Here is a 69651-nt window from a genome sequence, read left to right as displayed (position 1 = left end):
TACTGCTCTTATTGAAAAAAAAAAGACATCTTGCCCTGTTAGTAGCATGGGGTTTATATAGCTTATACATGTGGCCTCTATAGTAGAAGTGACTGAGGAGATAGTAAAAAGATCAGAAAAATCGATGCCAATGTCATTGTTAACAAGACGGTATAATAGTATCATATCACCTCTTAGTCGACGATATTGCAATAAAGGTAAGCCCAGTATGCGTAAACGTTCTGTGTAAGGAGTGTCTTGCAAGCCAGCAAGTGTTCTAGTAGCTCTATGTTGGATCTTTTCGATGTTTTGTTGGTTAAGAATGTAGTGTGGCCCCTTACCATACTCAATCACTGGTCTTACTAAGGACTTGTAAAGAGTAACAAACATGTGGTTATCTGCGAAATGAAAGGTCTTCCGAATAATACCCAATTAGCTTTGGAGATCACAGATGTGGCATGGGAATGAAATTTAAAGTTGTCATCAATGAGTACACCAAGATCTTTGCGAAAATGCAGTAAGAAGCATTTAGAGATGTTAAACCTTAGTTGCCACTTGTTGTCCCAAGCCAAAAACTTGTTGATATCATCTTGTAACCGCTGAAAATCCTGAGCATCCTGTATTACACGAAGCATTTTTAAGTCATCAGCAAAATTATAAGACAGAACTACTGACTTGGATATATAGGCATGTCATTAACATAAATATTAAACAACAGGGGGCTAAGCACAGAGCCTTGAGGCACACCACTGAGAACATTACACCAAGTTGAAGTTTCTCCATTAATAACTACCCTTTGCTTTCTGCTCTCTAAAAGGCCTTTTAACCAGCCTAGGAGGTTCCCTGTTAAGCCATATGTCTCCAGTTTAGTGAGTAATCAAGTGTGAGGAACCAAATCAAAGACCTTAGTGAAATTGAAATAAATAATGTCAACTGAGTGGCCTTGTTCAAGATATTTGGTCCAACAGTTTAAGGCATAGGCAGTTGAGTGACACAAGATCTTCCAGTAGTGAAACCATGTTGGTGAGGAGTGAATAAATTATATTAGACCATGCGTTCCATTATTTTGTCCTTGATAATACTTTCCATCATTTTAACAATAGGAGAGGTGAGGCTGACTGGTCTATAATTGCTAGTAATAGTGCGGTCACCTTTCTTGAAAATGGGAGTGACTAAAGCCACTTTCCAAACATCAGGCAAAGTAGAAGAGTTAAAAGATTCGTTAAACAAAATTGATAGTGGCACACTAAGCTGTTGTCAATTCCTTCAGTGATAATATTGGTCAACCATCTGGTCCTGATGCTTTGGCTGGGTTGAGCATAGACAACTTAACATATACTTCTTGTGGTGTACGTAAATTCTATGTCACTGAGTGGATCCACAACATATATGGGCCATGTAAAATGAAGGCATGGAGGATAGATCTTCTTTAGTAAAAACACTAGCAAAATAATTATTTAACAACATGCACTTCTCACTGTATTGTCAGGACCACAAAGAGAGTTAATTGATGTGTGTACTTTTAATTGAGATTTTCCAAAGCTGCCAAGGATTTTCTTTGGCTCGAGAGGCTAACTTGTTCTTGTTTTCATAACTAGAACATAGATGTCTTGTCAAGTTTTGTAGTTCATTTCTTACTTGACAGTAACATAGGTAATCATCCCGAGAATTACTATCAATGTACTTATTTCACAGTTTGCATTTTCTGTTTCTTAAATTGAGGGCTCTTTGGTTCATAAAAATACATGATTTCCTTCTAGGTAAATCTTGAGGAACGCAGTCATCAAGAATATCTGTAAATTTATTTGCAAATAATTGCCAAGCAGAGTGAATGTTCAGGGGTGACAAAATTTCACCCCAGTTGATTCTTCAATCGAATTAATTTTCTCATCTTATCAAAGTTAGCTTGGCGTAAATTATATCTAGGTAAACTTGCTTTAGTACAAGTAGAGTAACTCTGCATATAAACCACAAGTGTTAGAGTTAGTTATGTACACTTAACATAATTGTGGCTGGATCCTGCTGGTTATATAGTACAACCTATACATATACGTGCCTATCATCTATCTGATTGATTGAGTTGATCGATTTATTAATTAAACTCCCAGCCATTCTTCCATACTGGAGTGCATACACATAGTAACACACACATAGCAACAATATATACACAAAGCTACATACTACACACGTACTGTACATAAGCAGGGGCAGATACAGCTTTTTTACACATCATTGTAGACTCATAACTGAACTACTTGTAACTGTCAACAGTTCTTGATTATTGAAGACTGCATTACTATGATATAGATATTTGTGCATGAAACTTTCTCTCTGCATACATCAAAAATTTCAATCCCAAAACATATAAAATATCCCCAGACACCCTTGCTCCATTTAACCATTATTAAGATGTTGAAAAAAGACATACAATTACATATAACTCAGACACATGCAGCTAAGGTTACAATTGTCGTAATGATATACAAGAAATCCTAGGATGCTAAGAATACCCATGGGATAGTGCTGAAAATAAAAGTTTTCATACACAAGTAACACTGTGGAGGATTCTTAAGTGAATGTACACGATGACTGTTCTATTAAAAAAATTTGACTGACTGCTCTATTAGAGTATCTCAATATTGTACAATTTTTTTTTTTTTGGGGGGGGGGGGGGGGGGCATAGTGTATAGTATAGTATAGTGTAGTGTAGTGTAGTGTAGTGTAGTGTAGTGTAGTCTAGTGTAGTCTAGTGTAGTCTAGTGTAGTCTAGTGTAGTCTAGTGTAGTCTAGTGTAGTCTAGTGTAGTGTAGTCTAGTGTAGTGTAGTGTAGTGTAGTGTAGTGTAGTGTAGTGTAGTCTAGTCTAGTGTAGTCTAGTCTAGTGTAGTCTAGTCTAGTATAGTATAGTATAGTATAGTATAGTATTAGTATAGTGTATGAATAGATAGATAGATAGGTAGGTATATGTAAACCTTCAAAAACAAAAATGTTATACAAAATGGTGTTGCAAATCATAAATATTATATACATATAATCATAGTGTGCATCTGTGTAGCAACAATCAGAAAAGTGAATGTATAGGCCTTTCTTGGGCTATTAGAATCACAGTTAAAAGTTTACACAAAGACTAAAAACTGAGGAAATGTATGTTACATGTGTTTCCACCAAATATTGGTCATCATTATCATCTTGGTAATCAGAGGTGGAGAAATAGGGGCAAGGCTAATATAATAGACAGTTACCTAACAACTCTAATAGAACATTCGGCAAAATCACTATACAAGTCTATAACTGATATCAAGAGTAAATAATGCTGATATATTGATGACAATTTTGATCTGCAAAAGAGTTCTAGATGGATGGAGTATCAACTCTGATCTACTGTTCAATCTTTGTAAACTTTTATTCATGTCCTTTAAACCTCACCTGCAAACATCCTACTCTATAGTGTTATATCCAAAGTTTCTACTCATAGAGATCTGGGTATCATTATTTCATCAGACTTAGACTGGGAACCCCACCACCAACACATAATGTCAAAGGCTTACCGGATTTTAGGCTTATTACAATGTTCCTTTTCAACTAATACAACTACTATATCCAAGAAACAACTATATATATATCGCTTGTTAGATCCCAATTAATGTTTTGCTCAATACTATGGAAACCATACCTATTAAAAGATATTAGGCAACTAGAACAGTTTCGGTGTCAAGCAACGAAGTGCATATTGAATGACTATACCAGCAACTACAAATCTTGACTAGCTACTTGAGCTCAAAACTTTGCCTTTAATGTATGTTTTGGACATCTGTGACATAATGTTTTTTATCAAAAACCTAAACTGAAGCCCCTACCAACACATTCAATATCACTGACTATATGTTAAATTCACTTCAGGAAACACACAATTAGGATCTAGTTATAAACTACAACATGTAAACTAATGTTTTCAGCAGCAACTTCTATTTCAGCAAACTCCCTCGGATATGGAATAGTTTACCAATAATCTTGACCTACCTACTATCAAGTACAAACTTACAAACTTTCTCTGGAATCATTTTGGACTTAATTTTGATCCTGACAATGCATGCACTTTTTCTTTTGTTTGTTTGTGATTAGTTATAGTTATTTATATTATATAAACTCAGGGTTGCAGGTGATCAAAGTTGGGGGGTTTGGGGGACATATTACAATTACTACAGGGTACCATATATAACTACTTACTCCTGGCCACTGGCACTGGATACTAGTGGACCTTCAACATACATTATATCTTAACAACTACTAGTGTTATACTGTATATACATATCTTGTTGTATGTATGCTGTAAAGCAAATAATAAATGAATAAGTTGGCCCTGCTTCATTAATGCATATAACGTAAGCAAGAGCATGAGTCTCTCTGAAATGCCTTCATTTACTGATGTACGTATCTTAATGATAGTCATTACCATAATATTATAGGAGCATCCTATTCAAGTACAGATGTACCACTGAAAATGCTCAGTCTCAGAGTCAGTCTCATAGCACTCAAATTTCAAAATTTTCCTGTGGGGGCATGCTCCCAGACCCTCCTAGTATTGGCATGCTTTACATGCTAGTGTGTTTTGCACACTAATTTTCTCAGCAAATTAACATCATAGTAGCAACATTAATAATATACTTACAACAAAGCTGATATTGTAATATTTTCAATCATAATTGTGATTAATTTTTTATGCCTATTCCATATCCTTAAGGACACAAAATATATCAGAGGAGACAATGCAGACTTACTTGTGGACTTTCCATTCATCTTTAGAAAAGTACACAAGATAGGGGTTTCAGTGACATTAATTCTCAAGTTGATGGTGATAAAGCTGAAGAATTTCTTTATGAAGCACTGTTGAATAGGATGGATGGTGATCACCATTACAGAACAGTACTCAAAAGTGGGGGGAAGGGGGGGGGAAGGGGGGGGCAAGTCATGTGTGGTGACTGTAAGTTACAAAGTGTTTTAAAATTGTTTACTGTACCTTATAATTAATGATTTCAACTGTTGTTTAAAGATGGATAGTGATGGTTTCTTGAGGTAGCAAGTTCCATAGCCTGGAAAGAATTACTTTGTTGATCGAAATCCCTCATCCTACTGACCTTATTTCTGTTAACTCATTCACCTGAGGTCACAATCAAATATTACATCACATCTATGTTCGAACAACCCACCGAGTTATTAACAATCTTACACAATAGGATGATACTAGAAACTTCTCTTCTACATTCAAGACTGGAGATTAAATTAAAGATCTAAAAGCATGTTAGTTACTGTTATAAATTTTGCACACTGTCTTTTGCACTTGTTCAAGTTGTTCAATATCTTTTCGGGTATGAGATGATCAGACCAGGTTGGCATTTAATAGTTACACCATGGCCACAAGGGATTTGCCTGATATATATGCCTAAGCCCTCGGTTCACAGGCCTGAGAGTGCATATCGGCAAATTGTGGGCACAAAAAGAATGATTGTGGGTTTTGCTGGTTGTAGCAATACCATTTTAAACCAGATAATCACTTTCTGGATGCCTAAAGCAACCTAACAAACACTTAAGTCTATTAGGTTGAGAATGTCTGAGCCATCTTGTCATGTGGTTGAAATGTGCTGTGTAGAAAAACAATCCCCACAGTGCTAAATCGATTATTTAGTGATGCCTAGTGACTGAATTATGCGATGCTGACTCACTCAAATACTTCTCCTTCAAAACAATGCCTAACCCAACTAAACCAACATGTTAAATTCAAACCCACAATGCAAACTTTAAGCAGCTCTATATAAATAATCAAAGGGAACTGATGCTGCTTTGTAACTGCCTCAGCATCAAAGGTAGTAGTGGTCAGGGCTATATCATGATATCGCCCTAACCACAAGGCATTATATCATGATAACAGGGCAGGGCAATACATGAAATATCACCTTGTGGTTTCCTTTGATCTGAGGTGTCAAAGTGGTATATACTCTGTTATTGGACATACCATCATGTTATAACATTTTAGCAATGGATAGGGATTTCAGATGTCTTTGTAAGAATACTTTCACTGATTGAGCCTTAGAGGCAATGTTATTGCTATGGGTATCCCATCATAAGTCACTTGTAATTGTTACCCCAAGATACTTTGTTGATGACACTTCTTTGATGGAGATGCTATTCAAAGTATAGGGTAAAGGGATTTTGTTTAAAAGTATAAATCTCATATGTACTAATGTACACTTTTCTCTGGGTTAAATTCATATCAGGTTGAGTTATCCAGTGCATCAAAGAATTAAGATCTTCTTGAAGTGATCATGAAGTGCAGTTAGACAAGGAATGGATAACAGAATAGTGTCATTGGCATATAGACCAACTTTAGCATTAACAAATAGCTAATGGCAAGTCATTGATGTAACATAAAATTAGTGGGGGAGCAAGGATAGTACCCTGAGCAACACCAGATTTAACCGGGTGTGAATCACTAGTAATTTGTTGGTACCTGTTCCATAGTAAATCATTTTATTGCCTTTGTCATCTTTGGAGGAAGATGATATCAGTTTGAAGCCCATGCAGAATCTAGGGTGCTACATATACTGTTTAGAGTTGAGATGAGTTGGGATTCACAAGATCTTCTTGGACGTTGCTGGTCACAACTGATCCTAAATGAAAAAATAGAGATGGGTCTTACAGCTGATACAAGTGAGAGATATTGGTTGGTATAGTTAGATGCTAGAGCTTTGTTCCCTTTTTGTGAATTAGAATGACATAGGCGCAGTAGAAAGTTCTCCTTGGTGAAACAAAGTGTTGTAAATAAAAGTTAGAATAGGGGCATTTTTTTGTGGGACTATAATCGTACTAGCAGATGTGATGGAATTTTGGGCTTTGTATACATCTAGAGTTGAGAGATGTTGAAAACGTCACTTGAACTGAATGTTATGGGCTGGATGTCAGGATAAGGGCTTTCATCTAGTGTGGGGTAGAACGGATATCTTCAGTAGTATTAAAACACAGAAATAAAATGATTATTAAGAATGTTGGCTTTTAATTTTGTGTGTCATCAGCATAGGCAGATCTAGGAGACACTCTCAGGGGGGGGCCTAGGAGGAACAAGGATAAAACAGTCTTTTTCCACTAAGAGAAGAATGGAACTCTAGTACACAAGCTATTATACATTTTGTTTGGTGTAGCTGGATGAATCAGTAAAGCATATACACATTGTAAGACTCTAGTTGGATATATTCTGAGAAAATGTTTAGGATTATTTTGAATTTGGGAGCATTTTTGATAGCATTTAACTAACAAAGTTAAAATGATGACATTAGAATTGGTGTTAGAGTAAGACTGCTCTATTAGAGCATCTCATGACAAAAATTCAAACTTAGCTTTTTGCCTCACTTTCTTCATTTATAACTGTTGTTTTCTATTCGCCCACTGTTTTGCTTTCTGTACTTCTGAACACAGTGCATACAATCAATGAATGATTCCAGTCTCTGGTGTCAATATAGTCCCATGTAGGTCTAAGGAGGGAAAGAGAAGAGCTAGGGGATGCAAAGCCTCCCTTGGCAAGGGCGGATATAGGGGGGTGCTTGGGGCACTGAAGCATCCCCCCTCCAAAATTTTAAAATGAGCAAGCTAGGAAGCTTCTAGAAGCTGCAGTACAGGTGCAGTTGCATTTTATACACATGTATGGGCAATGAAAAGATGGAAAGAGCAAGGGGAATAGCTAATCTTATCCAAGAATTACTATGAGGGGTTCAAAATTATACTTTTGGAGTAAGTCTTACCTTAGAAGTTGCTAAATCCGAAATACTCTAATAGAACAGTCGACTACTCTAATAGAACACCCAACATTAAAACTATAGAAGTTACCAGAGTGTAAGCTGAAATTAGACCTATTTTTCTAGACCTGTACACTGCTACCCTCACCAATGTACCAAACATCCTGCCATATACCAATCACTTCAGGTAAAAATTTATACCTTTAATGTACTATAAATTGCATAAAACAATTGAAACCCTATTCTGAAAATAACCTTTTCTGTCAAATAATTAAAGTTTTTTTAGGCTCTGCTACAGACTTGATTCTTGGGTTGAAATGCTTCTCTTGCAAGTAAAACATTAGTCTTATACAATACAGCGTTGAAACCGGGTCGGGTCATCCGGGTCATCCGGGTCACATTTTCTCCGGGTCATCCGGGTCTGACCCGGTTTACAATTTATCCGGGTCTGACCCGGATTGGATCACGTGAGAAACGAAATTGTTCGTTTGACGACGTGGAACTTATAAACGCTATCGCGTAGCTCTTTCGTGAGCCACGCCCACTTATCGCATTACCAACATATGCTCAGCCACGCCTATTTGTTAGTAAGTGCAGTATGTAGCACGAAACTGAGGGTATCTATGGTGAGGGGTAGCTATTGTCAGTAGGTGAAGACCTTTTTTTTTTGGTCTTCAACCTACAGCTAGGCTGAAGTTACAATATTTACTCAACACGAATCGAACGCTCAAAATGTAGACTCATTCGCTCACCCGAGACTAGCCGAAACACGTCTCGGCTTTAATTAATCCGGGTCACATCCGGGTCAATCCGGGTCACATCCGGGTCAATCCGGGTCACATCCGGGTCTGACCCGGATTGCTATCCGGGTCAGTGGGTCATCCGGGTCAGCAGTAGTGACCCGGTTTCAACGTTGATACAATAGTGAATTTCTTAACTTTTCTAAAGTTCACAAGGCTGCAACATCTGAGAACTGTTCGTTTTTTGTTTCCCTTGCTTGATCAAATCCCATGCTACATTTGTATAAATCTAGCAGCTTTAGAGTTTGCACTATCAAATCCCTTGAAGCTCAACCTTATAAGCTTAAATGATACTGTAGCATTTATGTTGTCATGATCATTGTGTGCTAAAAAGGGTTAGTTGTGGCCAAAAACTAGTTGTATTTGTAGACTAGTTGTAAAACAATCATAATGATGGATGGATCCATCATTTTAAAAGTTAGATTGAAATAGCAACCTGAACTTCAGAACAGTGCATGGCTATATATGAAGTAGATCCAATCCTGTGTTTTAAATATTCTCCTTGACCTTACATTCAATTAACTATACACTCTTTATTCTCTATGACAAGCCACTATTGTACATTTTCTTAAAATCCAACAACAGGAAACAGTGTATAGTTCTGTTTTTTAATTAAAATTACTTCCAACTGAACTCATTTATCTTGCACCCAGATTTGGTTAAAAATAGCTTCTAGATTCAATCTTCTGATAGCCATTTTCCAAAAATTTCCAGGGGGTCTGGGAGTATATATGCCACTAGATCTAGAGCCCCCCTAGCTGGAGAATTATATACAGCTGAGTGCACAGTGCCAGGCCCGTAGCCAGGGATTTTGAAAGGGGGGTTCTTTTTGACCAAAAGTGGACCTTTAGTAAAGGTCCAAATATTGTGACTGTTCTATTAGAGTGGTTGACTGCTCTATTAGAGTATCTCGATCTTGCATTGCATTAATTTTAATCCATGCAATGAATGAGTTACTCGAAGCGCTTAATTTAGTTTCTTATTAGTGGTATCTAGTAAACTGTAGCTAATGGACTTTTGCTCCTGAAAATTTGGACTTGTATACCAAAAATTGTGGACCTTTTTTCCAAGAGGGCGGTTCTTCAGAACCCCCCGAACCCCCCCTGGCTATACGGGCCTGTGCACTTACACTGGTGAGTCAGTCTACTTGCCCTCTCCATTCCCACTTACCTTCTCTACTGTTTGGACAGCTATATAGGGTAGTTTGAGCCATGAGACTGTAAATTAATTACGCTATACTTCAAAACACTAAATTTGATCATGTGCAGTTGATACCCATACGTTTCCACTACTAGTTCTTTAAAATGTTAGTCTAAGATTGAATTTTAGCTACATGGCTGCACCTTTTAGCTATATTGACAAACTGTAGGGGAACAATGGTATCACATAAACAAAGTGACATAATTTTTCACTCAAAATTACTACCAAACTCAATCTCAATAGGCCAAATTTGCAAAATTTTCCTGTAGGGGCATGCCCCCAGACCCCCCCCCCCCCCCCTAGACAGAGCATACTCCGCATGCTGAGTGTGCTTCTCACACTAGTTGTATCAACTATCTTCACATATATAAATGTCCATGTTAGCACCCCCCCTTCTGAAATCCTAGATCCGCCCCTGCTTGGCCCCCCTAAGATCCCCATGCAAATTCCACAGTGTGGTGCCGTTGTAGCTGTTTTGGCGTATGCATGCATGCTGCTCAGCTGAGTCACCACTGGGTCTGGGACTTCAGTATTTTTGTATTCTGCACGTTTTAGTTAGCTACATGTTTCTAACACCCTGTATTCACAGGCTTTAAACCTTCTCACAGATCCCTGGTAGGCGATAACATTCAAAGAATATTGCAAGGAATATCGGCAAATGTACAAGGGGTAGTCACTTCCATATATACCGCCGGTTGATACACTTGCGACCGGGATTAAGAATTTTGATCGTCGAAATTTCGTCTTGATCGCTTGATTTCACCTATAAAAGAGCCTTAATTCGTGATCGTCTACCGTAAAATACAGTAAATTCACGTGTTTGCTAAAAGTAGTTTTCGAAGGTGTTTGATCGTCGCCTTTTCGGACATCTTGATCAGTGTTGGAAGTGGGCCGGGTCATTTGGGTCACATTTTGTCCGGGTCAAGTGGGTATTATCCACTTCACTGAATATCTGGGTCTGATCCGGATGAGCTCACGTGTGACTATAAGTTAACAAGGTCGATTGTACTGATGGAAATGCAGTTGTGAAACTTACGTGGAGCCACGCCAACCATTCAGGAATACGCTTTGCTGTGTGTGCGGGGTATGTACAGCCACGCCCACTTATCGGAATAGAGCAGTTTCAAAACCATGGTAACCAAAAATTACGCAATGGACACACCCAAATCGCCATGTTTTTGTACCAGACTGTTTCATGTTGCAAGTTGAATTCCTCGCTAAATTCATGCCAAGACTTATTAATACGTAAGTAAAAGAGATGCCAGTGATAGAATAAAGCATGTAGGTGAGTTATTACGCATTAAAAGATCCGTACTACCTCCCAACAGGGCAGTTTCGTAGGAAGGAGAAATGCGTAAAGATGGATTTGGCCAAATTGCGACCTATTCACCGCCCAAAGGTGGTTAAAACTAGGGGAAACCTGCAGTATGGGTCTTTATCCAGCACCACAGCATCGTACAGCCACATCGAGCTATCCCCGAGTTAGCCAGAATCGCTCATGTGCTGGGATTCCCACTTCGTGTGAAAAAGCAGACAGCAAAATAAGACCGCTAAAGTTTAACTGATGGTTGGTTTCGACAATAAAACTTAACTCTAGCAAAATTCACCACTAAGAATCTTCTTTTGCTGGCGTTTTATCACAGTTTGGTAGTACGCCATTACCGGTCTCGTGCCTGTCAGGAGCTCTGGCTAATCCTGGGATAGCTGGATGTGGCTGTACGCTGCTGTGGTGCTGGGTAAAGACCTATACTGTAAGTTTCCCCTAGTTTTAACCACCTTTGGGCGGTGAATAGGTCGTAATTTGGCCAAATCCATTTTTACGCATTTCTCTTTCCTTCGAAACTACCCTGTTGGGAGGCAGTACGTATCTTTTAATGCCTAATAACTCATCTGCACATTTTATTCTATCACTGGCATCTATTTTATCACGTATTAATAAGTCTTGGCATGGATTTAGCGAGGAATTCAACTTGCAACATCAAGCAATCTGGTACAAAAACATGGCGATTTGGGTGTGGTCCATTGCGTAATTTTTGGTTACCATGGTTTTGAAACTGCTCTATTGTACCAGCTGTGCTCTGTGGGCATGCATGCATCACCAGATCCGTGTTGCTACTTGAAATGTTGGTAACTAACTTCTGGAAATTCTGTAGCTGCATATAAACTTACGTGGAGCCACCCCCACATAATAATACGTACGTGGAGCCACACCCACTTATTTATTTATTTATTTTATTTTCCAAAAATGTGCAGCCTCAGTTTGAGGATTAACGCACATATGAAACATGCATACAATATGTTTTATATTATGGGATTACTGATTGGTAGGGGAAAGTAATAATAATTTCAGTTGGTACTTAAAAATTTGTAATGTTGTTGGATTAGGTCAGGTGGGAGTGAATTCCACAGTCTAATTGATCTAGGGAAGAATGAATTACTGTACTGATTGGTCCTTGCATAGATATGATGAAATCTTTGATCATGTCCTCTGGTGTTAGAAGTGACAGGGATTAAATCAACTGGGGATATATCAATGAGATTGTGAACAATTTTGTAGAGGAGGGTGATACTAGATACTTGTCTGCGGTGTTCTAAGCTGGGAATGTTAAGGTCTATGAGCATGTTAGTTACGCTGCTGAAACGCGAGAAGTCAGCCATAATGAATCTGGCAGACTGCCTCTGTACTCGTTCAAGCCTATCAATGTCTCTTCTTATGTGAGGGGACCAGACAGGATTGGCGTATTCTAAGATTGGTCTTATCATGGCATTATAACATTTCAATTTGATTTGAGTTGGGCAGGACTTAAGATTTCTCTGTAGGAATGCTTTGACTGATAGAGCTTTGGATGTGATGTTAGTAATGTGTGTGGACCAAGACAAGTCATTGGTGATTGTAACTCCTAAATATTTAGTAGATGAAACTTCTTGGATAGAGATGTCATTAATGGTGTAGTTGTACTATGACAGGCTATGAAGACACCACCATAACCATCCTCTCTATCACGTCGATATATATTGAAATTGGGAGGGAATACTTCAGCATTGTGTACAGAAGGAGATAGCCATGATTCACAACCAAAGATTAAGTCAGGATGAATTTGATTTACAAGGACAGCAAATAGATCTTTCTTGGGGTAAATACTTTGACAATTAATCGTGAGACACTTCAGGGAATTAGCCTTATGATTACATGATGCTGTTTGATGAGGTAGTCATTGAGAGGAAGACTGGTGCTCCATAGAATCAGGAGCAGTACTATTGGTAGGAGTACTTGTAGGTAGGTTGCTAGAGGATTACTTAATACTCACTTCTTGCAGACAATTTTTTATAGTGTAAAAAATGTAGGGCTGACTAGTGGAACTTGTGGACTTTTAATGTAGCTCTTAGGGCACGCCTCTATTTTAATTAAACCGGGTCACATGCGAGTCAGATCCGGGTCCCATCCGGATTACTATTCGGGTTAGTGGGTCAAACGGGTCAACAGCACTGACCCACTTACAACGCTGATCTTGATCGCTTGATTGAATCTTGATCCCGGTCGTAAGTAACTACCTCTTGATGTATAAGCCTGGGGCACGCCCGTACATCAAAAGAAGAAACAACGAACTTATAATCGTGCAAAGAAATACCAACGTACAGAGGATTGGGATGAATATAAAAGACTACAACATCAAACTAAATGTATGACGCGTCAGCAGCACAAACAATATCTATCTAATATTTCAAACCCTGAATCTGGTAATAACAAAATGAAACGTTTTTGGCATTATATTAAAAGTAAACGTCAAGACAATATCGAAATTGGCGCCTTAAAGGACCAAGCAGAGAATATAATTACTGACCCACTAGAGAAAGCAGAGATCCTAAACAACCAGTTTAAATCTGTATTTACCTCTGAGGACACTAGTTGTATTCCAGATAAGGGTAATTCTCCCTATCCATCCATCCCAGACATTCACATTACACTAAATGGTGTGAGAAACCTTCTTGCTGAGTGCAATACAACTAAATCCCCGGGTCCTGACAACATACATGCTGCATTTTTGAAACAAGTTGCTTCTGAAATAGCTCCTCTACTGACACATCTCTTCAATCAATCATTAAGAATTGGCACTGTGCCTGACTCCTGGAAACAAGCTAATGTAACCCCAATATATAAGAAGGGTGATAAGACTGATCCCAGAAACTATCGCCCAGTGTCTCTTACATCTTTGGTCTGTAAAACATTAGAACACATTTTAGTCAGTCAAATAATGAAACACCTCAAGTCAAACAACATATTAACTGATGTACAATATGGATTTAGATCAAAGCGATCATGTGAAGCCCAGCTATTTCTTGCAGTTGATGATTTTGCCAGAGCAGTTGATAACAAAGTTCAGGTTGATGTGGCTATCTTAGATTTTGCAAAAGCTTTTGATAAAGTTGCCCATGCTAGGCTAGCTCACAAGCTGAATTTCTATGGTATAAGAGGTGAATTGTTACAGTGGCTACAATCGTTTCTTACAAATCGTACACAAAAAGTAATCATTGATGGTAGGCAGTCTTCGCCTTGTAGTGTAACATCAGGTGTACCACAAGGATCAGTGCTCGGTCCAGTGTTGTTTCTGATATATATAAATGATATTGTAACTAACATCCACAGTCAGTTGAGACTTTTTGCAGATGATTGTTTAGTTTATCGTCCTATCTACTCACCCGAAGATCATAAGATACTCCAAAGTGATCTTGACACATTATCATCATGGGCTGATATTTGGCAAATGGAATTTAATGTTTCAAAATGTTGCATCATGCAGATATCTACACTACATTCTGCTAGTGAGTTCTCCTATACAATGTACAAAATCCCCTTAGAAGTTGTTGAGAGACATCACTATTTGGGAGTACTTTTAGATAACAAGTTGTCATGGACCCCTCACATAACTTCAGTGTGCAATAAAGCTAATCGTCTACTGGGATTTTTGCGAAGAACTCTCCACCATTGTCCACCTCACTTAAAAGAACATGCATATAAACAGATTGTCTTGCCATCTATTGAATACTGCTCTTCTATCTGGGATCCACATCAACAATCACTCATTCACAAGTTAGAGATGATACAACATCGTGCTGCACGTTTCGTGTTAAATAGACCTTGGAGAAGGAATCATAGGGACAGTATAACTGAAATGTTAGTGGAATTAAAATGGCCAACACTGGAAGATCGTAGGAAACAGGCACGTCTGATGCTGTTGTTTAAGTTTGTAAACAAATTAATTTATGTTCCAAATCAGTATCTTCCAGTGTTATCTCCTGCAACAAGTACCAGGGCAAACCATCCCTTGAAGCTATTACAGTTGTATGCCAGAACAAATCGATATAGTAACTCTTTCTTACCAAGATCAATACCAGACTGGAACAATTTAGATATGGAAGATCTTGACAATATAGACTTACTTACTTTCAAGAACTGTTTGCAAAATGCATAGACACTAAAATTTTGTTTTTGTACATTAGCGATTTACCCAATGGGTTTTGCTAATCAATAATAATAATAATAATAATAATCAAGTAAAAGCCACCCGTAACCGCGCCCACTATCATTTTCGTACTAAAATAATTTTGCCATTATTAAAAATATACGGTAATAAAATTCCCCCAGCAAATTGTGGTGACTGTGATGGTTGTAGGAATGGCCAGATAAGTCTGATAGCTACAACGAACCCAAGATGAGCAAGCCAGTAAGAGTGTTAAATGTGTATTCTGATTCAGCTGTTCGGTCTAGCTCAGTACTGAGCCCGCGGGCCGAGTGAGCCTATAGCTACACTGAATATCGAGGTTAACATGTACAAGGGCCCGAATGTGTCGGAATGTGTGCATGAGTAGACGCCACGCGCTAATTGCTCGCGCAGCCAGACAACTTTTTTCTTTTTTGTCATAAGTTGCGCGAGACAACATAGCTAGGTAAACCGTTACTCATTCGCTCGCGATTTGGAGTAATCGAGTACGTCACAGTATAGCCCTGCCCACATATAATAAGAGCTTGTATACTGAGAGTAGGCATTCCAGCCAGATTTTTAAATTTTGGAAAAATGGACTTTTTATGTGCTCAATAGATGGAGTATTGATTGCCAAACTCAGAAATATACTGTTTGTTGGGTTGGAATTAGCTACTTTGGCATGCACAGTGCTTAAAAACTGAAAAAAGGTACATTTTAGGAAGCCATCTAGCAATCTGGACTGTCTTGAAATTGCAGTTGCTTCTAGCTGCAAGTTTGTACATGTAATGAGAGTAACCTCAGGTCCTATCAGATCTCAACAATCTTTGTATGCTTTGTGATGAACAAATATGCTTCACCTACTGCACACTTCTCAATACAATGGTGCATACCCATAGGGAAGTGGCTAATGGCTATCTCAAATAAGTAAAAACATCAAGTTAACAACTTATAAAGGTAAACAACTAAAGTGGAGGTGTCATAATGGTGCAACAACACCTAAGGTGGAGTTGTGGTTTCAATTATGGCATTGTTATGTCAACTTTGAAGTGATTTGTATTTTTGAGCTGATGACACAGCCATCAGAAAATTGCTCTGGAGCTGAAAATCACTAACCCGAGCAAAGTAACTATGCACTTTAAAGTAAGCACCAGTGACTACCTTCCACCCAACAGTACGTTTTTTTGTTGTTGTTGTTTTAGTTTTAAAGTATTCTACATACATTACAAGGCTTGAAAAGATTACAAAACAACACTAAACTTACTTATATGTAACGTGCATGATAAAACTAAGACTTCCACGATGGTCAGTGTGTGGACAAACCCCATAGCAATTTTCATCCTCATTGGAGCTTGGATGACGGAGCAATCCCAAGTTAAACACGATTTGTTATTTTGTGCCAGGGTTCTATTGGGGAATATACGGAGAATTTATTTATTAAAAAATCTCGGATACTGGAATGCCTACTGAGAGTTATAAGAAGTGCTTTTGTTGGTGGTCCCAGTGGGACTTGAGAAACTGACCAGTGAATTATTTATAGCTATCAGCAATAGAGCACCAAGCAAAACAACCTGATTGGTGAAAACTATGTTCACAGATGTACCGTCCAATGTGATCATTTGTTACAATATTACTGTGACAAATGATCACATGATTTGACCACTTTTTGGCAAAACTTTGTCACAGCATCATATACTTCCAATGCCAATGATAATGCCAGATTGGATGTATCTGTCAAAAGTCTTTGGAATCCAATTCTCATGAGCAAGCTTTTGTCGATCTGAGGGTATTCAATCCCCTGGCTATGCGTCTACCTTTAGTCTACAGGGGGGGTATATAGTTGTTATTAAAGAAAGGTACAATTTGTTGGCTTTGCTGCAGTTTTAAGTTTTTTCCTAATACAATCCTTGATCAAGTGCTTGACAGATCCACATTCTTCGTCTGGTAAAACCTCAGGTGGCTGCTGATATATCCTTGGCAGTTAGCAAGGCCAGGCTTTAAGTAACTGATGAGTGTTATTGTTTCCAATTGTGGTATTGTTGTATAGAACCAATTTGTCTTAAGCTGATGTGTTCACTTGTCAACCACCATCCAGTGATGGTGGTTGTATTGGTATTTAGGTGTACAGGGTTCCATGGTTCTCCTATACAATTATGCATGCAGTAGGACCAGTGATAAAATCAGCCACAAATTGTGGCTCCCAATTGCATGAGACTTGGGAGTGAACTACCTGGGGGTTGCGAACTTTGAAACTCTAAGGTCATCCTAACAATCCTGTAATATCACACCCCAAGCTAGTTTTGGATAGAAGAGCTACTCTTGGAATTTGAATGGGGTAAAACTGGACTCTAGTCTATCATACAAGACTCCCTTCAATGTCTGTGCATTTCCTCCCCTATTATTATATTGATAATTGTAAGAACTCATAATATTGCATAGGTGTTGTGCAATATCATTACAAATTTGTAAATGATTCAATAGTTCCTACTCCTACGACTGCAGCTGATAAATTGTTCCATTTTGGAATCAAGAGTTCGTAATCATACAGTATGGTGGTACTGTATATTAGGGATCATGTAAAACTGGGCTTTTCCAGCCAAATATATCACCCTAAAACCAGCCTCAATTTTCTTTCATGACAGCTCGGCAGCATTGGTCAGGTACACCCAAGCCCAAAAATGTCAACCCCAAACCCTTCCAAAAAGTTTCTATGGAATTTTAAACTTATTCTATTTAATAGAATTTTATGCTGACTGCCTGACTGACTGATTGATTCCTCCAGCCAAGCATAACTCAGCAATGGATAAAGTTACAGGCTTAATTTTTCACTGTTCAACATCGCTTCATCCTGAGAGTACCTTTTCGCCAACCACAGTACCTAGAAATACATGCATCGTGGACTTCCTGTGTCCTCCTTTGTGCCATTTCCAGTTCTTTTTGCTGACAATGCAAGGTGTAGATTCATGATAGCGCAATGCAGCTTCCCTGTGGCTGCATTGGCTATCGCCCGTATTTCCGTAGTGACTGGATTGATTGCAGAGACACTTCTTGTAGTGTACTTCATTTGTAACACTGTGTAACAGGCAAAACATAGCTGATAACAAAGCGTAATGGCCACCTCCCTTTCTATTATGCAATTGATTGCTGGAGTGCGCATTCTAATGCAAAATTACTTAAATAATAAGTTTTATGGCATTCCTGGCATCATTCTTTCTTTTAATGTGGTATGTGCTGGTTTATTTGTCTTAATTGTGTTATTAAAAAGTAAACAAACAAGTAGAAGGAAAATTAGGAATTTTAAGTTGGATTGGGAATCAAAGAAAATAAAAGTTGTGAAACAAGGGAGCGAATAGCTAAAAAGTGGTGAGACAAGGTAGGTTGCCTATACCTGCAGATATACAGTGGGCATCTCATCACTTTTTAGTTAATCGCTCTCTTGTTTCACAACTTTTATTTTCTTTGATCCCTAATCCAACTTAAAATTCCTAATTTTCCTTCTACTTGTATATATAAGTAAGGGAGAGAGTATCCAGCTTCCAATATAGCCTGTACAATATCACTGTGTTAAGATCAGTCAAGTTTTCCTTTGATCAAATTAATACTTTTTCTGGAGATAGTTGATTAATGCTTATTATTATATTGTTTAATTAGCAGAGCCCTCCTGGGGCATAAGTGCTAATGTACATTAAATTAAAAGTGATTGTATAATAATTGTTTGAAGCTGTCAATAGTTTGTTGGTTGATGATGTCTTGTGGTAGTCCATTCCATTCTGGTATTGTTCTTGGAAAAAATGAGTACTTATAATTGTCAATTGATGTATGATAGTGTAGGAAATTTTTGTTCATGATTAGATCTTGTAATGGTGACAGGTGATATTGTTGGTAAGTAGCTGTTAGGTATTTCAGTTAGGTTGTGGATAATCTTGTATAATAGAGTTAATCTTGCACATTTTCTCCTTAATTGGAGTGGTGGCCATTCTAATAATGTTAGCATTTCAGCTATACTATCTCGCATATTCCTTCTCCATGGTCGATTCAGGACAAATCTAGCTGCTCTATGTTGTAGCATTTCTATTTTATTTATGTCCTTTAGGTGGTATGGGTCCCAAATTGCAGCAGCATATTCCAGCACAGGTAAGATAAATTGTTTATACTGTAGCTTAATTCTTTAAGTGCACGTGAACAGTTTCTTAAGTTACGTTGTAAAAAACCGATTAGTCTGGTTGCCTTGTTGCATACATGGTTAACTTGTGGTCCCCAAGAAAGATGGTGATATATTATTATTCCAAGGTAAGAATGCTGTTCAACAACTTTGAGGGGTTTGTTTGACATGTGATACAGAAATGTTGTTTTATGGTGGTGTTTGGATAACTGAAGAATGCAACACTTGTCAACATTAAATTTCATTTGCCATGTTTTAGCCCAAGTATTTAGTGTATTTTAAGTCTTGTTGTAATAGCTGATGGTCGTTAGGAGAATTTATTGGTCGATAGATAAGACAGTCATCAGCAAATAAACGAACAGTGCTCTGAATATTTGATATTAGATCATTAATATATAGTAGAAATAGTGTTGGTCCTAAAACTGTACCCTGAGGTACTCCAGAAGTGACTTTACATGGGGATGAGTATGTGCCCTCAATGACTACTTGCTGTGACCTGTTGTGTAGAAAGATGTAATCCACTGAAGTGTTTTCCCTCGTATTCCGTAATAGTCTAGTTTCTTCACAAGCCTGGCATGTGGAACTTTATCAAATGCCTTTGAAAAGTCCAGAATTCCAATGTCGACTTGTAACCTGTTATTCAATGCACGAGCAAATTCATCAATTGTTAGCAGGAGTTGTGATTCGCAAGAGCGTCTAGCTCTAAATCCGTACTGGTTGTTACACAATATACTATTTGTTTCCAGGTGTTTCATAATCTGACTGATTAAATATGTTCCAACGTTTTGCAGAAAATTGATGTTAAGGACACTGGACGATAGTTAGATGGATCATATCTTTTGCCTTTTTTAAATATTGGAGTTACAAATGCAGACTTCCACTCCTGTGGTATATCGCCAGTAGTCAAAGATTGTTGAAATAGGTGTGTAAGCATTGGTGTTAACTGATATGCAAGTTCCTTAAGTATTCGAGCTGGAATGTTGTCTGGCCCCCCTGTTTTGTGTGGATCTGTCTGAGATAAGAGAGCAAAGACACCAGGTTCTGTGATGGTTATCTCTGCTATGGGTGGATGAACTGATTCAGGTAATGTAGGTAAGGAAGTTTGATCTTCTACTGTAAACACTGATTGAAATGTACTATTGAGAATTTCAGCTTTACTGCTTGGTGTAGTAACTATTCCATCAGGGGTTTGTAGTACACTAATTCCGGTGTAGTCACAGTTCTGAGATTTAATGAAGTTCCAAAAGGGCTTGTTTAATTTCCTTTCAGTTTACTTGTGGAATTAAGACTGTTGGTAAGGTAGTTGTTATGTTGTAGTCGGATGGATTGGTGTACTTGTTTTTGAATGTTCTTAAATAGCGTCCAATCAGTAGCTGTCCTGGTTCGCTTTGCTTTATTGTAAAATCTCTGCTTTTTCCTTATTAGTCTTTTAAGGCAAGGTGTCATCCATGGAAGTTTTTTCTGGCTAGAAATATATTTCATTGGTATGTAGGTGTCAACAGCTTGTAAGAGGTTTCCACGTATATAATTCCAGTTTTCTTCAACAGATCTTGAGTTGGTTTCATTTAGTCGAAAATAGTCTGCAAAAATGCTGCTTACTTTGTCACGGAGAGAGACCCAGTCTGCTCTTTTAAAACAGTACAGTTTCTTTCTAGGTTTGCTATTACAAGGAATACAATTTAACAGATCAACAATGACTGCATTATGATCACTTAAGCCGGAAACAGTTCTAGATTGGCAAACATAGCTAGGATGTGATATAAAACATAGGTCTAAAATATTTTCTTCTCTAGTAGGCTCGGTAACTATTTGCTCTAATAAAAAGTCTTGGGATAGCAAAATTAATGATTCTCTAAATACTGCTGGCAAATTAGATTCAGTTAGACAACCAGAAGACCGATCAATTCCTGGGAGTTAAAATCACCCCCAAGAATGAGTACTGCATCAGGAAACATTTGTTGAACTTGTTGTATACATTCAGACAGCTCTTCCCAAATTGATATTGGAGAATGAGGAGGATAGTAGAAGGATCCTAAAATTATATCAGGATGGTTCTGTACATGTACTTGTGCCCACACTACTTCACATGGAGAATCTTGACTAGATGGAACATTTTTGTCAACTAATATGAACACTCCTCCACCATGACTGTTTCGGTCTTTCCTGTATGCATGATAGTCTTTTGGGAATACTTCTGAATTTGTAATTTCTTGATGCAAATGTGATTCTGTACCAATTAAGAAACGTATACTATATAGAACTAAGAATGCTTCTAGTTCAGCGTGCTCATTTGTTACGCTGCAAAAGTTAATAATTGCAAGATGTTGTAGCAAATTTTCGTTTGGACTATACTGGTAGATTTTACAGGTGAACTACCACAGTTTATGCCTATAGTGTTGTGACTAGGGATTGATTCTGTAGGAGTAAAATCATCAGGACAATAATTTCTTTTATCAGAATTTAGTCATTGGGAATCAGTGGAAGTAATGTCCATAGTTTGGGATGGCTCAGGCTGAGATGTATCTGTACTTGTAGTGTCAGAGGAAAGAGGAACAAGCTGGCTGAGTTGGTTGAACTTTGAATTGGTGACTATGCCATGTGGCTGATTATTGACATAAACGTGAGCATTACAAATTTTGATAGATTTGCGAGAATAGCTTTGTTGGATAAGCTTCCATCTTTCTTTAAGTAGTAAGGATTCAGTGTTTCTCTCTTCAGGGGTCATATCAGGCTTGGCAAGTATAGGAGCAGAAAGCTTACTTCTATCATACAGGACAGCTTGAGCATCTAGTGCATGGAGAAACTGTACTAAAAGTATTCTTGGGCATTGCTGAGTTGGTTTGAATTTTCCTAGTCAGTGTAAATCTTTAATTGCTGAGCTTTCGATATTGGGTACAGCTGAGAGGATGTTTTTAAGATCAGATTGTCATCTAGCAGGTTTAGATTTGTTCGGAGGACATTCTGCTATACCATAAAATACTACATTGCGCTTCCTGTCGGATGACCTTTGCTGATTGATGAGGGGAGTTGTAGGTTGGTTTGGGGGATCAGGCAATTGGTTACTAGGCAACATTGGCTGCTGGTGTATAGTTTTAGGATGGCTAGTCTGGTTCCCTTCTAGCTTGCTTATTTTGTCAGTTAGGGTCTTTATGGTCTCTTTTAAAGCACTGATTTCATTATATTGTTTGCCAAGGGTGCAGTGTGGACACAAGTATGGAGAGGACTCACTTAGTAACTTCTCAAACACAGGACGAGTAATGCCGGCACAGTGTCTATGAATCCACCCCTGACATTCCCCTTCGCAGAATATTAGTGTTGATAAGGTCAAGACTTTATTCTGTGAACAGGCTTAATGTGTTACTGGATGTATTTTAGTTACATACTCTCTCCCTTACTTGTATTATGAGCTCTTGTTGGAATGGTGTCTGGAAAGAAGCTGTGTTTGTAAGTATTAATTCTTGAAATGGAATTAAAAGTCTATGTTCATGACCTCTGGTGGTATGTTATATAGATAGCTCAACTAAAGTCGTGTATATAGGATCTTGAATAGCATTGTTAATTTCAATATGTTCCTTCTGTGATGTAGCATTTTTTCATTTCAAATTAGATAACATAGAGGTGACACTGCTATAGGTTGAAAAGTCTGACATGACAAATCTTGTTGCCCGACATTGGATAGCATCAATTTTGTTGATGTTTCTCTGGGTGTAGGGAGCCCATGCCATCACAGCATATTCTATATAGGAGAGCCAGTCTTACATAGCTTTGATAGGCATCTACTTTTAGATTTCTTTGGCAATAGTATAGGTTACGTCTAAGGAGTGATAAAGTACAATTAGCTTTTTTACAAATAATGTTGATGTGTTTATTGCTTTGTTTTATCTGCTTTACCAGTTAGGCACTGGAGGGAAAACACTGGAGGCAAAGCCTATACAAGGTGCTTACCACTAGCCAAGGAACCTAGTAAGCAAAAATCTTTAACTAAAGTGAAATGGGACAAATACCTAGAAGGGGTTTGAAACAATCCATCCCTAGCCTGACTTTGATCCGCAGGCCACCCAGATACTAACCAAGCACCACATTCCGTGGTGAAACCAGGGAGGCAAGCTAAGTAGAGGAAAGTTGTTGTTTTTATCTACTTATTTATCAAATGATAGTTTTGAGTCAACGATAACCCCAAGATATTTGGTGTCAGTTACTTGCTTGAGTTTGCTGTTGTAGAGAATGTAAGATGTCAAGGCTTATTTGTACTACTTCATATTTTTCCACATGGAATTTCATTAACCACTTTCTTGCCCACATTTCTAAAATATGGAGATCTGCTCTGCATGCAGTCATCATCAGTTTCTATACAATAAACAATCATCTATAAATAAATTGCGGGATGGATGGACTACAGCCTGGTAAGTCATTTATATAGATAAAATAATAGTCTGGTAGATATAACTGAAAAAAGGGGTGAACCTGGAAAAATTCAAAGAAGGCTGATTTTGGTATCATTAGAAAGCAAATTTTTCATAGAATAACATATCCAAAATCCTCTAAAATCCACCTTGGGAAAAATTTTTTATGGCCAATTTAGTAATGAGGCATATGTGACTGGATTCAGGAAAGTGGATCTTCCACACATATCCAATTTATTAACTTTGACAACTCTTAACTTCAAATTGGAAAATGGTATTGACTTGAAATTTGATCAATAGTGAGCACCAGCATCACTTATTAGGTGGAGAAAATGTCAGAGTGATATTCAACTTGAACACTAAGTTGTGGTTTCTCAATCGGATGCATTTGCAAACTCATTTTTGCAAATCTGGTCATTTGTGACCAACAAAAATGTGTTATCCTTAAATTATTTTTCATAAGAAACAGTTTCCTTAGCACTTCTGCAACTCTCTCCTCCACATTTTGCAACACACTAATAATCCATGTTTGCAACAAGAGCATAATATTGCTACCACATGGATTTGCAGTGGAGAGCTGGAATTTATATTGTACAAAATTAATATATATATATATATGATCTATGGGACTGGTCCCATGTCTATCATCATCGGTTGCAGCCTTAATCCTTCTAGTTTCCAGCCCCATATCAAGTTCCCTCCAATGAATAACTTCTTGCATCAGCTAAAACCATTGATCTTGAAAACTCCATCCAACTGCAAGGGTTAGCACACTTTCACAGCTCGCATGTGTAATAACTTTCTGATGTCACCATTTCCATGCACTTTGTTTTGTATACCTGAGACTCCTCAATGAATCAGACTGATTCCCATCAAACTCCAACTTTTTCAACATGTGCAATTGTTGCATTATACAATCCATCATTAACTTTTCAATCATTTGCACATCATTTGATTGCTGATTAGGCCGACTTTACCTATTCAAATGTTGCGGACATTGTATCACAGCCACCCCAGGCATGTGAAAAGAGGACCTACATATGTGTCCAATAACGTCATCATTTTTCCAAATCTTCAAATGTTTTACAACCTCTGAATGAAAAGAGATACGTACTTGTCATGTTCTGCTTCCAGCGTGCACCAGTAGCACAAGAGCTTCATTGTTGTCATCAGCCACAACATTCACTCTACTTCCTTCAATTGCAAAATTGGAGTGCGCATTGGACCATCAGTATGTCAGAATCTCCATGTGTGCAATCAGTGTGTAGGACTGTCAGCATCCCCAGGTATGTTATGGTATGTGCAGGTGTAGATATTTAGTCAAGTGAATCTATGGAAGCATACAAAAGTCAGGAAGTTTTCTTGCAAATGAAAAGAGCAAACATCAATTGATTGTCCAATATCTGAGAGATGATGGTCAGGTTGTGCATCACAGTAATTTGGATGCTGACACACTGATTGTTCAATGTGCATTTCAATTTGCAATTGAATGAAGTAAAGTGTGTTGTAGCTGATGACACTGATGTTCTTGTCCTCCTGCATGGTGCACCAGAACATAGCAAGTATATATTTTCTTTCAGAGGTTGGGAAACATTTGAGCATTGGAAAATTGATGACATTATTGGGCACATAGGTCCTATTGTAACGTCATAATTACATCTTCTTTTTTCGCATGCTTGCATGGAGTGGCTGTGATACAACATCTGCAACTTTTGAACTGGCCTAATCAAGAAGAAAATGATGTGCAAATGATTGCTAGAGCAACACACTTTCATAACTTGTATGTGCATCTACAAGTTATTCATTAGAAGGAACTTAATGACTAACTTGATCCATTACCATAATGGAGCTGGAAACTAGAAGTATCAAGACTGTATGCAACTGATGATAACAGACATGGGACTAGCACCAGAAGTCTTAACTTAAATTTGTACAATATAAATGCAAGCTTTCTACTGAAAATCCATGTGGTAGCAACATTATGCTCTCAGTGTAATCATGGATTAAAGTATGTTGCAGCATGTGGCAGTTGCAGGGGAGAGAGTTGCAGAAGTGCTGAGGAAACTGTTTACAATAATCGTGACAAATATATTTGTTCAGAACTTACATGATAGGCACCTTTTTTATTTCTATAACCAGTCTTATTCTTATTTCATATACAGCTAATATTGATTGCAATGAATTTCTTATGAGAAAATATTTTAAGGATAATGACTATGCATTTTTGTTAACCACAAATGACCAGATTTGCAAAAATAGATCTACCAAATACATTTAATAAAGAAACCACAACTTAGTGTACAAGGTGAATATCAGCCTGAAATTTTGTGCAACTAATAAGTGATGCTAGTGCTCACTACTGATCAATTTCAAGTCAATACCATTTTCCAATCTGAAGTTATGAGTCGGCAAATTTGGTAAATTGGATATGTGTGGAAGATCCACTTTCCTGAATCCAGTCACATATGCCTCAATACTAAATTGGCCATAAAAATTTTTCCCCAAGGTGGATTTTAGAGGATTTTGGATATGTTATTCTATGGAAAAGGTGCTTTCTAATGATACCAAAATCAGCTTTCTTCGATTTTTTTCCGGGTCCAACCTTAAATCTACCGGACTATTGTGAATACTATAAAATTCTAAGAAGAGTTGGATCTTTGTGGGGTCCTTGATCCCCAGGTCCACTGATTAGTTATTTGATTATATATTATTTTGTAAAACTGCATGTAGCCGGTGGAATAAAACCCAGCCTCCTCTCAAAGACCACCCCATAGGATTAGGCCAAACACATGGCTATAAGAACAATTTTAAAATAACAACTTTATTAATTTTTTAAAAGTTATAGTGTGGGATTATGGGATTACAAGCAGTTTAGTTAAAAAAAGAAGAAATACTACAATTTACTACCTAGTCACCATCACTAAGGAAACATTACAAAGATCTACAGTTTGGATACCACCGTGACATTTACAGTGCCATATTAACAAACTGAAGCTATTCAAAAGTGTGCTGCATGCTTTGTTGTTTCCAATCATAGAAGAACAAGTATATTGTATCAGTGGTTAAGAATTCTTTAAACATGAAAATCAGTACAATGCCAAGATGAAGAATTACGTTTGCTAATGTTTTACAAAATTCTAGATGGTTAGAAATGCTGAATTATATTGTACTTACAGTTAGATCTATACCTGCAGAAACAGTATTAAGTTGAGCACAAGCTGATTCTTACAAATTTAGTTTCTTCCCTCAATCAATTCACCTACGTATGAAACAGATTACAAATTGATAGTATACCCTCAATGATTTTAGAACCCTATTCTCGTTATAGCTAGATATTGTATTACACACGAACGTATGGTATTTTCCTGTACATGAGTTCATAATGCTTTCCAATTAATATCCACTGTTTATACTACCTCTAGCGTTGTGATGCAGGTGTCCTTTTCAAGATTGGACAATCGGTATGGTTATACAACCCAGTAGTGCCGGGAAGAGACTAGTTGTTCACTTTGATTGACTCAAACCTTGTAATCAAGAACTGAGGACTCAAGGAAGCGCTGATACAGTGAGTGATCCAAGCAACAGCCATCGCGCACTCATCTCCAAATCATAGATGCATGCCTGCATGCATCTAATCCAGAAGAAGCACATCACATCCTTTGAACAAGGGAACATGTAACTCCGTATACAGCGAAATTCAAACATGGTTGCTATGCACTAAAAAGTAAATTCCTTATTAGAGCACTATACAAAGGCCCATGCTTGAGTATGTCATGTTAACAGCACGACGATGCAGAACTATGGAGACAAAGTTGAATGACACAACAAAAGAATGTTATCACTAGTTTGGTGGAACCTGCCCCTTCGCAAAAAAAGGAAGGGTCTGATCACTCTAGCATTCAAAATTTGTAACATATTACAGAAAACAGGTACAGTAATGTCAATCAGACTGCATTGTTGGTAATTCCTAAATTTTTGTGACATTTGCTTTGGAGTTATCATAGACATTATAAAATTGCATAATGCATGGAAGAGTTTGCCACGAAATTTTGTGAAAATGTAATATGATCGTATGATTGTGAGGCTGCTAGTAGTTGGCAATAGGGTATTCTGATTTTTTATGGTGAAAAAGGAACAGAGCAATAAAGGCAAATGCATATAGCAACATAGCTAGCCATAAAAACATGGTTTTAATAAAAAAAGAGTATATCACACATACCATAATTACAAAACAATCACAAGAAATCAATCAGATTATAATTGTTCATTATTGTTCTAATGGAGAAGCAGGTGCCCCTCAGCAAGGCAAGGTCAATAGCTGGAGGCGGACAGGGATACTTGGGTTGAGAATGTGATCCTCTAATGCACAATATTGAAAAGCGAAGCAAGGAGAACCCCAAACTACAACAGAACTAGCCCATAACCACAGAATAAGGGGAATTCCACTTCTCATTGAGGAAGTGGGCAAGAAGTTTATAAGTGGTGATAGCTGCCTTCTCCATACTGCCAGATGTGGAAAATACAAGCAGCATAAAACTTCCATGTCCCACTTCTTGGACACATTCCTTGTAATGACATTTCGCCAGTTTGTGTCTTCGAAATGTAGCGGCTAGGGTAGAAGAGCGGTTGGAAGCTGCAAAACAGTTAAATACCCATACATCAAAATAGGTGTGATGTGTAAACACCTTCAAAAACCAGAAGCCCTAACATCTACTTGTGCATCATCATCTTGAATGGCTGGACAGTGGTGCATTATTTCACCAGATAAGGGATACAACGAGGCTCAAGCTGGACATCGTGACACACTTCGGACATCAAACTTGCAGTCAGATCCCTACTTTCATTGTGCCTAAAATTGGAAAAGCACCGTGTGGGCAACTGATCATGGGACAAGCTAAAATCCTTGCCACACACACAGTAAGATGCAATATGTGATGGCATAAAGCCATATCTTAAACAAATAGCATCAATGAATTCACTGTTGTGGAGCGCAAAGCCATACTGCTCCAAGAGAAGAGCAGTAAGCACCCCTTCTCTAGACAACATTCAACTGCCCAGTGCAATGGAGGAGGTCAACTGGAAATGGTAGACTGCAACCAAGGATTGCTCCTTGAGGGTAGACAGATGGCAGAATAGCTCATACTGGTGGTGAGCCCATCCTCAGGCAAAGCTGGATACTGATGGACAATCTAATTAATTAAGCCATGTATTAAGTTTTGTTCATTGATTCTGGCTACACAAAGTTTTTTGCACCATACTTTGGCTAAACGCAGAAGATTCCATACTGCCATCATGGTTTATAGAACTCTTCACCAGCTCATTGAAGAGAAATGTTTAATCATACTACAACTGTTAGGAAGAAACAGTCATCATCTTTTCAGAACAACATACATGTGGCAAGAATAGTTTTTATTTCAAAGGTACTCAAATCTGGAACTCAATTATTGCCTCACTATACACTGCAGCAAGTCTTGGACAATTTAAACAATTACAAAAGTCTTATTTTTAGTGTATTTGTGCATATATGTGTTAATTGCTGTATTTTAGTCAGTAGAAAAGCCCATTCAATATTTTTAAAATCTATCGTAAACATTTCGTCTTGTTTTGAAGGCATGTTTAGGCTTGATTGTGCCCAACCAATGCTGGTTGTGAAGGTATTGTGATGCTGGTTTAGTAACCTTTGTGATATTTTGCTACCCTTTGACATAAATAAAAGATATGTTATGCACCTATATTATGGTTGAGTTTCTTTACTGCTACTGTTTCTCTTTAAATCAATTCTTGTCTGCACTTATATAGATATTAGTTCTATCACCAAGTTATCAACTACAAGTGGTTTTATGGTGTCTTTGAACTGAACAGTAATAAGTCACATATACAAGTATAAGAAAAGTTAGGATTTTAATTAAGCTAGAGTAGGGACATTGTAGTACCATGATAAAAAGTACTGAAATAAACTGGATTGGAGTAGTACGTAATATCCAATTGCTGTAAAACAATAAGAAGCAAATATCCCCACTGTGCATTTCAATCTCAACTTGGGATATTATTAGCTTCTTATAGTTTTACAGCAATTGGACATTACATACTACTCCAATCCAGCTTAATTGTTTCAGTAGTTTTATAGTGGTACTACACTGTCCCTCTCTAGTTTAAAATTTCTATACTTGTTTGTGAACTTTTTCTGCAAGTTCATGACCACTAAACACACTGTACAATATAATCTAACTGGATTTTTGAAAATAGCACTCATCCATATAGGAAGGAGCTATATATAGCCCTAAAATTTTTCATCCATTTAGTAATGTTGGTGCTAACTATTGACCAGATTTGAAGTCATTAGTTTCCTTTAATCTGTCTGAAGCTATGAATTGTTAAAGTTGGCAAATTGTATATGTGTGTGGGAAGACCCCTTTTCACAAAACCATGCAGTCATAATTACATTACTTGTGACACAATTATAGTTAATGACAGCACTATAATTATATGGGTATATACAAGTAGTCAGCAAATCTTTGCCGATTAGCTAGCTAAAAGTAACACACCACATATTATTGCTAAACTAGAAGTTCATCAAGTTATGTACATAGCTTAACACAAGGTTCACTCACTAACTTTATTTACATGGTAGCACTTAGCTATTGCTATATGTGGTTTGCTTGACACATTATGTGCAGAAACAGAAATGAAGGTAATGATGAAGCGAACAAGAGAAGCAGCTAGTGCAAGGGGAGGGGGGCTCAAAGGGTTCCATAGAACCCCCCTTTGGAAAACGCCTGACTGAGAACTGCTGACAAGTTTTTCTTCAATTTCATTAAAACTAAAATAAGTTTACCAGTCAAAGAAACATTTATAATATTTATGTGACAAAACAATTACTTTTACCTTTGTTTACAGCAATAATACTGTGATAGGTGCCTCTAAAAAGATAATTATTGTCTTTATTTTCTAAAGCTATAACAGCAACTGTTAAAGGCTAATCAGTTTCAGTTGCATTTCTAAAGGCCTAAATGGTAAGATTTAAAAGTGAAACATTGCTGGGAAGTTTTCCATTAGGAGTGGAACTTCCCCTTTTAGAAGTCTGGATCCGTGCCTCTAGTGAGCAGTGTTGGTCACGGCAAACGTTCAGAAACGCAAATAATTAAGTTAACCTTGCTAAAAACAAACACCTGTCTCTGATGATATTGGACAGCTCACTCAGCACTGCAATGTCTACAACATGTATCCACAGGTGTACACATTATGCAATTAGTATATTGCATAAAGTTGTGTAACATGTAGCTACACCCATGGATGGAACCCCTACTATCAATGAAGAACCTTTACTGGTACAGAAGGATAAAAGGCAACACAATAGTGCACGCATTGTATCAATATGCCAAAGGTTTCTTCTTAAGTGGATTTGAAAAGTTTTGTGAAAGAAGTAGGGCTGTAGCTGTACCCAGTTTTCTGGCTATACGCTTGACTAAACGCGTCAGGCAGGCAGTAGAAAATTCTGTCAAATAAAAAAATTAAAATTCTGTAGCAACTTGACAGAAGCGTTTTGGGTTGATCTGAAGGCACACTTTTGGGCTTGATTTTACCCAACCAATACTGTCATTTCATTGTGAGGAAAACTTAGTGCAGGTTTTTGAGTGATATTTTATCTCAGGTCATGCCCATACTTTTATCGTCCCTACTTACAGTACTATTGTACTCTATGATACTGTATAGTGGGTTTTGTATAGGGAGGACATTTTGCAATTTTTGTGGATTGATAGCTATTTACAAATTTTTCCCCTCGAAATTTACAGCCTGATTTAAAAATGGCATTGTTTGAGTATTACAAGCACATAAAAAGATCCTGAAGAAGCAAAAATTTCCTGCCTCGAAATACTGAATAGCAGCAATTTCCTCCCCTTAAAAATCCTGCTATATGGTAATGAGCTCACATTACCTGACTGCCTGTGACTTAATTATGCAATTATTATTGTCTTTTAGATTTTATTACTGATTTTGATCCAACTGATTCAAGTTCCAACTGTGTTTTGCTATACATGTAATGTCAATGATAGTCGTGTTAGTTTGAATACATATTTTGTCAACAAATCATGTTCAGATATTCACCTTGAAAATGGAGTTTATTATTTGGAGGAAGACAAAGTAACTAACATGTTCGAGGATGCAAATTATATCAGATTAATTGGCAAAGAAAACTCCACAATTCATTGTCATTACAATGCGGGATTGGCCTTCAGAAATGTGTCAAACATTGTGCTCCAAAATGTTACCTTTCATAATTGTGGTATGAAGTTTAACAGTACCAGTGTGAACCCAGACTCTCCTAATAACACTACTCTTATATCTAAAGCTGCTCTTCTGATTGAATACTGTCATAATCTGTCATTGAGCTTCGTTACAATAGAGAACAGCAGTGGAGTGGGTATACAGATATACAATACAATAGGAGATGTTAGCATTTCACATTGTAACTTTGTTGGGAATAAAATTTTATCTAACGAGACTGGCAACTTTTCAGGAGGTGGAGGAGTATATATTGAGTTTAGCTTATGCCAACCAGGTACAAATGCTATTGCCTGTAAGACAACTGCAACAAAGTTTACTACCAATGCAATATACACTATTGAATATACTGATTTTACTCAGAATATCGGTTCCACCACTAATCCAAACAGAACTGCTTTTATTCGAGCAGGTAATTACACCCATTTTGCATTTGGCAGAGGAGGAGGTCTGTCTATTTATTTGAAAGGAAATGCAAGCTATAATAATTTTAAAATTTTAAACTGTACATTCACTAATAATTCGGCATTGTTTGGAGCTGGACTGTTTATCGAACTGCAAGATACATCTAATAAAAATAATTTTAGTATAAAAAACTCTCATTTCAAATCGAACAAAGTCATTTCAGAGAGACTTGGCTACACTGGAACAAGTGGAGGTGGTGCTATGTTAGATTATATTATATTTAACAAAGATAGTGGAGTCTTGCACAACAATGTAGCTTTTACTGACACACAGTTTGAATCAAATTCTGCGTTCACCGGTGGTGGGTTTTCATTTCATTCTAGCAGAGAAAGTGGTGTAGTTAATCCAACAAATCATTTGCATTTTACTAGGTGCTACTGGTACAATAACACAGCTAGATTGGGAGCAGCTATTGATCTTAGCATTTTGCACTCATCTGAGAATGGCCAACTAATAAAACCAGTGTTTGGTAACTGCACATTTAAAAATAACTCAGTAAGCGGTTTTGGCATAGATCACAGGTTTGATAATTATGGAGTGTCTGATCCTAATAGCAATAATTCATTTGGAGGTTACTGGCCAGGAACAGGTATAATGTATTTGGATGGTATCACTGTAGACTTGTCTCACAATGTAACTTTTTTCAACAACACAGGCAGTGCTATTGCAGCTATTGGGGCTGGTATAAACCTTTACCCCAATACTGTCCTTAATTTTACTAACAATCAAGGCAGCGAAGGTGGTGCACTTTACTTAAGTGGCTATTCGTGGATAAGTGCATCACCTAATGTACAAGTATTATTCATCAACAACTCTGCTACTAGTTTAGGTGGTGCCATATATGCTCAGAAAAGTGGTGAACATGATTTAGTGTCTAATTCTAATTGCTTCATACGGTACAGTGACAACATTAAACCACCTGATCAGTGGGAGAATGTCAGCTTTAAGTTTATAGACAATCATGCCTTTGTAAAGGATGGTGGTAATGCGATATACACCACAACAGTAGTTGATTGTGCTTGGAATGGATCATTTAATGTAGTAGATAATGCTACTTTAAGAAACGTTTTTCTTAAGTGGAAAAATTTTGAATTTAACTGTACCAAAAGCAATTGTTCTAGATATATTCAAACATCTGCAAGATCCTTTAAGAGATTAAATACAGCCAGCAGATTGAAAGTAGCTCCTGGTCAAATATTTTCATTTCCATTTGAAGCACAAAATGATTTCGGTGATTCTACTGCTACCATTTTTAATATTTTCAGCAATGATAAGCAAGTTGGTATACCTAACCCTGTGGTAGAAACTAATGGAAGTTCTATGTTTACAACTAAAAGTACTGAGAATTTCTTTTATCTTCAATTTGAAACAGTGGATAGCAGAAAACATGTGGGCTATATTAATGTTTCAGTGAAAAACTGCCCCCTTGGCTTTCATTTAAATATTAGTCAATGTGTTTGTAACACTGAAAAATATGATGGGATCAGCTACTGCAGTTTAAATGAACTGGAGATTTACATGGAACCGGGTTATTGGGCTGGGAAAATTTGTGGTAACTTTACTACTTATATGTGCCCATCGTCATATTGTAAACACAACTTTAGTGTAATACCACTGAATAATGACAGCAATGTTTTGTGTAATAACAGAACTGGAAGACTCTGTGGTGATTGCTTATCTGGATTGGGGTTAGAAATTGGTACTCTTGATTGTATTAAATGTAATGGATCTCACTTCATGGCATGGACGGTATATATTACAACCACATATATACCTATTACTATCGTGTTTATTTTATTATTATTACTAAACATGAACCTTGCCGTTGGGCCTATTCATTCATTTATTCTCTTTTGTCAGATTTTTCCAGCCATTACTATGGATAACAATCATTGGGGCAATTACAACAATGCTTTGCAGGTTGTTAATAGCATTTACGGCACAATCATCAATGTTATGAGTTTAAAATTTGATTTACAATTTTCCACAAAGTTGTGCTTGTCATCAGAGATGACTGTTATGGATTACTACTTACTACAATATTTAGCTGCACTATATCCCTTGTTGATAATGGTTGTTATATTAAGTGTTATCAGGTATTGTCCTGGTTGTATACCCTTCAAATATTTCTGGCATAGCATTAGACGTTGTGTGATGGCTATTAGGAGGAGAACATCCATTCAGCAAACAGTGATACATGGCTTCATCACATTTTTGTTATTTACATATTCTAACTTTGTAAATGTTTCATTTCAAATTTTGGCTTATGCGGCCTTTGAAGATGAATGTAAAAATCGCCAACCTGTACTTGTTCCAATTAGAAATGGCACTATGAATTACTTTGGAAGTGATCATTTACCTTATGGCCTAACTGCATTAGTATTTTTACTAGTATTCGGAGTCCTTCCTCCATTATTATTGATGGTTTATCCTGTTATTTTGTCAATTATTGGATACTTTGGATGGGATGACACTGCAACTGTGCATACTCTAAGAAAGTGGATTCCACTTTATAAGCTCATGCCTGTGTTTGACACATATTGGAGTGAATTCAAACCTAACTGTAAAGTATTTGCTGGGTTTTATTTTGGTTATCGATTCTTGGCTTTCATCATTTTTTCTTTTTCACCTTCTGTTTATCAGATATACTTGTGGATGTCTGTACTCTTTGTAATGATGCTATTCTTGCATTCATTAATTCAACCATACAGAAAGAGTACTTACAACAAAGCTGATATTGTAATGTTTTCAATCATAATCATGATTAATTCTTTTTATGCCTATTCCGAATTCTTAAGGACACGGAATGTAACAGAGAAGATGATGCAGACTTACTTGTGGATTCAAACTATACTGCCTCTTGTTCCATTTATCTTTATCATTGGCTACATTATAAGAAAAGCACACAAGATAGGGTTTACAGTGATATTTAATCAAGTTGATGATGATGAAGCTGAAGAATTTGCTTATGAAGCACTGTTGAATAGGATGGATGGTGATCACCAAGATGATAACGATGACTAAATATTTGGTAGAAACACATGCAACATACATTTCTTTTAGTTTTTAATCTTTGTGTAAACTATCGACTGTGATTGCGATAGGCATACACTGTGTATACTTACATTCTGATTGTTGCAATACAGATGCACACTAATTAACTATATTGATTAATTATGTATGTTAATTTATGTTTTGCAATACCATTATGCTTATGTACAATTTATTTTTGATGGTTTACGTCTATCTATAGTTATATATCTATGTAGCTACGTAGATAGACAAATAAATTATATAAATCATAGTAATGCTGTCTTCAATGACCATGAGCTGTAGAGGTAAGTGACAGTCACGAGTACTTTAGTTATGAATCTATATAATTATAATCCTGATGTGCAAAAAACCCTGGATCCGCCCCTACAGTATATGTGTTGTACGCAGCTTTGTGTATACATTGTTGCTATGTATGTGTTACTATGTACGTATGTGCATGTACTCCAGTACAGAAGAAGAATGGCTGGCCAAATGTCTTTGTTTTTGCTGCCAAAGATTGACTCTGAAGTTGGCCATTTCTGGCCATAGATAGATTTAAAACACTGTCATTAGAACTAGCTGGCTGACATGACTGAACTTGCAAGATGAATGTGACTAAAGAAGATTCTGATAAATGAGAGTTATAGTATATACATAGCTAGCTATGTTGTTCCATGAAATTTTATTCTCAGGGTGTTTGCCAGTGACATGTATCTTGATTCAGTAACTTCCCGTGCATGTTCTCTGTATACTAATTTGTTTCTCAACCTCATATCACTCCAGATGCAGAGTAGTACGTTGTTGATTCCTTTTAGTGTTTAATCAGCCTATTATATCTCCTGGAAAGTAATATCAACCTCACTGGAATTTTCACCAGGAGGCAGCATCTTTTAGAAGTTTTAGCATTTGATTCCACTTAACTACTTTGTATGTTATGAACAATTTCTGTATGCCATAGTTTACCAATTATCAAACACCAGTATACATACCTGCACATTAATTTTCATAGATCAATAATATAAATGCTGCATGCTCTGCACCTTTTCTGCCCAGTTCAATCTATACGATCTTCATTATTTAATCAACGTGTTACCTGCTGTGCCTGTGATACTAGCATACACTCATGAACTGCAATGGCAAATCATTTTAGTCTCACACATGTACAGTAAAAAATATCAACACATTACACAAGTAATGACACTGTCTTATCATCTTTGCTCACTACACACCAGAATATAGAGACACTTTTGCTATACGTAAAATGATAACAGCTGACCAATTCGTCAGGCTAAGTTACACTTGAGTTGTAGCTCTTTGACGGTGATTCCAGTGGTATTTCTCTTCATTTTATTAGCTGTGGTCATAAATATAAAAACTGCTCTAATGTCCACATGTGAACTCTTACAGTATACTCCTGAATTTGTTACGCTGGCTTTAATGCTTCATGATTGGTCAATTACACAATAACAAAATAGATTATATGGAATGCATTAATGCAATTAACAACCAACCCTATAAGAAACTCTACATTATTCTAGCAGGACATATTTGGGGGGGGGGGGGGGGGGGTTGCTAGATTCATATGAACCGCCCAGCCTCTTTCGAAAATGTACAGTGCTCCACACTCAATAGATTCTAATAGAGCAGTCAAATACTGTAGTATCACAGCAAGTTAATCTAAACACTATACAATTTCAACAATTCACCGAACAAAGAATAATTATTTTATTTAAGTACATGACTGTTTTGATGACTACTCTATTAGAGTATCTTGATCTTCAAAAGTAGAGGGGCTAATTACCTCCTCCAAAATAAGTAGAGGGTGCCAGCCTCCATAGCCCTCTAATTGCTACACCTATGCATGCATATGTATGGCTTGTATTGTTTGGTCTTATATGTGACCGGATTTGCGAAAAGGGGTCTTCCACACACATCCAATTCTGTAAACGTTGGAGACCATAACTCAGTGTTCAAGTAACATATTAACCTGAAAATTTCACCATGTATTCAGCTATAGTGGTGCTCACCACTGCCCAAATTTCAAGGCAATAGCTCTTTCCAATCTGAAGTTATCAATTGTCAAAGTTGGCAAATTGGATGTGTGTGGAAGACCCCTTTTCGCAAATCCGGTTACATATTTAACTACAAAATGGCTATGGCATGGACACTGCACACAAAATTATTACTTTATTTATAATGATATATATTTACTGGATAATTCCAGTAAATTTGTTTACAAAATGTAATCTATGCAAAAACATTTTTGTGTTAAAAAAAGTGTACACCCAAAAAACTACGAGTAATTGTAATAACTGCAACTAAAAGATCTGATATCTGGTGTGGCCAAGAAAGAGTGTAAATGCCACTTAGCAAAGATTGAAGAATTTTGCACTGACTGCTATTCTGCATTTAGTCTTGCTGCTATCTGAATTAATATCTTTTAACTCTAATTGAGTGTGCATGGTATATTATATGTAGTAATACAGAAGAAAGTTACTAGCTGCTCTTCACTGGTTTTATCAGGAGTACTACAAAGTTCTGTGTTAGATCCCTATACTCTTTTTGTTCTATATAAATGACCTACGGTACCTATATGGCTAGTGAAATATCCTCTACTATTAGACTTTATGCTGATGATATCATCATTCATTCTAATGAAGATGAAGACTACTAGCATTGGTACCTGCCTTTCATGCAGCACATTCCAACCTCATTGCATTGGAAATGATGTGAACATGTGGGTTAACTAAACAGCAGAATAGCATGTAAACTAAACCAATATTATTGTTAAGACATGTGCAGCCTATGTGGTGCTAGTAGTACCTGTCGTATCATGCTAGAACTGTAACATGGTCAACAAAGAGAAATGAATCTGTACAAAAGGTATTTAAAGCAGTACTATTTGCCATATATAGCTATACTGCAAGCAAAGGTTTGAGCAAAATTAACTTAACACCTTCCTAGATATAATTCAGGGAAGCAGCTACTGCAGTTAACATCACTAAGATTTGGAGTTATAGAGAAAAGCAGGTGCTTACTCTAATAGAACACATGAGAACAAAGAAACAAAGAAACAAACATGCACCCAATTGGTTTGCCCATATCTGCTATATACGTTTCAGCAGTCAATATGCTGTACATGTGACACAACTTCAGCATGCTATGAACTTGCGTACCATGAGTAAAGAAAATATGCATTCATACCTGTCCTAGTAGGAACATTTCAAATCTCACATTAACCACAATCAATGTATTAATTGCATTACCTAAAGTGTAGCATGCATGGTCATATTGCTTTTAATTTTTTACACATGATGAACCTTATTTTACCATGCAAGCCTAACTGCCTACAACTGCATTTCTTAAGTTATACAGGTTCCACGGTTCCAGGGGAACCGGTTATGGAACCATAGGCTCCATGGTTCCAGCTAGGGTTCCAAGATTCCAGAGGTTGCAGGGTTCCAGAGGTTTCAAAGGTTCCAGGGTTAATATATATATGTATATAATATATTCTTTGTTAGACCTTCCCATCAATGGTACCACAATGATACCATGACCATTGATAGCAGTGATATTGTTGATACTACATCAATGAACAGTATCACTAGTACAGTCACAGTTAAGATAGCAGAGTTTAATTATTCTGGCATGCATATATTTCTATAATGCTACTAGTATTTGTCAGTCTAGTATAATTATTGTGAACAATGACACGGTCACACAGTTAATATCACTGTAGTTGGTGAATGGTATATTGATCCAACATTGTTACTGGGAAAGTAAGTGTCTTCATCCTAGCAATCAAAACCTTACTTTTTCCTGGAGCTGGACTATGGGTTGATAGCTAGGCAATTGCTCATACAAGAAGATGAAGTGGAATGCAAGCCTGAGAATATATTTCCGATGTTACAGTAGATGACATTTGTAGACATTATTATAGTATACCACTGCTTTACAACTGAAACATGGTTGATAAATGAAGATCATTTGAGATCAAAGAGAGCATGCAAGCATCACCCCAAAATTTGGAAGGGTTTGACTAATCTACTAATTCAATTCAGTCTAATACTTGATTAAACTACTACCATTATGGGTGTGTATCTTTAAAAAGAAAGTCAAGATAAAAGTATTGACTATGTTATGCATAATTAATTTTAGTTTTCAGTTGTATTAAGTACGTACAGTGGCTACTTAAACTTGGTTAAGTCTGAAATCGCTATACCATTGCAGTTGAATCCACATGCGAAATTTGAATTGCATTTCTACATCATTACGATATCAAATTTCATGATCAAGAAATGGAGACACAATAGTGTGTTATGTGGCCAACTATAGCCAGTACAAGTATATGACAAAAACAGGAAACATATTATTATTGCATGCATGGTGTTGCAGTTTTTATACGCATCTGTAGCTTGATAGTGAGTCAAACATTTTTTACTTCACAGTGGAATCTGTTAATCAGGACACTTAAAAATAAGGACACCTGCATAATCTGGACACTTGATAATGGTATATCCTTTTACATACATGAAAACTTAAGGACACTTTGATAATCAGGACAGTTTATGTAGGCCAGTCCCAAGGTATCCTAAATACACAGGTACACAGAGGGGTAGAGCAGTTACTATTTCATTTCAAACTCCGGATCAAGTAACTAAAGTCAGTTCTTAAAAACACCTTGAGACTGATTTTGATTTAGGACTTCCTTGAAATGATTTCATAAAATTGAATCAAGCACAAAATCAAGCATCTCTAGATGTTATACTGCAATTGCATAGAATACAGATAAATAAAATTGATAATACACAGATCTAATAATAGCAGTATGTGAATCTTTCCAATTGTCAGACTCCAAATTGGTTGTATCTATTCTCCTGGTAGAGCAGGGAGTAAACATGAGTTCCACTGATCATGACTCATAAACCTCCTTCTTTGTTGATTTTATGCTTCCTATAATACGATGTGAGGGGTGGTTCCACTGTTGGATGGAACAAGTGAGGTAAAACTGATGTCTGTAATACGCTGCATCAAGAAGCATGCACTGCAAACAAAAAAATTAACCGCTACCTTTGTATAGAACAGAGCAGTTTAGCAAGTGTCACTATGCAAAAATTGGAATTTCATTCTTTAAAATTTCCAGAAATTGAATGTGCAAAGTTCCGTTTTTAAATGAATTGTATAAGGAATTGTCATAATTAATGTAGACAAGCAAATATGCCAATTCCACACTGAAATATGACTACTGAGTTATGAAAATTTTTGTAATAACCATTTTACACTTGTTGAAAAATTTATTCTAGAAATACCAGGCAAACATATTTTTGCTCAGTATAGTGTATTTCAAAAAAGTACATTAATCGTTTAAATATGAATGGTAAAACATCAAAAGGCTTGTATCATTACTATATGGTTGCATTAGAAACAAAACTTCAAGTACATAATGTAAAGTGGTTTGTAGGTTGGCCTGGTATTACGAATCAGTCTATTAATTTCTGGATTTTTCCATACCTTTTTTATTTCCAGCAATTCTTTTATTTTCTACCTATTATACATATTTTACAATAATTTGCTCAGTGTCGATTGAAAATTTCTATAATTTAATTGTGTAACAACTGTTCTACATGCTTTTCCCATATAGCAATAAACATGTACCTCTGATAATGTTGCTATGTGACTTTTCTATTACTGTTTCTATTACATAGAACAAACACAAGGAGCACTAAAAGTATAATTATCTCCACTATATGTATCTCCACTTATAATACACAGATGCTAAAGAGCCTAAACAACTTCTTATGCAGACAGCCAAACTCAGAGAGTAGTAGCAAATTTAATCAAGACGGGCACAAGTAGTAGAATCAAGACCATTGTAGTATAAAAGGTATGTAAATAATATTCGAGATCTGGTGAGTATAAGATTCTGAAATACAGACCTCTGAACTCTAGAACCTCTGGAACTCTGCACCCTCAGGAATCTCTGGAACCAATGGAACCCTAGAACCTTTGGAACCCTGCAACCTCTGGAACTCTGCAACCTCATTGAACCCTGGGAATCTCTGGAACCCCGGAATGTCTAGAACTATGCAATCTCTGGAACCCCTGGAACAATAGAACCTGGAACCTCTGGAACCCATAACCCTGAAACATATAGGAACCGTGAAACCTGCATTCAATGGAACCTCCCTTATCCAGACCTCAGGTACCTCCACTGTCTGCATGGACAGCCTGAAGTAGTTATGTGGCTTGCAGTCTATTGACCATAATGAAGTTTGGGTTAGATGAAAGCACAAGGAGGGAGCCTAATTATAAAGGTTGCTGTTTACCTGTTTGGTGGCTTGTTTATTCTACTAATAATAACTACCGCTTGGTTGCTACGCTTTTACAGCCCATGTGGGTGACTATAACTGCTCTGTAGTGACTTATCCCCTCTGCCCACAAAACTGTATAGCACTAACTGATAGCAGTACACCATTACTTGTATCTACTGTCAGTTACTTGAGCACATTGTTATTTCTTAGTTACAGACATTTCTGAGATACAGAAGAGTAGTATCTACCAGACTTCCCGGATAAGAGAGGTTCCACTGTAATATTGTAAACTTAGTAGGGATCATGAAGATTGGGCTTTCTTACCTAAACAATAAACATTTGTGTGCAGTATTTGTTATGTAATCAATCATATGAGAGCACTGACTAGATACGTACTTCTAGTAACATACAGTATATTGGAAGGTGGATCTGATCACTGAGGCTACTAGTCTACGAATAGCAGGAAGAATTGATAGTGGAAAATAATAGCCTGATGTTGTGTACAATAACCCTGATTCTTCACACAATCTCAAAATTACTAGTCTTAACTGCCGTAGTATCAGAAGTGCATCAAAAAGAGCTAACCTTTTGGTCCTTTTAAATGAACACAAAGCCGACATTGTTATAGGATGTGAGTCTCATCTAGATGAAACCTTCAACTCCTCTGAAATATTACCATCAGCCTACAACATATTCAGAAGGGACAGAACCTTAGGTGGAGGAGTATTTTTTGGTGTAAAGAACCATCTCACTGCCATGGTTGAGAACTTATCAATTAACAGTGATGCTGAATTTATTTGGGTGAAACTACTAACACAGGAATTACAGCCTGTCTTCATATGTTCTTTTTATAGACCACCAAACTGTGAAATGGAACCTTTACTATCATTAAATGAATCTTTAAAGGTAATAGCCGAAAAAGAAGCTAATTATCCTGTTATAATTTTAGGAGAAGATTTTAATCTACCTCATATTTCATGGGACAATGGATGTGGTCAGGTTAATCCCAGCCCAGCTTATGGCCTACAAGTTAATAATACCTTACTAGGTATAATCAACGATTTTCAATTGGAACAATTAGTACATGAAAATACTCGTGATAATCACATTCTGGATCTGATTTTTTGTACTAATCCAGCTAGAGTTACATCTGTTTCTGTCATACCAGGGATATCTGATCATGAAGCTGTATTTTTTTGTTTTGATACAAAACCCCTCTGGTACCAAAACTCCAGTCACAGTGTCTATCTGTATCACAGAGGAGATTTTGACAGAATAAGAGAGCATGTATGAATTTTTCAACAGAATTTTTTATCCTCAGAGCCATATGCTAAATCTGTTGAAACAAACTGGACAGAATGCAAGAATACCATTAAGCAACTTATGGATGAATTTATTCCTCGAAAACAAGTACAATCATCTAATCACATTCCATGGCTAAATCATCAAATCAAGCACAAAATTAAAGAACGCAAATGGCTTTACAATATTGCTAAGAAGATCACAAACTCCCATGCAGTGCCTGGGCATCTTATCGTAAAATCAAGAATTAGATAACTAAGGAAATCAAAACAGCCCACAGTAACTATCAGTGCCAGCTATTTGAGAATGACTCCAACAATTCCCCTAAAAAGGTTTGGAAATATATCAAGAGCTTAAGGAAAGACCACGTAGGGGTATCAACACTATCTTCTGGTGGTAAACAAGTAACTGATAGTTTCGACAAGGCCAAACTTTTAAACAACCAGTTTCACTCAGTATTTACAAATGAAAATCTCACTGACATCCCAACTGCAGAATCTTCATATCCATCTATGCCTGAAATATCATTTTCTACTGAAGGCATTTTTAAATTACTTTGTGAACTAGACACAAATAAATCACCTGGCCCAGATGAAATTCTATCAATGGTACTTAACAGTGTTCTGCAGAAATCGCACCAATACTCCAAGTCATCTTTACCCAATCTATGTCAACCGGAACTGTTCCTGGTGATTGGCTTACTGCAAAAGTTACACCAGTTTTTAAGAAGAACGATAGAAGCAATCCTTCTAATTACCGACCCATCTCCCTCACTTCAATTGTTTATAAAGTTATGGAGCATGTTATTTACCACTCAGTCATGGAACATCTCAACAGCATCAAATATTAAATCAATATCGGTATGGTTTTAGGCAGGGTTACTCCTGTGAGGCCCAATTAGCATCAGTAGTAGAAGATATTTCACAACAGATCGACCTTATATTCCTTGACTTTTGTAAAACGTTCGATACAGTTCCCCATTGCCATTTACTACTCAAACTGTCATCTTATGGCATTCAGAATAAGACACATTCTTGGATCAAGTCTTGGTTAACACAGAGAATGCAAAGAGTTGTTGTAAATGGATCATGTTCTACATGGTTATCAGTAAAATTAGGAGTACCTCAAAGGACAGTCTTGGGACCACTTTTATTTCTTGTATATATTAACGATATTGCAAAAGGTTTATCTTCAACTGTTTGCTGATGATTGTCTATTGTATCGTGTGATCTCATGTGAAGAGGACATTGCTGAACTCCAACGTGATCTTAATACCATGTTCAAATGGTCACAATTGTGGCAAATGAAATTTAATGTTTCAAAATGTGTTACCTTGAAGTGTTACAGGATATGGAATCCAATACTAACAGACTATTTCATCAACACCCAAAAACTACAAAGTGTCAAGCAGCATCCATATCTGGTTATAGTATTTGACCAAATAATGTCTTTTATTCCACAGCATCACATCCAAAGCAACCAGAACTTTGAACTTTGTTAAACGGAACTTGTGTAATTGCTCCCAGCATGCTAAATCTAGAGCCTACACTAGCCTCGTCTGACCAACACTTGAATATGCTAGTTCTGTGTGGGATCCCCACCATAACAATCACATTGCCTCTATAGAAAAAATTCAAAGGAGAGCTCTTAGATGGATATTTAATGACTATAATTTCAGTCACAGTGTTACCACCATGCTACAAAGTCTCAATTGGCCTACATTACAACACCGTCGTAAAAGGATGCGTCTTACCTTGCTGTACAAATGTATTAATGGCCTTTTAGCTCTAAAATTCCTAATTATTTCACTACGATTTCCACAAACACAAGAATTCATCATCATCAATCCTACCATTTTACACATATAAGAACAGATGAACAGTTTCTTCCTAGAACAATAAGAGAATGGAATGATCTCCCTCAACATGTTATTGATTCTAACTCACTAGATTTATTTCAGGAACAATTAGATATTTATCTCAATACTGCTTTATTGTAATTATTGATTTTTTTGTAATTGTTTGGGACAGACCTTGTCCTCTGGGCACAATCAGCTGGTGCTGTCTGCCCAGTATAATAATAATAATAATAATAACATACATGGTGCTGTTGAAAGATATACATTAAAGAATTGGTGCTCCAAAGAGCATGCGCTTCAGTCGTGGAGAATTTTACGTTATCTGTAAAGTTGTAGCTAACAGGTAGGGGTCTTCCTGCTACTTATGTAGTACTCATAGGCTGTCTGGGATCCATATTCTGGAAACAACAATTCTGCCTTTTCCCACTGATTCCATTGTTACCACCAACAATTTCTCCTTTTCCTCCAAAATCAGCTTTATTTTTCCTTCGTAACATATAAGCATATGAATATCTTGGCATGCATTACACATATACACGTATACTTCTGCGCATTTAACAAATCTAAAATTATAACAATGGTAAAATGGATATTTCTTTCTAAAATCAAAGATAGACATGTAGACAGCGATTATCTACAAAGCTAATTAACACACAGTATTACACCCCTCTTTAATTAACTAATAGTTGTCATAATATAAATACATGTACCAGTTAACAAAACTTATTCTCATTCATCACTGTCATCTTGATCATCATCAACGTCATCATCAATCCTGCTAAACAATGCGCCATAACTAGGACCATCCATTTGTTCAATGAAGTGGTTGTCATCTGTATAAGAATCAAATGTCATTGTGCTATGTTGTCTTTTATGTGCTCGTCTTATTCTAAACACAACGTAACTTATGATAAACAATAATGGAATCCACGGCAATATAGTTTGAATCCATAACAAGATCTGATTTTCTGATACCTTCTGAGATTCCACAAATTCTGAATATCCATAAAAGCAATTGATCAAAGCTATAATTGAAAACATCACAATATCAGCTCGGTTGTAAATCTTCTTCTTGTATGGTTGAATCAAAGCATGTAGGAATAACATAATTACACCTAACACAGATAAGGCAAAGTATGCTTGATAATCAAACACAACTATAGGCCAAACAATCTTAGCCAAAAAGCGATAAACACAATAAAAACCAGCAAACACTTTACAGTTGGGCTTGAGTTCACTCCAAAATGCATCAAACACGGGCTTGAGCTTATAAAGTGGAATCCATCTTCTTAGAGTATGCACAGTTGTAGTGTCATCCCATCCAAAGTATCCAATAGTTGACAGAACAACAGGATAACCTATTAGTATTAGTGGAGGAAGGATTCCGAATATTAGTAAAAATGCAAGTGCAGTTATTGCATACGGAAAATGTTTCCTACCAAAGTAATCCACAGTGCCATGTTTAAATGGAACATACACAGATTGGTGATTGCCAGTTTTGTCTTCAAAAACTGCATATCCCAAAATACTAATTGAAATATTAACAAAATCAGCATAAGTCAACAATAAAAATGCAATAAAGCCATGTACCACAGTTTGCTGCATGGATGTTCTCCTCCTAATAGCCATCACACAACGTCTAATGCTATGCCAGAAATATTTGATGGGTATACAACCAGGACAATACCTGATAACACTTATTATAATAACCATAATCAACAAGGGATATAGCGCAGCTAGATATCGCAACAAGTAATAGTCCATAACAGTCATCTTCGGTGACAAACAATAGTTTGTGAAAAATGGTAAGTCAAATTTCAAGCTCATGACATTTATAATAACCCCATAAATCATACTGATAATCTGGATTACATCATTGTGGTGATAGTAATTTGCAGAGTATATTTGAGAAAAAACAAGGAATGAGTGAATAGGTCCAACAGCAAGGTTCATGTTCAACACCAACAGTAATACAAACACAATGGTAATTGGTATATATGTAGTGGTAATATGAATGATCCATGCAGTGTAGTGAGATCCTTTACATTTAACACAGTTGTTTCCACTAGCTGATAAGCCAAATCCAGGTGCACAATCACCACAAAGTGTTCCAACTCTGTTTTGGCACAAAGCATTGCTATCGTTATATAAGGTAACACTGCTTTCTTTACAAAATGAAGTTGGGCATTCAGTGGTAGTAAAAAAGTTATCAATTTTACCAGCCCAATAACCAGGCTGCATGTAAACTACTAATTCACTTGAACTGCAGTGGCTTAATCCAAGATACCTTTCAGGGATACAGACGCATTTGCCATTCTTTAAGTAAAAACCAAGTGGACAATCTTCCACTGAAACATCAACATAACCTACATGTTTTCTGCTGTCAACAGTTACAAACTGAAGATAAAAGTTACCTATTGTTTTATTGGCTATAAACAGTGAACTACCGTTACTTTGTACAACTGGGTTGGGTATCTCCACTTCTTGATTGTCACTAAATATACCAAAAATGGTTGGGGTCGTATCACCAAAATCGTTTTGTGCTTCAAATGGAAATGAGAAGATTTCACCAGGAGATACCTTTAGATTATCAGTTGTAGAACAGCTTTTGAAGGATCTTGCTGATGTTTGAATAAATTTGGAGCAAGCATTGGCTGTAATAAATTCAAAATTTGTCCAGTTAAGAAACACATTTCTCAGAGTAGAATTGTCTACCACATTAAACGATCCATCCCAAGCACAATCAACTACTGTTGTAGTGTATATTGCATCACCTCCATTATCTGCAGAGGCACAATTATCTATAAACCTAAAACTAACATTCTCCCACTGGTCAGGAGGCTTAATACCATCAGTATAGCGAATGAAACATTTAGCAGTAGATATCAGGTCATTTTCACCACTTTTATGAGCATATATGGCACCACCTAAACTAGTAGCAGAGTTGTTGATGAACAATACTTGTACATTAGGTGATGCACGTATCCATGAATAGCCACTTAAGTACAGTGCACCACCTTCGCTGCCTTGATTGCTGGTAAAGTTAACAGTAGCATGGGAATAGAGATTAATGCCGGCTCTAAAAGCTGCAATGGCACTACCTGTGTTGTTGTAAAACTTTATTTGCTGTGATAAATCTACAGTGATACCATCCAAGTACATAATACCCATTCCCGGCCAATAACCTCCAGAGATATTATTGCTACCAGCATCAATGACACCATACTTAGCATATTTGCTACTAATTGCAAACCCACTAACCAGATTTCCTTCAAATGTACAGTCTCTAAACAATGGGTTCACCAGTTGACCATTCTCAGTTGAATGTAAAGTGCTCAAGTCAATAGCAGCCCCTAACCTAGCCTGGTTATCATACCAGTGGCACCCAGTAAAGCTTAAGTGATTTGTTGGATAAAGCACACCAGTCTCTCTACCAGAATGAAATGAAAATCCACCACCAGTGAATGCAAAATTTGATTCAAAAACAGTATCAACAAATGTTGCACTGTTATGTAAGATTGTAGTATTGCTATTGAAGATAATAAAGCTCAGCATTGCACCACCTCCGCTTGTGCCCGTATAACCAAGTCTCTCTGAAATGATCTCATTTAACCCAAAATAACAGTTTGTTACAGTTAAATTATTGCGGTTAGATGTATCTTGTAGTTCAATAAACATTCCAGCCCCATATATAGCAGAATTATTTGTGAACAAACACCTTATAATCCCAAAATTATTATAGCTTGCATTTCCTTTAAAATAAATAGACAGACCTCCTCCTCTGCCAAATGCAAAATGAGTATATTTACCTGCTCGAATAAAAGCAGTTCTTTTCGGATCAGTGGTCGAACCAAGATTCTGAGTAAAATTAGAATACTCAATTGTATATGTCGCTTTGGTAGTAAATTTTGGTTCTATGTTCTTACAATCAATAGCATTTGTACCTGGTTGACATAGACTAAACTCAATATAAATTCCTCCACCTCCTGAAAAGTTGCCAGTCTCGTTAGACAAAATTTTATTCCCAACAAAGTTACAATGTGAAATGCTAACATCTCCTATTGTATTGTATATCTGTATACCCACTCCACTGCTATTCTCTATTGTAACAAAACTCAATGACAAATTATGACAGTATTCAAACAGAAGAGCAGCTTTAGATATAAGAGTGTTATTAGGAGAGTCTGGGTTCACACTGGTACTGTTGAACTTCATACCACAATTATGAAAGGTAACATTTCGGAACTCAATGTTTGACACATTTCTGAAAGCCAATCCTGCATTGTAATGACAATGGATTGTGGAGTTTTCTTTACCAAATATTTTAATAGACATCATATCATTAAACATGTTAGTTGCTTTGTTATCTTCAAGATGAAATATTCCATTGTTAATGTAAAACTCAGAACATGACTTGTCAGAGAAATGGGTATTCAAACTGACACTGATGTCTGTGATGTTGCATGCATGGTCAAACAGACAAAATGAAAGATGAAACAGTTGAAGCAAAACTAGTAAAAATCCCTAATAGAACAAACACATTAGATCACATATACAACATAATTAACTACACGTGAGTATATAATATATTCTACTACTAATACCAAACTGTATACCTACACTATACTCAAACATTTTTTTAAAATTACAACTGAATACCAATTACATTATTGATTTTGGTTCACCCCAATCAATGCATGATCCCTGTAATAAAAAAGTACATCAGATATCCTATAGCTTGTTCAGATAAGTGAAATTGTTCAGGTAACTAAAGCCTGTGCTTTTATATACAGAGCTCCATTCAATTGCTCTAATAGAACGGTCATTTACTCTATACTTAGTACAAAATACTCTAATAGAACAGTCACTTTCGTTCAGATAACAGGTTAGGATAAGCAAGGACTGAGATGAGAAGCCGTCAGTAACTGCTGTCACCCAGGATCACTGATTTCACAAATGTGTTTTTATACCACCGAGTGATCCTTGGGTATGTGATTGATCATTAAGGGTGTGTGGTCATTGTGCCTTGTTGTCTAAAGCGAAAGCGAATTCAGCTGGTTTATTAGGGGCGTGGTTGGCATGCTCTGTTTTACCGATTGTTATTAGTGCAGCAAGATTATTAAGTGGCATGTCTTCTCTAGCAAACTGATTCTTACATGTACAGCTATCTCTATTCCCTTTGCAGTAGCTTAAGTGCTTCAAATAATTTGTATGTATGCATGCACCTGTAAGGAGAGCATTGATACAGAAAATTAATGTGTTTCCTTGCATGAAGAAAATAGTAGCTAGTAAGATTGGAGATAAAAGGTAACAGAGGACACCTGTTAGAACCCCAAGAGACACAGTGAAAAACACATGCCACCAGTGAGTTTGTTATTGTGGCATAAATGGTGGTTGTATGATGTGTTTTTTACCCTCTAGCCTGTGGTCATGTAAAAGAAAGTAGGCAGACCAAAACTTTGGTATTGTTTTTCAATATTACCTCTGCAAGGGTTTTCTTAGTTTTAAGGCTAGATTTGACGTTAGGCACACTAAGACTTTCTGTGAAGGTTTGTTTCATCGTGTAAAGCAGTTTTTAGCTGCAGTATTATAATGGGCACCCTTTCTTTTGGGGGTATCCTCACTATACAGTACGGTAAATGGAAATTGCACTGGCTGCATGTCTGTTCCCAAGTCATCGCGTACCAATAACGACTGGACAAAAGATTTATTGGATCCACCACTTTCTTTTTAACAAGGCATACATATTTATTCTGCTAGTCTTTGTCACTTCACCTCCACCATAGATAGTATATAACACGGGATTGGAAGTTCCGTTTTGTGCACTAGCATTCTGGAAGTAATTAATTTGGCTGTTGTGCCATATTATTAGTTGCATTGCTATCTCAGTTGCTATGCTCTGTTATTACAAGACGGTCATTGGCACGTATACCAGGAGCTATAAGTTCATCTGCATGACGCCAAGATTTGTAATTGCTACACTGAGCCACTCTAGCTTCAACATAATGACAACAGATGTCAGGAGGATGCTTAGAAATACAGGAAACAGGTGCACAAATCAAGTGACTGCACCTGGTTATCAGATCAGATGTTGATTGTACCAATGTGTGACACAAACTATTTGAAATTGGCTCAAATTCAATACAATGCCACTAGTTTTACTGTTATGTCTTCAAATACATGGTAAGGCATAGACTACGGTTTCCATGACAAAAAAAACAACTGGGTATAAAATACTATCTTATACTTCATCATCCTAGGCACTTCCCATAGTTCTGCACTATCCTTAAGCCGTTCCAAATAAAATTCACTGTTTCTCGTACACCACCTGCATCTCTTTACTACCAGCACTAAAAAGTTCCATTATTCCGTATTCTTTTTCCGTCATTCTTGCATACGGGTCATTCCATGTCAAATCAACAAGGAATTTAAGGTCACCTCTCGGATTTTGACGACACTTGGTATGTTTGTAGTACCTGTGGTGCTTATCACTCATGCAAATTTTTAGCTCCATACATTCCATAGTTTCTGATTTATGACCACAAATATTTTGAATATTTCATGAAAATTTGGTCTATTTCTGGTTAGAAAATCAACTGCAACTTTGTACTGTGTAGATATTTTTAAACACAGTTGTCACTGATGGAAGACTGTTGATTGACCTTTCCAGTGATCCCTAAATTATGGGATATCTACTTAATTCAAAAGTACTTCATTGAAAACTTTAATCCTTTATATTTTGAAAAATGCTGCTTGAAATTTTTCAAATTCTTTTGTGAATAATGAATGGGTCATAGTCTATGTTTGATAAAATTTTTGTGGTGGGATCACAATGGGCTCAAGAGATATAATGAATTATGTTGTGGTATGTGGAGGAATTTGCAGGCTATTATTGCTGTATTGGAGTGTACACCTCCAATAACCACTCACAACAAGGCCATGCCAAGTTTGTCTTACAGAGTGAAGGTGTCTAGGTAAATCGAAACCTGTATTAATGACCACCTGTATTGAAAGACCACCATATGCTGCAGTTAAATTATACTTCTTTAATGTATAGCACAAAAGCATCAACCCTTTCTAGAAAATCCAAAAATGGTCCTTATTAGACAGGTTGACTATAAATGAGATCATCATGTGTCCATAAACACATTAATGTTGTACCATCTCTTCAGGTATACCTTATTTATTAAGTAAAATCTTGTCATAGTACTTACATACATATCCCCTCTCTACACTATTCAAGTTACGTACATGGCTGCATAGGTACAACAGACCTCCTCAAAAAGGATATCTGGGTACCTTGATAGCCTCATGATCTCACTTTATAATTGTACGTACATTTTGGACCCAAGAAAAGTCTGGTTTCTCAAAAATGAACACTTTATCAATGGTCCAGGGAATAGAAGAGTTACACTGTATATAGTAGATGCATTACTTGTACCAAGAGTTTTTCTATTATTAACACTTGCTTGTACCTCAATGCGTGATTTATAGTACTGTAATTACTAAAATTAATGGGTTTTCAACGTATTTTGTGTTCACGTTTTTGAAGATCAGTACAGGTAAATGTTAAATAGGTGGTCAACATGTTTACTTCCCACGTGAGTATGTATATGAATTTATGACTTGATCTTCAAAGTGGTCGTGAATGTAAAGTAATGTAGTAATTAATTTCACACATTGAGGTACAATTAATGCATGTACGTATATGGCAAAACCCCTCCATTGTTAGGACCATAATGAAGTGCTCATATTACAGAAGCTACAGAAGTATCTTGGTCCAAATGTATGTGCACCGCTATAGAGTGGGAACACAGTGTATAAACAGGTGTCCTGGTTATCAAGGTATCCAGTTATCCCTGCTGAGGAGTTCTGTTGTATGTATCTATGCAGCCACATATGGAACTTAAATATGGCTAAATCCACTACAGTGGGATTCAACTTAATAAAGAAGATACTTGTGAAGAGATGGTACAACATTTACATGATATTTATGGACACATGGTGGTCAGATCTGTATAATTTATAGTCAACCTGTCTAATAAGGACCATTTTTGGATTTGCTAGAAAGGGTTGATGCTTTTGTGCTATACATTAAAGAAGTATAATTTAACTGCAGCATATTGGTGGCCTTTCAGTACAGGTGGTCACTAATACAGGTTGCAATGTACCTAGACACCTTCACTCTGTAAGACAAACTTGGCATAGCCTTGTTGTGAGTGGTTATTGGAGGTGTACACTCCAATACAGCAATAATAGCCTGCAAATTCCACCGCATACCACATCATAATTCATTATATCTCTTGAGCCCATTGTGGTCCCACCACAAAAATTTTAACAAACATAGACTATGATCCAATCATTATTCACAAAAGAATTTGAAAAATTTCAAGCAGTATTTTTCACAATATAAAGGATTAAAGTTTTCAATGAAGTACTTTTGAACCATAATTAAGTAGATATCCCATAATTTAGGGATCACTGGAAAGGTCAATCAACAGTCTTCCATCAGTGAAAATTGTGTTTAAAAATATTTACACAGAACAAAGTTGCAGTCAATTTTATAACTAGAGATGGACCAAATTTTCATGAAATATTCAAAATATTTGTGGTCATAAATGGAATGTATTGAGCTAAAACTTTGCATGAGTGATAAGCACCACAGGTACTACAAACACACCAAGTTTCGTTAAAATCCAAGAGGTGATCCTAAATTCCTTGTTGATTTGACATGGAATGACCCATACCCTACAAGCTCAGTACAAAACAATCTCTAAGGGTGTCTGGTGTCAGTGTGCTGTTAAGTCAGCACAGATTCACATGTTATTTCTGCAACTTAAACGGCAAAATTAAGTTTGTTTTTCATGCAGCTTGTAATTGGTATGGTAGTGCAAGGAAAATATAATGGCTTAAAAGCTGCTAATCTCATAATGAAGAAATAATGGAAATGGACCGCCTGAGTACAGGACGGGAGTGGCCTTAGTGAAGTAGGCATTTAAACGACCACCAGACTTAAAGCCTTTTGTATCCCTTCACCAACCAAATGGCAATCCACGAAACTACGAGGAGTGAGTACCCAGAATGTACACATTATATTGAGTGCTTCCAATCCCATGTTATTAGTATCTATGCCAAGGGTGGAATGAGTTGTCAAATGAAAGTTATATTTTCAGATTTCTACCCTAAGGTCTTTGTTGTAACTAATTGTTTGCCTTGGGGTGTTTTTTTACATTTATCACGTCTTTCCAAGTTCTTGCAGTGCAAAGCATCACACACTAACATTGTTTCAGTATGCCCAGCTCTTTCAGTGTACATAACTACACCTGTAATGTTCTGTGGCTGTTGAGTTGTAGGCGTAGGCATGTTTAAATTCCTATGAGTCAGTAGTCGTCACTGAAAATCCGCTGTTGAACAACTGCACACACACGTGCTTGTACAACGCATGACGCTTTGCATTGCAATAACATTGGAAAACCGCAAAACTTTTGTGACTGTGTAGTGTGTGCATGTGCACGTGCTGAATTACATCACAAGCGAGATCAAAATCACAATTAACCAAAGTTGTCTTACACTCCATGTGTCTGATCATAGTCCAGACATAGATAAGAGATAGTTTATACTACATGCAAGAGTTCATAATAAAGTAAGGGACTCCTGTTATCTGTCTGATACAACCGGATGCAACAGGTTCTCGAACAGGCGGGTACAGGTTAATAGTCATGGGTTAATGTACAAAAAAAATGCTCACTGTTCCATCCATGGCCAGTCAAGAGCTTAGTGTCGAGTAAAACTTGCTGCCTTTTGTTTGATACTAGCGCCGTTCCTAAGGAATTGGGTTCTCCATCTCCGTTCGCCTCCGTTTATATGGTTTTGTTTACGTCACTATATTATTATTGATTGTGGTTTTCTGTTTTAAATATGTCGGCCGGAGATTATTCAACTGGAGCCACCGTTTTTGTATTTGGGGCCTCCGCCATTGGAGGGAGCTACTTGTTTCAGTACTTGTACAATGTTATAGCGGAGAGAGCGGTAATGTTCAAAAGGACACCAAAGTTCACCTCATTCGGGAGAGACCTTCAAAACTTCTTAAGCAACCAACCAAACCGTGAAGCTATGGTGCTAGTAGAAGGCTCTGTAGAACAATATGATGACAAAATGTTGACATCACTGAAAGGAGAATTGACTGGGGCTGGTAAGGTAGTCCAAACCACAGAGTATTTCAAATCAAGAGTTGAAAACACTGAAAATACATGGCGAGACTCCTCAAGGTCTACAGAGAACGTGCGAGCCTCTGTGCCATTCGCTTTACGAGATAACAGTAATAATGTCATCATTGTTAAGGGCATTCACACTGCAACTGGCTTCGATCAGTTGTTACAATTAGCATACCAAGAGCACTTGACAGACAAAGGAAAAACTTCGGGAGATTTTGCAACAGGAATGCTGGTACAAGAGATTCCGACATCCACAAGCTCACAAGAATACTTGTTAGTGTTTGGCACCCTGTTTGGGGGATATGGTAGAGCTGCTCTAAGTAGTACAGGTACAACATGGCTTGGTGGGAAAAATGAAGCAGTTACATTTTATCCTGAAGAAGTTGGATCATCAATAAGAGACTTGATTGACTCACAGGAGCTTCTTGCTCGTACATTCAGGTGGTTATCATGGATGCTGTTTGTAGGTGGTGGTTGTGCATTAGTTTTATTCACTATTCCTTTTCTCTGGAGGGTGTTTCAAGGACGTAGACCCACCCGTCGTTCAAGTCATTTAAAGTCTTTAACTGATTGATCATGTGAATTACGCAATATATTTTACCAATATAGTTGGGTTACAGTTAAGGGCCATTCATGTTCTAATCTGTGTGATTAGCTGATTGCATGCGTAATGTAAAGGACAGCAAATTTTGTGTGTATAATTATGTACTGAGAATTTTATCATTATATTTACCAAACATGCAGGTGCATCAAGGGGAAGTCCCATGAATATAGATAATGGTGTTTCAAGTGCGCTAACCAGATTGTAAGCGCACGTGTGCAGTTCAGAATAATCGTTTTGGTGCTTCGTCAGGAACAAACGAATGAGGGAGAGAGGAGCCCATTATGTCAAGCCTTATTTGTGTAATCTGTTTACTGAGTCTGGTGTTATCCACTCACGGTGAGTCGGGAAGTATAGATATCATTTTGTTCGGACAATAAGCTCACACCCTTGACTACACCATTACTCATATTGTCATGCAAAATACATGTGAACGCCCCACGCGAAAATCATAGGTGCCTTTGTTTCAGTGCGAGCTTCAGTGCGAGCTTCAGTGTGAGTACATTTGAAATTTGTTGAAACAAGTACAAGTTAACGATCCTTATGGAGATGAGAGTTGTATCTACATTTGTTCGTTATTGTTGTTGCTACCACTCAAGTAATAGACTGGCACTCCAGTGTTTCATAGTCTTGTTTAGACTTTATATAATAGCACTCAGCTTGACTTATCAACATGGTTATGTATAATCAAGCCCATATGTCCATTCACAATGAGTGCCCATGATTTTTATTCAACAAACTTTTCTACTAGCTAATCGATGCCTTCAGCTAGTCTGGTGAGGCCACCCCGTCCTGTTTGTGAACGGGCAGCTGCACCAGACTAGCCTTCAGCCAAGCATATTCTGACTGTGACTTTAATTTTGTTACTCTTCAAGGTCCGAGAATACCTGTCTGTTTACCACAGCTATGAACTTTCTTTGTCCTCCTTTGGTATCCTGTTTCTTCACTACGTTCTCTAATTGATAAGTGCCAGCCCAAAGAATATATGTGACTGTGGCTATACAGCTTGGTAGAGCTGAGTGAAGACCTGTGCTGTAAAATTCCTTTCATTTTAGCTAATTTCAAGCCTTGTAGTGTATGGACTTTTACTTAGCCCAATTCATTGCTATGCATTCTAATTCATCGTTATGCATTCCTCTTTCATTCTGAAGACAACCATGGGAAACTTAGGTGTTGGCTACTTGCACAGTGGATGCTCTGGAAATGGTATAAAACATGGTACATATAGTTTCAACCATTAGAGTGCTATACCACTCTTATTACTTGAAATACTAAACCAGGCATCTCCAGTTATATAATTTTTATGATTATCATAGATTGTCCTTATATGGAGATAAACTGTGATGTCCATCTGTCATACAATGCCTGTAGTTAATGAGCCCACAAATCGCATTTAGTTCACCACTTTGTTATCATGTATTCATGTACTAGTATGACTTCGTGTTCAGTTTACAGCACTTGGTCTGGTAGGACACTGACACCAGATCATATTACATACACACACACACACACTAGTGCTGAGCGATAGTAAAAATTTTACTATCACGATAGTTACTCATTAAATATCGCGATAGTGAATACTATCCCGATAGTTTATGAAACACTTTACTCTTAACAAAGTCTTAGTTGTATAGCTATGATTTGTAGTCATATAGAAAGTTATTTTGCATGCACAGGACATTTGTTAATTAACTTTGTGGGCGGATGATGAATATGGACTTTGGGAAAGCTTTTACATGCCACTCCTTTATAAGAAAGCTGGTATTACCAACTGTAAAACCGTATAGAAGGGTTGTTAATACCATTTTAATGCAGATCTGAGCTTATCATAACTATCACGATAGTGATATCCCTACTATTGCGATAACGATAGTGATTTACTATCGCGATATATCGCACTATCGATACTATTGCTCAGCCCTAACACACACACACACACACACACACACACACACACACACACACACACACACACACACACATGCACATACTCATACCTGTCTTGCATACTGCCCATCAGAGTCGCATGGGCCTCCACAAAACAAGGGAACAAAATTTTGTGGTCACACTGGTGGATAACATTTCCTTTGATATATAGCTAGGCCCCAGCACTCCACGACAAATGCTGGCAATGTTCACATTGAATAGCTCCATACTGCTTGCAGATTGGTTCTCATCCAAGCATTTATGCCACTTCAAATCACCAAGTTCTGTTACAAACATCACACAAAATAGGTTGACCTGTGACTGCATTAGTGGCCTGCATGGGTCACTTATTCACACTGCATTTGCGCATAGAAGTTACCTTTACTGTGAAACCAGTGCTCGACACTGAGCTGCACCAGACTGCTCCTCAACAGGCTGTTCTCTTTCTGCAATGCACTTGTGGCAAGCCCTATCACTTTTTTCTACAAAAGAACCACATCCATACAGAATGTACTGTACACATGCACACACACGCACACAGGCAAATATAAAAATATTTTTTGATGTGATATATTGCTGTCTAGGTCAGGTATGTAGTGATGGAAATGTCAACCTGACGGGTTCTTCTGTGCAGTATGCTGGCCGTGTGGAAATCTGTGATAATAATCAATGGAGTATAATGTGCGGTTCTGATTGGACTCTGAAAAATGCCTTAGTGGTATGTAAACAGTTGGGATATCAAGACGCCTGGACTTATGCTACTGATGATGTTGGGTAGGCCACTGGCGGATATACATAGTGTGCGCATGTGTATGTTAGCAGTCTCAATCACACATGCACATTTCCACATACGCATCATATTTGGCTGTAATCACTGGTGTACTACAAAAGTTGCCCACATTGACATTTTATGTACTTGTCATATTTTCACAATATTGAAAATGTTATGTGTGCTACCAAAAAGGGGGTAACTTCTTTTCTTAAATTATATCCTCTAAAGTACATGTACTAAATCCTTCCTGAATTCTGGGAAGGAAAGATTGTAAACAAAGCCAAACCTCAAAACTTTAAATTTGTCTATTGAAAACTGTTCTTGTTGTGTATAATGTCTTGCTAACATTATTGATGCCTGATTGTGTAAAGGTACTCAAATGGATCAAATACTAGCATGTGTCGCACTTCACCTCGCTGTAATGGGACAGAGGAAAGATTAATTGAGTGCAAAGATGGGACAGGTTTTTTTGAGACTGATAATTGTACTGCTGCTGCTTCAGTGGTGTGCCGTCAACAATCCAGTAAGTAATCCATTGATATAGTAAAACAAATGCTAAAAGGATAACTGGAAAGTGATTTGTAACTGACTGCTTTTGTGTCTGTATGTACTGATATTGTTAACAGTTCAAATCCTTTTAAAATAGCCTTCTCTTTCCTGCAAATGTTGTCATGTTTTTTGTGTAAATGTGTCTTAGTATTCCAAGGTCTTAATAGTTATTGGTTGAAAACATTAGAAGCACATGCATCATGCATGGTATGATTACATAGCCAATGCACTATTTCATATATGTTTGTACAAATATTTGAAGTGTATGGGTTGCAGATTCTGCAGTTGATTAATTATATGTAGCAAATTTTTGATCTTTGGGTTTGTGTATATATCAGGATTTGTCGACTATGCATGTAGAATATATTTTATAGCATGTTCTACTGTATTATAGGGCATTGGTGGTCTCCTATGCCCATGGTAATTCTCTAAAACATTATACATGCCAATGCCTCATACTATTGCATACAATATAAGGGAGAGCTATATGTATATTATCCTGTAACTGCCAGGTGTCCTGTTTGGATGTACTGTAACATGTTAGCCTTTGATCAGATTAATACTTCAGCTAATCTAGTAGTGGTAGAGAACGGATAAGATCAACATTTTATTCTGAGAACAGGCTGAGGTGTTATTTACAGTACTGTATTAGCTGCAAGGTTGCAAGTGAGTCAGTACTGCCGTGGATACCATCCTAGTAAATTGGGACTGGAAGCTCCGTTTCATCCTTGTTGTTCCAGAAGTAATTAATTTGACTGCTGCGTCATATCATTAGTTGCGTTGCTATCTCGGTTGCTATGCTCTGTTATCACAAGATGGTCATTCCAGGAGATGTAAGTTTGTCCTCATGATGCCAAGATTTGTAATGCCACTCTAGACTTCAATGTAATTACAACAGATGTCAGGAATACACTTTAAAATACCAGAAAAGGGTACACAAACTAAGTGACTACGCACCTGGTTTTCGCTGGAAAAGCTCTGTAGAAGATGTTGAACTGTACCAAGGCATGGCACAAACCATTGGAAATTGTGCCAAATTTAATGCAATGCCATTAGTTTTACTGTTATGTCTTCAAAGATATGGAAAGACATAGACTACTGTTTCCTTGAGTAACAATGTGCTGCGAGACAACTGGGATTGAATAGTATAAAAATATTCGCTCATATTTCATCCTAGGTGTAGTGTGCTTACTATACTTTTGTACGACCCTTAGGCATTAAAATAAGCAGATTTTTTAAAACCTTTTGTGAAAAGGCATTCTGCGAAACTACAAGGAGTGTGTACCCGAAATGTACACGTTGTATTAAGTCAGTGAACAGAGCTTCCTATCCCATGTTGTTAGTATAGCATCTTTGGTACTGCTGACCTGACAGACTTCCTGACCCGAGTAGCAATCCGGGGTCTGACCCAAAGAGAGGCGCTAGATTTTGTCATAGATAGTAATCAGTGTAATTTTGGGCATGCAATTCTGATAAGTGGGAATTGCCCAATGTTACCTACAGGCAACAGCAACACACAATTCCACTAAGTTGGCATGGTTCCACGTAAATTTCTTGAGTGCATACAACTACTTTTTCATCAGTACAATTGAGCTTGTAAATGTGATCTGATCTGGATATTCCATCAAGTAGACGAGACCTACTAGACCCAGATATTCTGGATGACCCAACACACAACTCAGATACAAAGACTATATCATCCCTGTACAAATATTATTTACCATACTTAAGCACAAGTTTTGTGGTGAGGGCATTACAAGATTTGCCACATTAGTTTCTCATGTACCAATTGCAATAATATGTGTGGGTGGATTTTTACTCTTTTATTAACTAGTCAGCTCAATTAAATAGCTCACATAACTCAAAAATTTAACTTTCTTATAGTCTGTACTAGCTACTGTACTGCTCATCAAATGCAACATCATCTCACACGAGTGTGAACAATTAAAGCGCTTGCTAATGAAAGGGTGTGGTACCTAATTCGCTTATGAGTATTCATCTCATTTCGTTTGAAATGAGTACTTGCAAGAGAAATGGGATTAGTGAGTTTTTTATCACACTTGTGCGAGACGACATTACATTTGAGCAGTACAGTAGTTATCAGCTTATAAAGCTTCGGCCAATACTGGTCGTTGTGCAGTAAGGAAAATGGCAACACAGGTGAAGGTGAAAAACAAAAGATAAGTGTACTGTATGTGGCCTTTAGGTTTCTTGTAATCAGGATTTGTGCCTGGGTCAGTTGTAAAATATGTGTGTTGTTAACAAATTCAACTAGTTCTTATGTTGTTTAGATGCACAAGATGTAAGACTTGTTGGTGATGTTGATGATACTGCTGGAGTGGTTGAAGTGTACTCTGATGATCAGTGGATGTCAGTGTGTTATAGTAATGATTCTTCAGAAGTGGCAAATGCAACTTGCCAGCAGCTGGGGTGGAACTACACAACCATACCACTGTAAGATCATTTGATTGATTTCTATCTCATGGTATCACATGTCAAGCATTTCTTAAAGTAGTCTCCTCTATTGTTTTATTGTATGGTACATACGTAACTAGTATCATACAGTATGGTATTACTGTATATTAGGGATTGTGAAGGTTTAGGCTTTTCTAGCCTAAAATATCACTTTAAAACCAGCCTCATTTTAGCTTGGCAGCATTGGATATGTGTAATCGAGGCCAAAAAATGTTTTCAGAGCAACCCTAAATCCTTCCAACAAGTTTAATAAAATTTTATTTTTATAACTGAATTTTCTACTAATTGACTGACTGATGCCTCCAGACAAGCATAACTCCACAATGGATAAGACTACAGGCTTGATTTCTTCACTGTTTGACATCACTTCATCCCGAGATGTGCTTTTTTGCCAACATCAGCAGCTACAGTTCATGTATCATGGACTTACCCCTTTTGTGTCCCAGTTCTTTTCACTGATAACGCAAGATGTCGATTCACAACAGCGTGATACAACTTCCCTGTGGCTGTGATGACTCAACTATCTATCACGCTAAATGCGTGTAATTTCTGTAGCAAGTGGATTGGTTGCAGAGTCACTTATCATACTGTACATTGTTTAGCAGTACATAGCTGAAAATGAAATGTAATGGCTACTTCAGTATTTGATTGTGGAGTGCATGTTTAGACGTGAAATTGATTTTATGGTATGCCTGGTGCCATTCTTTCTTTTGATACAGTATGTGTGGGTTCAGTAGTCATAATTATGTTATAAAAAGTAAACAAACAAGTAGAAGAGATTTTAAGGTATCAAAGGAAAAAAGTAGTCAAACAACAGAATAGCTTTTTATTTATTTATTAAGACTTTACAACAAAAGTGTTAAAGATACCTGGTCCTACAGCCTGTTTCAAGATGTTATATTAAGTACAGTATGTTTGAAAAGGTGCAGAAAGGGGAAAAAAATCCATCACTTGACCTGGGTAGCCTCAAACCTGCAGCTGTCCGATTTACACTCGAATGCTTACAGGAATCTGCCAGGTGGTCAGCTTGTTTTCCTTGTTCAACTGCCAGGGCTCAACCCAGAATATAAACCTAGAGGGGGCGAAGTAAGTCGCTTCGGATTCTAGGGGGGTCTGGGGGCATGCTCCCCCAGGAAAATTTTAAAAATTTAGGTGTAAATATACTCAATTTTGGTGAAATTTTACTGTGATGCCAAGTTGAATATTGACCATTAGATTATACAACTTTGGGATCAATTAAACCTTTCCATTTCTCAAGGCTTTAGGTATAAACCTAGGGGGGGCAATAGCTAACCCAGAGGGGGCCTGTGCCCCCGCCCCCCCTAGATTAACCCCTGACTGCATGTATTTGTATCCATAGAGAGAAGTTGTCTATACCTGCTGATATACTAATGGACATGTAACCACTAATTCAGCATAGTTATATAGACTGAAGTATAGGGATTAAATATATCTGCAGGTATAGACAACCTCTCTTGTTTTTTTGGCTATTCCCTTGTTTCACTACCTTTTTTTTTACCCTTGATCCCTATTCCAACTTAAAACTCCTTCTACTTGTACGTATATATGTTATGTGGTAATTACAACTACCATTAATATGCTGATCACAACTGTATATTATTGCTCGTTTAGACAATCAGGAAACACTGGGCCATGTGTACAGTGCAGACATCAAAACAACATTTTAGACTGCGACTCGCCATATCAGAATATGACAGACCATTTTTTGATAGTCAATTGCTCACTTTATAGTAAGAATAATTGTTAACGTACAATGCAATGTTTTCATCATGCAGCATTTCAGGAAATGTAATATTTAGGAGAGTGTTTGGCTAATTTGCATTTTGTTCACTAAGTTGTGGTCAGGTTCAAATGGCATTGAATCATCAGATTATCTAGGTGACATTTGTCTGGGCCATACAGATTTTATTTGTTTCATAAAATATCTGATGGATTTGATCATGTGAATTAATCATACTTGACAATGACAGTTAGTGAGAGATTAAGTGGGTAATTGGTATCAATTCAGTTTTGAATAAAAACGGGATAAGCTGTGGATTATTATTCCACCCCTATGGTAGCTCTTACATCTTGAGCATCTTCAGAGCTATAGTTATGATCTTTAGTCAAAAATTGCCAGCCCAGAGATTGTAGGAACTTACCTACAGTAGCTCTGTCAATTGTTGATTCAGTACAGAGTTTACAATATTTTCATAACATAATAGTATGAACTCTAGTGATACTAAGCATTACGTACGTAGATCTATGATGCAAGTAAACTTAACCCTTAAAGGTGCATAAATACTAGAATATTAAAAAGTAGTAATTTAAAGTGTAATAGGATCTAAATGATAAAAACTTGTACAAGAGGTGAATGATGGTATTACAACATAGCTTTGTAGGAAAATTCCTACATTGGCATGTCGTTCAGTGCCAAAGCAGGGATTTTCCCTCAGAGCTATGTTGTAATACCATCACTCATCTCTTGGCCCCAAGGTTAAGGTGGCACTGAACCGATTAAGTCCAGCCGCACAAAACAATTTGTTTCAACCCACGCGCTTAATGAGCTATTTTAGGGTGGCCCAAAACTTTGCTAGTGTACAACTTAATCTACGTGATACTTTAGCTTAGCATACAAAGTTTCGTAAAATAACGCGCCATCATTTTTCGCCTATAAAACTCTCAAAGTTTAGAACCCGATTTTAAAAATAATTTGGCCAATGAACAACCTAGCGCTAAGCCACTTCGGTTCCAACCATTTCTCACCTTGTAGAACAATTCTATACTTTCCTTTTCACTGATAACAACATGGAAAGTAGTGGGAAACACACACCTGTGAGCTACAACATTGGCTAACACCTCCATCGACTCCATCAAACCCGAATCGCAAAAATTCGAAGCATACTATTTTAGAGTATTGCTTACCCAATGCCTATACCAAATTTTGATGGTCTGTGGTGCATAATTTTAACAGTAATCATATAACAGTAATCACGTGATGGTAGCTGGTGCCGTTCGCCAGTGAATTAGCCAGAGTTGTGACAAGCTAATAGTTTTAAAGCGTGAATAACATTAGTTATATCAACAAAAGCAGCTGGGCAGTCTGTCTGTTAGTCCACTGAGGCGCTTCGCCGTGGTCTATGAATTTCCGCATTTGTTTGCGCATTACCACAAACATGCTGTACGATTAACTTTGTGCAGCTGCCCGTAATCGGTTCAGCACCACCTTAAATCCCTACTTCATTTTAAATGTTTTAATATACTAGTTTTGTTTAGTTTTTGTTATAGCTACAGCTATGATATGACCCCATGTGACTGTTTTATTAGAATATCGAATGTGGCTGATGTATTAGGATGACTGCTTTATTAGAATATCTCAAGCTCAGCCAACTGTACTATACGTGATATCTAAGGGGCATGGTCATGACATGCCTTGTTTTCAATGTGCTACCAAAAAAAGTGTGTATTTAATGATCGATCACTATAAGTACAGCTAGATCATTAAGAGGCGTGTCCCTTGATTGTTAATTCGTCCAGCTGTACTAGATCATAAAGGGGTGTGTCGCTTGATTGTTATTGGTTCAGGTAGTTCGTAAAGGGTCCTATACTATGCAGGTACATTGTCTACCAACTGTCTACCGGTAATGCCTCGATACAGTTTCCTAGCATAACTGAGACGACCGGCAGATTGAAGATAAAAGGAAATGCAAGGTGCAGAGGGCAAGCACTCATCAGAACCCCAAAAGGCTTTGTTATTGTGGCTAAATATAGTTGTCATACGATGTGTCGTTTAGCCTCTAGCTTTGAGACCGTGGTCAGGCTGGCAGGTAGGCAGGATGATTTTTTTTTAATATTATGACTTATGTATTGTTTTGTATAGGTTTAACGTTATATTTGACTTTAGATTCACTAAGACTCTTCCGCAAAGGTACTTTTTGCCCCTTAAGATATTTCTAGGGTGGTTTTTAGAGACAGGATTTTGGCAGGCAGCGTTCATTTTTGGAGCAATCCCTACTTAAACTGTACTACTATGCTGTTTGATAGGCAAGTGCGCATGGCTGTAAACAAAATACTGTAACTTTCAAAGGCTACTTCCTATGGCCACACAACTTACTTCATTGTATCCATAATGTAGCAGTAAGGATTAAAAGTCATACCTAGGGTTTTCCCCTTGCACTAAAGCGTGAAGCCAAGATTCGCCATGTAAGCAACTTCATTAAATGAACACGCAAATTCTTTACATACTTTATATAATTATCCATAACTCGATGGCAATTGCTCCTATCAGCTTGTAATATGAGCCATTCACTCCACCATTAAATTTTGAGTCAGGTCAGGCCAGTCAGACTCACGTGATTAAATCCACAATTGAGTAAACACTTTGAATCACAAGTCACTGTTGTTCTTTGCTTCATAACAAAGAAGTCTCTACTGTTACAGTGTTTATTTAGCTTTTCACAAGTAGCTCAGTGAATAAACTTTCGATCAATTTTAGGATAAAGGAGTTGAGCTACTCCACTTAATGTCGTCATGTATGCCTGTGTTGTGTAAATATGCATTCCCCAAAAGTTTAATGTGCCTTTAAAAGTTGTTTTGCTTTTTGAGATGATCTTTATATAATTAATGCAGGGCTGACTGCCACCATTTTCCCTTTCATTGTCTGCTCTGTTTAATTGTTCTTTAAGGTATAGTAAGTTTATGCTGTCCTGCTTCCAGGTCAGTGGTGCTGACCCAGAGCAGTCAATAATTTGCTTGTTTCACTATAGGATGGCTGCAATACTGCTGTAACACTGTTCACTACCAAATCTTAAGGCCTTTTTTCACTACAGTTGAATGTACATCGAAGCCGGATCAGACCATATTACACCTGAACCAATATGAAAAAAGTAGTACAATCACCGATGCTATTTAAATTTTTGATACGTAATCAATTAATTAATTCACGTGCTATGAAAGCGAATTGAATTCAATTGCTGCATACGTAGTATTGAAATGGATTAATGTCCATTCGATCCACTCTCAGTCTGACTACAGCTGGATCCGCATTCAGTGTGTATTAAACAGAGGCGGTGGAGCAGGCCAAAGGGTGAGGGGGTCAGGCCAGCTGTAAGTTGAAGACCGAAAAAAAAAAAGAAAAAAGTTTACCTGCTGACAATACCTCCACCAACTATTTCTCTTTATTTATAACTACACATATTAGCTAAGTAGCTTGCTACACTGCTTCTCTGAATACTGTGACTGCTCTATTAGAGTATCTAGATCCTGACTGTTCTATTAGAATATCTCGATCTTTTCTTGCTAACCATGTCCCATAAAATTGGGGGGGCCATGGCCCCCCTGGTCCCCCCGTCTCCATCGCCTATGGTATTAAAAGTGAAAAGGCCTTTATCTTTCAAATCTTAATGTGACCAGTCAACCCTTACTATAAATCCAGAACTTTTACAATTTAAACCTTACAGTATTTGTCAGCTGGAGAAAGTCACAAAAGTTTTTTCATAGTGGTTTTATTGTCTACCTTGTGACAGTTTATTTGCAAAGTTCGTAGTTCAAGTCATAAAATTCACACAGTATATGAGCAAGTTGTTGTTGCTACTTTTATCATATTATTTGTGGTGTCTAAAATACCTATTTAATTTTTTCTAATATGAAATAGGGATCCATCTGCTAAAACTACATGTAGCTATCGTATACCACATGACATTTGACATTAGTTAGATACATACATCAAGCCTTATTATGTTAAAGTGCATTTATTTTTAGTTGTATAAATAAATATTTGTACGAAAACTTTTAATGTCAGTGTTTTTAAACCAGGCACGCGCCTGGTTTACTGAAATTGTTTTCGTAAAAATGTGTGTGTGTGTGTGTGTGTGTGTGTGTGTGTGTGTGTGTGTGTGTGTGTGTGTGTGTGTGTGTGTGTGTACCTATCTATCTACTTATCTATGTTTGTCCGTATGCACCCACGTGAGCAAATCCTTTTAGTGGTAAAAAGCAGTCAATCTATGAAATTAAACACTAAAAATAATGAAGCTCATATTAAACTTGAGGATAGGTAAAGTTTGCACTGAGGCAGTTTCTTTTGCCGGTTTGAAATACGGGTGTAGTGACTCTCTACACACTCCGTGAACTACCTTCCCATTGGGTTCTTCGTGTATCTTACTACTGAAAAACACCATAGCAGGCCTCTTAGGAAACTATGAAATGCGTATCTCAACTCGAAAAGGAGTGTGTCCTTACGTACGCAAACAAAAATGAAGGGTAGCCTTGAGGTTTTGTAGAGAGAATTTGTAGGAAAAAACACTATAGACATATTATAAAACAGTTGAGAAGATACTTCTGTGAGCAATGCATAGCAACGTAATTAGAGAATTACAAATAATTCACCAATTATGAAATCCGAAATTACAATAACTGCATGCATTATTACAAACAGAAGCTTAGTTAAAATATATTTCCAGCTATGCAACTAGAACCTGGTTTTTAGAAGTAGCACGACATCAACTTGTTTGGATACATCAATTTTTGATTCTTGTGCCTTACTTGTGTTAACTGTCACTCTTTACACAGATGACACAGACTGGACAGTCACACTCAGTGGTGGTGATAGTAAAATGACTGGTGTTCCAGTGTTTGTGTATAATGGAAGGAGAGGACGTATCTGTGAATCAGAGTTTAATATCGATAAATCATTACCAAGGGATATCTGCCAGAAGCTAAGTTATGACAGAGGCAAACATGACCTTAGAAGCACTTCCATGAGGTAACTAGTATATTTAGTGAAGTGAAGATCCAAGTGATAAAAAGTAGTGGAATGAGATGAATGATGGTATTACAACATAGCTCTGTGAGAAAATCCCTTCATTATAACAATATATAGCATAATTTGGTGAGAACATCCCTACTTTGGTTTGAAAAAAACAATTGTTATAACATGCCAATGTAGGGATTGCTGTAGTACCATCATTCATTTCTTGTTTCACTATTTTTTATTGCTTGGATCCCTACTTTATTTTTAAATTAATATACATATATTAGTCATAGGATGGTGAAAGTGCAATTCAATATAAGAGCAATTCTTCACTGCCACCAGATCTCAGCAGTCTGGTATAATTGAGTGATATCCAAGCCAGTGGCAGGGGGTCTCCAGGAATATCAGGAAACTCCTTTGGATTTTAAAACATTAAGAAATTGAAACTTCAGGTTTCCTGAATCTGGAATCTTGTAAAACAGGGCACATTTTAACCTTTATCTGAGTTACATTAATAGTTTCTCACATGATAGCTACACCTGTAACATATTGTTTGAACAATAATTTGATGAAGAAAAGATACTAGTTAGATATCGAAACACAGGGTTCTACGGAATTTAGTAACTTGAAATGTCCTGTGTTGTAGCACCTGAGTGAAGTAAGGGTGCTACTACAGGGCCTGAGGGTTTCTAAATTCCCTGGAATCCTTTGTTTCGATGTCTAAAAGACCACAGCTTGTTGTTGTGCCTTCACAGCTGCTTGTTGTTGTGCCTTCACAGCTGCTTGTGGCATGAGAAATGTAGCATTGCCATAGCATTTAACAAGCTCACTGCACTTAACTGCACCTCCCTGTAATTAGAACAGCACTTGCTGTCCAGTTAAATGCCCACGGGTTGCCAATGTTACAGGCACATAATTGCCATGTTTTGTATCACCTCAGAGATGCATGGGGGGCTATTGAGACATAAACTAGGGTTCTACAGGATTTAGACCCTTGTAAGTAGCCAATGAAATTCGAGTATTTCATCTTGCTGTGGTCTAATAAAACAGTCCGGCAATACAAACATTCTGATATAGCAGTCACTTAGTTATGGAGAAAACCCCTTTTCAACATTCCTGCATATGCCCCTAAGTGGTGTCCAATCCCAAGTGGCTAAGACCATTGGAATGGTGACAGGTCAGAAGAAGTACATAGTTCCAATAACAGATGTCTCAGTTATGGTCAGTTAGTTTAGAATCAATGTGCTTGAACTAATCTGTGGTGAAAAGCACACTTTAATTCGATCTTGTTGCATGGTGGAGCCCTTA

The 69651-nt window shown here is 37.2% G+C and overlaps 3 protein-coding genes across 3 annotated transcripts in view; 2 read left to right on the top strand and 1 right to left on the bottom strand.

Moving 5' to 3' along the window:
- The first annotated feature begins 15390 nt into the window (after nucleotides 1-15390).
- LOC136249493 (uncharacterized) lies at nucleotides 15391-35790 on the top strand. The gene is made up of 2 exons (XM_066041518.1): nucleotides 15391-15484; nucleotides 31787-35790. The coding sequence occupies exons 1-2, from the start codon at nucleotides 15473-15475 to the stop codon at nucleotides 35576-35578; spliced, it is 3804 nt and encodes a 1267-aa protein (XP_065897590.1). The 5' UTR covers nucleotides 15391-15472; the 3' UTR covers nucleotides 35579-35790.
- Nucleotides 35791-45622: 9832 nt separating this feature from the next.
- On the bottom strand, nucleotides 45623-54916 carry LOC136249492 (uncharacterized). Its single transcript, XM_066041517.1, has 2 exons — nucleotides 54807-54916; nucleotides 45623-49582 (listed from the first exon to the last, which is right to left on the bottom strand). Exons 1-2 carry the CDS (start codon nucleotides 54816-54818, stop codon nucleotides 45788-45790), a joined length of 3807 nt encoding a protein of 1268 aa, XP_065897589.1. The 5' UTR covers nucleotides 54819-54916; the 3' UTR covers nucleotides 45623-45787.
- A 1134-nt stretch (nucleotides 54917-56050) lies between these two features.
- Nucleotides 56051-69651, top strand: part of LOC136249491 (CD5 antigen-like) — an 18943-nt gene continuing 5342 nt past the window's right edge. Inside the window, exons 1-6 of the mRNA XM_066041516.1 lie at nucleotides 56051-56212; nucleotides 58384-58573; nucleotides 58943-59094; nucleotides 61412-61574; nucleotides 63228-63346; nucleotides 68163-68355. Of these exons, the coding sequence (XP_065897588.1) occupies nucleotides 56158-56212; nucleotides 58384-58573; nucleotides 58943-59094; nucleotides 61412-61574; nucleotides 63228-63346; nucleotides 68163-68355 (872 nt within the window). The 5' untranslated portion in view covers nucleotides 56051-56157. The remainder of the gene's footprint in view (nucleotides 56213-58383; nucleotides 58574-58942; nucleotides 59095-61411; nucleotides 61575-63227; nucleotides 63347-68162; nucleotides 68356-69651) is intronic.

Source organism: Dysidea avara, chromosome 3 (assembly GCF_963678975.1).
Source record: "Dysidea avara chromosome 3, odDysAvar1.4, whole genome shotgun sequence".
In the NCBI taxonomy this organism is placed as follows: domain Eukaryota; kingdom Metazoa; phylum Porifera; class Demospongiae; order Dictyoceratida; family Dysideidae; genus Dysidea; species Dysidea avara.
The sequence above is the reverse complement of the archived record's forward strand: the minus strand, read 5'-3'. Positions and strand labels throughout refer to the sequence as shown.